The sequence below is a fragment of the Arvicanthis niloticus genome, chromosome 6, assembly GCF_011762505.2.
Source record: "Arvicanthis niloticus isolate mArvNil1 chromosome 6, mArvNil1.pat.X, whole genome shotgun sequence".
Lineage (NCBI taxonomy): Eukaryota > Metazoa > Chordata > Mammalia > Rodentia > Muridae > Arvicanthis > Arvicanthis niloticus.
The window spans coordinates 91,718,263-91,788,614 of record NC_047663.1 but is presented as its reverse complement, the minus strand read 5'-3'; the positions used below and the strand labels follow the sequence as shown (position 1 = coordinate 91,788,614).

At 47.1% G+C, this 70,352-nt stretch overlaps 4 protein-coding genes across 13 annotated transcripts in view; 2 read left to right on the top strand and 2 right to left on the bottom strand.

Annotated features, from left to right (window-relative positions):
* The window catches only part of Zg16b (zymogen granule protein 16B), a 5,442-nt gene extending 1,198 nt beyond the window's left edge, over positions 1–4,244 (top strand). Inside the window, exons 1-3 of the mRNA XM_034504188.2 lie at positions 1–786; positions 897–1,002; positions 3,563–4,244. The exon at positions 1–786 is cut by the window's left edge and continues 1,198 nt beyond it. Coding sequence (XP_034360079.1) covers positions 732–786; positions 897–1,002; positions 3,563–4,091 — 690 coding nt within the window. The 5' untranslated portion in view covers positions 1–731 and the 3' untranslated portion in view covers positions 4,092–4,244. The remainder of the gene's footprint in view (positions 787–896; positions 1,003–3,562) is intronic.
* Positions 4,245–25,583: 21,339 nt separating this feature from the next.
* LOC117709827 (prostatic spermine-binding protein-like) lies at positions 25,584–45,920 on the bottom strand. Of its 8 annotated transcripts, none has more exons than XM_076937236.1 (6): positions 45,886–45,920; positions 42,998–43,486; positions 35,474–41,632; positions 28,307–28,412; positions 28,089–28,194; positions 25,584–26,248 (listed from the first exon to the last, which is right to left on the bottom strand). In XM_076937236.1, exons 3-6 carry the CDS (start codon positions 35,528–35,530, stop codon positions 25,723–25,725), a joined length of 795 nt encoding a protein of 264 aa, XP_076793351.1. In that variant the 5' UTR covers positions 35,531–41,632; positions 42,998–43,486; positions 45,886–45,920; the 3' UTR covers positions 25,584–25,722. The 8 variants fall into 8 exon arrangements, with proteins under 8 accessions (XP_076793351.1, XP_076793348.1, XP_076793352.1 ...); XM_076937233.1 differs by lacking the exon at positions 45,886–45,920 and having other exon boundaries at positions 35,474–35,590; positions 35,712–41,632; positions 42,998–44,975; XM_076937237.1 differs by lacking the exon at positions 45,886–45,920 and having other exon boundaries at positions 35,474–36,390; positions 41,250–41,632; positions 42,998–44,975.
* On the bottom strand, positions 45,157–57,347 carry LOC117711999 (serine protease 30-like). Its single transcript, XM_034507980.2, is given in 8 exon segments — positions 45,157–45,936; positions 46,096–46,256; positions 46,626–46,900; positions 46,992–47,126; positions 47,128–47,146; positions 47,260–47,286; positions 48,202–48,301; positions 56,450–57,347. Coding segments are annotated over 7 exon segments (924 nt in total). The 5' UTR covers positions 48,254–48,301; positions 56,450–57,347; the 3' UTR covers positions 45,157–45,681.
* Positions 57,348–57,367: 20 nt separating this feature from the next.
* LOC117709892 (calicin-like) lies at positions 57,368–61,514 on the top strand. Of its 3 annotated transcripts, none has more exons than XM_076937232.1 (2): positions 57,368–57,587; positions 57,931–61,514. In XM_076937232.1, the coding sequence occupies exon 2, from the start codon at positions 57,942–57,944 to the stop codon at positions 59,709–59,711; it is 1,770 nt and encodes a 589-aa protein (XP_076793347.1). In that variant the 5' UTR covers positions 57,368–57,587; positions 57,931–57,941; the 3' UTR covers positions 59,712–61,514. The 3 variants fall into 3 exon arrangements, with proteins under 3 accessions (XP_076793347.1, XP_076793346.1, XP_034360198.1); XM_076937231.1 differs by having other exon boundaries at positions 57,834–61,514; XM_034504307.2 differs by having other exon boundaries at positions 57,369–57,587; positions 57,927–61,514.
* The last annotated feature ends 8,838 nt before the right edge of the window (positions 61,515–70,352 follow it).

Below are 70,352 nucleotides of genomic sequence, written 5' to 3'. Positions count from 1 at the left end.
GTTCAGTTTAACTTGTAAAACTTGATTACTTAGGAGTCAAAGGCATAGTAAGGTTGGTTACATTGTTTTCTTAAAGGCAGCATAAATTTAAACAAGTTGAGTACACAGCAGGAAAACAGGCTGAGTACAGAGTTTTAAATGGTCTCAACGCATATGAACATCTTGGTGGCAAGGTGGGGCAAAAGTTAAGTTCTGAAGACCAGCTGACAAAGCATTTGCAGAAACCGTTCCCACAGCAACCATGGCTGAGTGACATCAGGATATAAAGGGAGAAGCCAAGGGGCTCAGTCCAGAGAGCAGGAAGGAAGGAGCAGGGACCCAGTCTGGTGCAGTAGGAGAGGTCAGAGCAGGAAAGGGAGAATTGGTTAAGCCAGCTAGAGACTGAACCATGGAGGATGGCTTTGGAATACAGAGTTTTTCCAGGAGCACCTTTAGACTTTGGGAGCCCAGCATCATATAACAACATGGGACCCACTGCTCGGATATTAATCAGAATCTTAGCACAGTGACATTAAGTGTCGGGAAGGTCACAGTGTGGGCATGTGGGTGAAGCCATCCCTTCTGAAGCCTCTTGGGTCTACAGGAGAAGAACCTTTCTGAATGTTCTCTTGTCTCAATCTGGGGTATGGGGATCTCTTACATCTGATGTCTTTTTCTCAGAGCCTCACTGAAATCTTACCATCTCCCTGTGGCCTCTAAGTGCCAAATTGTAACCCAAACCCTCAGGAGCCATGCTGCTGTTGCTGACCCTGACTCTCCTTGTCGGTCCTGCCTGCAGAGCCCAGAGTGAGTACCCGAGCCTCCTTCGTGGCCTTCACTTTCCATGTCCTGTCCTAAGCACAAGAGTCTCTGAGGGAGGGAGTGGTCCTGAACACTCTTTAATGCCTCACTTTCAGATATCCTGGGAAATAGTGTCGGCACCTATTTCTATGTTCGTGGTGAAGACCAGGGGGAACTTAAGGGCATGCGAATCTTCTTGACAGAAATAAACCTCATCAAAGGGTAAGTAGGACTCTGGTTCCTGGGTTTCCTTGCAGCACCACTCAGCTGGACCCACTTCCTGTGGCTGATCGAGAGCCCTGACCTGAGCTAGCCTACTCAGGACTGCAACACCCAGGCTTGATTAAGACTGGACAATCCTCAGGGACACAGGTGGAGAGGGACCTCCAACTTTCTTGTTCAGAAAAGATCATAGAGGCTTGAAGAGTCCCTCTTCCAGGTGGTTCTGGTGGCTTTAGTGCCTCTTGGTAGTGACAGAAACTGATCACATGTCTGACAGGTCTTCACAGGGGGTAAAATGAGAGTTCTGTCTGCCACTCTGAAGCTTTGATTTGCTCCAGAAAGGTGGTCATTCCTTTTGGACAGGCCAGGTCTTGACAGGTCTCCCCAGTGTCTGACTTTTGAGATGTGTTCTCCTAGGTTGTCACTAAGACCTTTGTTACTATTGCCCAACTTGGTAAATGAAAACACAGTCTCCCAAGATTAATATAATTTCAGAGGATCAATGAATATTATTTTTTAGTGTGTCTTCTGTGCAACATTGAGGTTATCTTATGTCCTATTCAACAGGGCATTAAACAATGGTCCGGGGAGGTCACCTGAAAGAGAGCAGGGTGGTGGGGGCAACAGGCAGACACAAAGAATGATGATTTGCCTATAGTCTGATCAAATTGTAATTTTTAATTTTTCACACAGGGGTTATATTCACAAAAGGCAGGATGTGGGGAAGGGGATGACTCAGAAGCATAGTGTTCAGGGGGAGTTCAGATATCTTCCAGAACAGAGTGTCAACTGGGTGAAGGTTTAGGGGACAGATCACTATGACTCCGTCTATGATTCACTTGTCCTTATCTAAGTTGGTACTATCCACCAAGGTTACCTCTCCACAAGGTCTATGACAACTCAGGCTGGTAAATTTCCACCAAAGTTGTTTGTTTACAATAGCTTATAGCCATTTGTTTCAGTGTTTTTCCACAGAGACCCAAGACTTGGTGTTAGCAGGCATGTATCAAGCCTATGGCTGATTTTAGGCCTTCAGTGTATAAGCAGGGCTGCCTCTGACAACCTTAATTCTTAAAACTTTTGATGTTGGGTGAGTGGGGAGAAGGCTTGGTGGATAAAGTATTTGCTGTGTGAGTGTGAGGCCCTAAGTTTGGATCCCCAGAACCCATGTGAAAGCCAAGAGCAGCAGCACAGTATTGTACCCCTAAACTGTGGGAGCAGAGACAGGGGGCCTGCACTGCCCGAAGGTCAGAGTCTTACCCAAAAGGCAATTCCAGGTTCCTATTCCTAAAACATGAGGAAAAGACAGGGAAAGTAAGAACAAGCGTTTGCTCTGCAAACATGAAGGCCTGTGTTCAGATTCCCAGAAGCCATAGAAAAGGAACCTGGAAGGATGGAGGTGGCTGTCAGGTAAGCACTGGGGTCAGTGACAGGAAGAGCCCAGGAGTCCTGGCCAGCCAGTCTATCTGTAACACTGAGCCTCCATTCAGTGAGAAACCCTGTCTCCAGGCAATAAGGCATATAGCCAGAGAGGAAGACGCTCGGTGCCCGACTCTAGCCTTTACATGCCCACACATGCATCACAGACAGGCAGACAGACACTTGCAGAATATACACACACAGACACACACACCCCACATGCATAAACCCAGGTAGAGAGTGACTGAGGAAGACACATCCACACAAGGGCAAGCACACATGCATGTGTCATCTACACACAGTTCATATTGTCAACATAGATACAGTGCTTATTACTTTATGTTACTGGTGGTTGAACACACCACCTTCCACCTCCACTAAGAACTTGGCACATATGGGCCTACATGAATAGACATACAGAAATACACACACACACACACACACACACACACACACACACACACACAGGCATGCACAAAGTAAATAATAACTCAATGTCAAAATGACCAAACAAACCCTGTAACATGCGGTATAGTGTACTAAATATTACTCATGGTTATCTGAAATTCTAATTTTATTGGACATCCTTCCTGCATACTATCTGTTTCTGATCTGATAAGCATCTTAATTTGCAAGCAAAGAAGGAAGTTGGCATTAGGAACAGTCCAGAAGATTTGGGGTGGTCATATCACTTCTTTGCTCAGTAGAACAGCTTGCAGGGCTCCCCTGTTACTCCCTGTTCCTCCCTGACTACAAGGAGAGAAGAGCCTGTCTCTCTGGTCTCTGCTCAGAAGGTCTGTCTTGGGTATACTTATCTTAGCAGTGTGGCTCCTGCCTCATTTGGGGCTGATAAGGTAGAGGGCTCCAGAGGGGGAGCTGTGAGTTAGGCAAAGCCTGCAAAACATTTCAGCTCAGGGTGGGTGCAGTAGCAGACATAGTTGCCCTGGTACAGATGCCTGACCTGGGGCAGACTCTCTGAGGTCCTATGAGGAGGGATGTGCCTGGAAGAGGAAAGATCCAGGCTGCCCCATGAGAGCTGGGCACTTCTGGAGACTGACCTGTGAACCAGGAACCAGAATAGGATGCAGATGTGAGAAAAAACTGGTGTCCCTGAGGTAGTGCTGACTTGATTTCTCTCCAGCATCCAGCTGAAGTTTGGCAATTACTGGAGTGACTTTTATGGAACCTGGTCACCAAAGTATAGAGATTTTCTTCTGGAGGACGATGAGCACGTGATAAAGGTGAAGGGCAGTGCCAATCTCTGCCTGACCTCCCTGAGCTTCACTACAAACAAGGGGCGTGTGGCCACCTTTGGTGTTATAAAGGGCCGCTCCTTCAATGACAATGGAGATTCAGACAAGCATCTAGTGACTGTCAATGGTGTGTATGCACCAGGCCTCTGCATCAAAGGGATGGGCTTCAAATGGGGAACCATCGGTGGTGATGCCAATGACCATGATGATGATGCCAATGACCATGATGATGATGACAAAGATGATGAAGATGATGACAAAGATGATGAAGATGATGACAAAGATGATGAAGATGATGACAAAGATGAAGATGATGACAAAGATGAAGATGATGACAAAGATGAAGATGATGACAAAGATGATGATGACGATGATGATGATGATGATGACGACGACAAGAAAGATGAACAAGAATAGCATGGTCAGAGCTCAGTCCTGCATCCTTAAACTCCACCACCTCCTCTCAGCCAAGCTCACACACTCAGAGGGAACAATATTCCAGGTGACTCTGAGTTTGAAGAGGCAGCGCCCAAATGCCCTTTATTTCTGTCCAATAAACGATGTGCATCTATGTGAGTCTGAGTGGTCCTCATCACCAATTAGGATTCCCCAAGAACTTCCTTTGCCTCCCCCCTTTTGGACCTAAACACACACTCTTGAGTTAGGGATAGCACAGAGAGACCCTTGGTCAAATCAGCAGGACCAAGATCCCCAGAATGAGGGCAGCAGTACCAGCCACTTCCTGCCTCAAAGCAGCCCAGGGCTGCAAGGAGAGCTCAGTGTGTGCTGACCAAGCTGGCAGCGACTGGCTCTGCGTAGTCCTGTCTTACTGTGTTTGAGCAGGTGTCATTGCCAGAGGAGCAGGTCTGTTCCCCAGCCTCCTCCTCCTCCCCCTACTGTTCTGGTCACTGTCCTCCTTCACACCTTTAGGCTGCCTGGTTTATGTTCCCCACCCAACTGGGGATTAAACCCAGGCCCTTCTGCATGCTAGACAATTGCTCTTAAACTGAGCCCCATATTTAGCGCTCTCTCTCTCTTTCTCTCTCTCTCTCTCCCCCTCTCTCTTTCTGTCTTAAGACACGGTCTAACATAGGCCAACCTAGTCTACAAGGAAGAATGGCAAGTCCACTTAGCATAGAAAACAAGTTTCATCAAGCCAGCCTCAAGAAATCATCAAAATCAGTGCTAGTCAGCTCTAGGCGGCTGCCATGGTCAGGAGAGTTCTCCAGCCAACTGCCATGCCTTCCTTTCTCCCTGCACAGTGGCAGGCCCACACTTTGAAGAATTTTAGAAATGAGTCTCACAGGTACTCGGATTGTGATGATGACATCTCTGACAGCAAGTTGATGGAGACCGTATATCTCAGACCAATGAGTGTAAATTTTCAGTGCAGCTGTGACAGATGTGGCACTTCTGTGAGAGGTGTAAGGGGATGTTCATATCAAGGGAAGTTTGCAGAAGAGGGTGATGCAAATGAGAGGAACTTTCTTCTCCATCTCAGATAAGTGTATTCCCTGAGTGTTATCCATGAACTCCAGGTCACTGCAACCTTTGATAGACATTTACAATTTAATAAACGGCCCTATAATACAGAGCTCATGACCTTGCTAAACAACTTAGTGAGTTCCTGCCTCAAATATGTTTTTAATTTTTTTTTGTTTTTTGAGACAGGGTTTCTCTGTGTAGCCCTGGCTGTCCTGGAACTCACTCTGTAGACCAGTCTGGCCTCGAACTCAGAAATCTGCCTGCCTTTGCCTCCCAAGTGCTGGGATTAAGGGTGTGCACCACCACTGCCTGGCATTTTTAAATATTTTAATTTTTGGCAGTTGTGGAAAGCTTCTGCTGCGCCCTAAAGATGGTGCCTACTGCCTTAGCCCTCTTGGGGGAAGAAGTCCTTATTTGGTGAGGAGGTTGCACTTTGCCGGTAGCCTGATCTCTCGTCATGAGTGTGAACCTATGGTGGAGCAAAACGTAGCATGGGCTGATGGGCAGTCCACTGGAGGCTACTTAAGCTGCACTCACAGGAGGCACGGGGGCACACCCCTTGATCTTGTAACTGAAAGGCAATTCCTGAGTAAAACTCTCTGGAAGGAACTGGTGTGCTAGTCTTTCTTCCCTGCTGGTCAGGGTGGTCGGCGCGGCACAATTGGTGGCCCGTACGGGGAGCTTCTCTGCGTGAGTTCCTGGAGTTCCAGAACCAGGGACAGACAGGGCGATCGATCGGTAAGTGGCCGGTAAGTGGGGCCCATCAACAGACAAGGTCCTCGGAAGGAGGCGGCATTTGTTAAGGTCCTCGGAAGGAGGCGAATAAAAGTGAAAGTCCAAGAGGGATCCTTTTCTTAGCTGTGGTTTTGGTGCGCCGCGAGTGTCGCCACTAAAATGGGGACCTCGCCGTCTTGCCCAGTGAAGGTAGCTCTTCATGAGCTTCTTGATAGTAAGGGCTTGAAATTTAAAGATCGAGCTTTGGCTCAATTTCTTAGCGAGGTGGAAGCGGTGGCTCCGTGGTTTGCAGTGTCAGGAAACCTGTCATTAGCCTGCTGGGATAAGTTAGGGAGGGATCTGGACCGAGCATGGGAGGAGGGTACTCTACAGGACAAAAAGGGAAAGACGGGGGTGCGAGGGATCTGGAGGGTTATTCGAACCTGCTTGACTAGTGAGGAGTGTGTTCCTGCCATTCAAGCAACAACGGAGGCGTTAGAGCAAGTGAAAGAGATGCGGTCAGAGACTCGATCTACCAACTCAAGACAGTCAAAAGAGAGAGAAAAGGGAGAGTTACCAGGGCTATACCCAAGCCTGAAGTCAGGGTCAGAGGATAGCTCAGAGGATGAAATAGAAAAATTAGAAGAGGCAGTACAAGGGCTGCTAGCTAAGATGGAGGATATTATAGCCAAAAGGAAGAAGAAGCCACCTAGCAAGAAAAAAGTGGAAGCAGGGTGGGACAGGGCAGACAGGATAGAACCGAGTGCGCCGCCGCCTTATGCGGAACAAGAAGGTGCACAGGGCTGGACAGCTCCAAAGTCATCCTGTACGTTTTGTCCCAAGACCTGGCGGGAGGCGGCAGCCACCTTCCCTGTCTTTGAGGATGCTAATCATGTGAGGTCTTATGAGCCCCTAGAATTTAAGATTCTCAAAAATTTATCTGAATCTGTGCAGACATATGGTGTCAATGCCTCTTTTACTCAGGCGCAGATAGAAAGGCTTACTAACTCAGCCATGACACCGACAGACTGGATGTCTCTTGTGAAGGCCTGCCTGTCCATGGGACAATACCTTGATTGGAAGTCCTTATATACAGAATTTGCTCAACAGCAGTCTCGAGAAAATGCAGCTCAAGGTCAGGCTGCATGGAGCCTTGATATGTTAATGGGGCAGGGCCAATGGCTGAACAATCAGACAGCATATCCACCACAAGTATATGCACAGATAAATGCTATGGCAGTGAAAGCATGGAAGGCCTTACCAAATAAAGGGGAAGTATCAGGTAATCTGACAAAGATTGTCCAAGGGTCTACAGAGCCTTTCTCAGATTTTGTAGCCAGAATGATGGAGGCTGCAGGCAGAATATTTGGGGATCCTGATACCGCTATGCCCCTGATACAACAGCTCATATTTGAGCAGTGTACTAGAGAGTGCCGACAAGCAATAACTCCATGGAAGTCTAAAGGTTTGACAGCCTGGATGAAGGCATGCAGGGAATTGGGCGGTCCTCTCTCTAATACTGGCTTAGCAGCTGCAGTGGTACAGGGGATAGTGCAGCATTCTAAAAGCAAAACCAAAGCTCCTGGAGCTTGCTTTTCCTGTGGTAGGCAAGGACATTTGAAACGTCAGTGTCCTGATAAAGGAAAAGGGGCCACGACACGTCCTCCTGGGCTATGTCCTAGATGCAGGAAAGGTAATCATTGGGCAAATGAATGCAGGTCAGTGAAAGATATCAATGGACAACCTCTTGGACAGATAAATACTTATCCTGTTTCAAAAAACGGGATGCAGGGCCCCAGGCCTCAGGGCCCTCGAATATATGGGGCCATGGAAGATCAGAGCAGTCCAGAGATCAACTTGCCCAATATGAAACCCTGAGGAGGGCCACAGCGGGCTCTGCAGGGTTGGACCTCCACTGCACCGCCAGAGTCGTATTAACACCACAAATGGGAGTGCAGCTTATCCCTACAGATTTTAAGGGGCCTCTTCCTTCGGGATCAGTAGGATTATTAATTGGTAGATCATCATCAGCCCTGAAAAGATTAGTCATTCATCCAGGAGTTATCGATCCTGACTATGAAGGAGAGGTAAAAATTTTAGTCTCCTCCCCTAGGGGAGTTTCGGCAATATCTCCAGGAGACCGAATTGCACAACTTCTCATTTTGCCCAGCCTGCATGATATGTTTCCTTCTAGAGACCAAAAAAGAGGAAATCGAGGATTTGGATCCACAGGAGTAGATTCTGTGTTCCTTAGCCTCGATATGGATCAACGCCCTTTAGTGGAGCTTCAGGTAAATGGCAAGGCAATCTTAGGATTGCTGGATACTGGAGCGGACCGCAGCATTGTGGCCTTAAAGGATTGGCCTAAAGGCTGGCCTGTTCAATCATCCTCACAAACATTGCAAGGGTTAGGTTATGCCAAGACCCCGGACATGAGTGCAAGAGAGCTCCCTTGGAAAGATCACGAAGGACATGGAGGCCGTTTTCAGCCTTATGTGTTGGAACTGCCTGTCAGCCTTTGGGGAAGAGATCTTTTGAAAGACATGAATTATCGCCTTACTAATGAAGGGTATTCCTTGCCTTCTCAAAGGATGATGCAGGACATGGGGTGGTATCCCTCTAAGGGCTTAGGAAAACATCTGCAAGGGAGAACACAGCCAATAGAAAATGTCCCAAGGAATGATAGAAAGGGCCTGGGTTTTTCCTAGGGGCCACTGAGGAAGGCATTCCCATAATCTGGAAGACAGAGGATCCAGTGTGGGTTCCTCAGTGGCCATTATCCTCTGAAAAGTTACAAGCTGCCACACAATTAGTTCAAGAGCAACTCTCTTTGGGGCATATTAAACCATCAGTATCACCTTGGAATACGCCTATTTTTGTAATTAAAAAGAGGTCTGGAAAGTGGAGATTATTACATGATCTGCGTGCTATTAATCAACAAATGCAGATCATGGGCCCTGTGCAAAGGGGATTGCCATTGTTATCGGCATTGCCTGCTTCTTGGCCTATAATAGTTATTGATATAAAGGATTGCTTTTTTTCTATTCCATTATGTGCCCAAGATAGTGAACGTTTTGCCTTTACTGTTCCATCCTGTAATCATGAAGAACCAGATCAGCGGTATGAATGGGTGGTTCTGCCCCAAGGGATGGCAAATAGTCCAACTATGTGTCAGTTATTTGTAGGAAAAGCCATTGAACTATTGAGAAGAGAGTTTCCAAAAATGAGGTGCATTCATTATATGGATGACATTTTGTTGGCTGCTGCGAATGAAAAGGTACTAGAATTGGCTTTTGGAAAATTAATTTTATTATTAGAGAGTAAAAGATTGTATATTGCCCCAGAGAAAGTACAGAGAGATCAGGTAGTGAATTATCTTGGAGCCAGGATACATAATATGAAAGTTGTACCACAAAAGGTTGAAATTAGGAAAGATCATTTAACAACTTTAAATGACTTTCAAAAATTATTGGGAGATATTAATTGGATATGAGGTTATGTAAATTTGCCAAATTATGAATTAAAGCCCCCATATAATATTTTAATTGGTGATTCTGCTTTGGACTCCCCCCGCCAATTAACTCCAGAAGCTAGATTGGCCCTTATTAAAGTTGAGGAAAAGTTGCAGGGTGCCTTTTTACAGAGATACAAAGAAGGGCAATTAATTATGTTGTGTATTTTGGCCACATATCAGCAACCCTCTGGGGTGTTATGGCAGGAAGGTCCATTATTATGGATTTATTCACATGTTTCTCCAAGCAAAGCCATTGAGCATTATCCAACAGCTGTTGCCACTTTGGCCATGCATGGTATTCAACAATGTGTGCAATTTTTTGGAGTTGTACCAGGAAGCTTAATTATTCCCTATTCCATTCAACAAGTTAAAGTATTATGTGCCTCAATAGATGATTGGGCAATATTAAAATGTAGTTATGATGGTGATATTGATAATCATTATCCCAAACATCCCCTTTTGTCCTTTTTTAAGGAACATCCTGTTGTTTTTCCAAAGATTACAGCTAGTGCTCCCCTTAAGGGGGCATCTAACATATTTACAGATGGATCAAAAACTGGCTGTGGAGCTTATATGGTAGAGGGTCAGAAACCAGTTTTATGTCAGTTTCAAATCACTTCTCCTCAAATCGTTGAATTGAAAATAGTGATAGAGGTCTTTAAACAATGTAATTTCCCCTTTAATTTGCTTTCAGATTCGCATTATGTGGTTAATGCAGTTAAAGTTTTGGAATTGGCTGGTCCCATTAAAAATACCAGTACAGTGTGTAATTTATTGAAACAACTACAAATGTTGATTTGGCAGAGACAACATCATTTTTATGTCTGCCATATTAGGGCTCATACAAATTTACCTGGTCCGTTGAGTGCTGGGAATGCCGTAGCAGATGCTTGGACCAGAATGGAATGTATATTTTTAAATTCTGCCGTTGATCAAGCTGTTCAATTTCATAAAGATTTCCATGTTAATGCTAAGACATTACAGCAAAAATTTCATTTGACTCGAGCTGATGCCAGACAAGTAGTTCTTAATTGTCCTCAATGTGTTATTTTTCACCACCCCCCAGGTGTGGGAGTCAATCCCAGAGGACTTTTACCTTTGAAAATCTGGCAAATGGATGTGACTCATCTTGCTGAGTTTGGAACATTGAGATATGTTCATGTTTCGGTGGATACTTGCTCTGGCATTATTCATGCAACTCCTTTGAGTGGAGAAAAGGCACGCCATGTCATAAATCATTGCTTAGAGGCCTGGGCTGCGTGGGGGAAGCCACAGCAGCTTAAAACTGATAATGGCCCAGCATATACAGCTCAGCAATTTATGAGCTTCTGTAAACAGATGGATGTATATCTTAAACATGGATTGCCCTATAATCCCCAAGGGCAAGGCATTGTAGAACGTGCACATCGCACCCTTAAAGAAAGTCTGCAAAAACAGAAAGGGGGAATTGGCTATGGCCGCACCCCAAAAGAAAGATTATCCCTTGCCTTATTTACTTTAAATTTTTTGCAACTAGATGTGGACGGCCGCTCGGCAGCGGAGCGTCATGCCACCTGGAAGCCTGTAGCTCAAGGCCTTGTTAAATGGAAGGATGTGCTTACAGGCCTATGGTGTGGCCCGGATCCAGTGTTGGCCTGGTCCCGAGGCTCTGTTTGCGTTTTTCCGCAGGACCGTGAAGATCCGGTGTGGGTACCAGAACGTTTGGTCCGCCGGTGCAATGTTGCTGATTCTCCTGCTTCTGCTGCCTCTGGTGAATCCTGTGATGACGGAATTGCGATGGGGGATCCTATCAGCATTCCTGATGCCGATGCCCATAAGGCATGATGCTCAAGTATTTATATTAATGTGTAATCAAACAGCTGCCACAATAACAAGTAGATACCCTTTGGCAGTTGGCTCAATTGGGATGTGAATGGAAAATGACAGACCTTTGCATTATAATAATATGTCCAGAGATGCCAATTTATCTATACAATTATCTCAGTGATTGCTAGGAAATTGGTCAAGGAGGTTTGATTCCCTCATGCAGGAGTTTCGTGTGTCCATCACCATGGTGAATTCGACCAGAATGGATCTATCATTGGCAGATGGCTTGATCCTGCAAGCAGTTCAACATCTGAAAGAGTATGCGGGGATAGGAGTGTTAGCAGTTGCCCTAGTGGGTGTCTGTCTGCTCTGCTTGTTTTGTCTCTGTCGTATGGCTAGATCTCAAAGACGAGGGAGAGCCTTGGTGGTGCATGCCTTTCAAGCCATTGAGGCTGGTGTCTCACCTCAAGCTTGGCTGACAGCTTTGAAGCAGTAACTCTCTATAACCCCTTATATTCAGGATTGGACAGCCCTTGTACCCCTGGAGACTTGTGATCTCATTGCACATGGGATGGGTGTCCTACCTGTTTGTGTAGACCTCAGCTCTTGCACCTGGTGGGTTTGACCCATTGCACCCAGTAGAGTGAGTGTTCTAGTCAGCTGCTTGCTTTCGATCGTGAGCTCCTACGGAATGGAGCCTGCTTGATCAAGCAATGCTTGCTTTTGCAGTAAATAAAAAAGGGGGAGATGTGGAAAGCTTCTGCTGCGCCCTAAAGATGGTGCCTACTGCCTTAGCCCTCTTGGGGGAAGAAGTCCTTATTTGGTGAGGAGGTTGCACTTTGCCGGTAGCCTGATCTCTCGTCATGAGTGTGAACCTATGGTGGAGCAAAACGTAGCATGGGCTGATGGGCAGTCCACTGGAGGCTACTTAAGCTGCACTCACGGGAGGCACGGGGGCACACCCCTTGATCTTGTAACTGAAAGGCAATTCCTGAGTAAAACTGTCTCTGGAAGGAACTGGTGTGCTAGTCTTTCTTCCCTGCTGGTCAGGGTGGTCGGCGCGGCACAGGCAGTTTAATGTTTCACAAGCGTATGAGTGTTGCTTGGGTGTAAGTATGTCAGTTTCAATTTTTAAGTTTTTTTTTTTAAGTGCTAAAGAGAGAGGGGGACAGACAGACAGAAAGACAGACAGAAAGAGAAGAGCTTGGTAGACGGTGCACTCGTTAAGAGAGCTCTGCTCTTGCAGAAGACCTGGTGTGGTTGCCAGCACACACCTGGGGCAGCTCACAACCCTCTGTAGCTACTGCTCCACGGGATCTGACGCCCTCTTGTGGCACTAAGTGTGTATGTGCTGTACATATACACATGCGGACAAATGCTCATACACATTTTATAAAAAAAGAAAGAAAGAAAGAAAGAAAGAAAGAAAGAAAGAAAGAAAGAAAGAAAGAAAATAGGCTGAGACAGCTGGCCATGTTGGCCCATGCCTGTAATGCTGGGATTTGGTAAGGTAGGAAGGTCAGGAGATCAAGTTTATTGTATTAGTCAGTGCACTCCAGAGTAGCAGAACTTACAGAATGAATCTCTCTTCCTATGTATACATACAAAATGGAGATTCTTAGAATGACTTAGAGGTTGTACTGTCTGGTTTTATGTCAACTTGACACAAGCTGGAGTTATCACAGAGAAAGGAGCTTCAGTTGAGGAAATGCCTTCATGAGATCCAGCTGTAAGGCATTTTCTCAGTCAGTGATCAAGGGGGAAGGACCCATTATGGGTGCTGCCATCCCAGGACTACCAGCCCAGGGTTCTATAAGAAAGCAAGCTGAGCGAGCCAGGGGAAGCAAGCCAGTAAGTAACATCCCTCTATGGCCTCTGCATCAGCTCCTGCTTCCTGACTTGCTTGAGTTCCAGTCCTGACTTCCTTTGGTGATAAACATCAATGTGGAAGTGTAAGCTGAATAAACCCTTTCCTCCCCAACTTGCTTCTTGGTCATGATGTTTGTGCAGGAATAGAAACCCTGACTAAGACTGAGGCCATGGTGCAACTAATCCAACTATGGCTATGATAGGGAAAATCCAACAATCCAGAAGTTGCTTGTCCACGAAGATGAATGTCTCAGTGGGTTTTCTGTACACACTGGGATCCCAAAGAAGTAGGCACTAATGCCAGTGGGGGAATGGACTTGGGCAAGGCGAGGACAGGCAGGCAAAGAGCAGAAGCGTCCTTTCTCCATGTTCTTATACAGGCTCCCATCAGAAGGTGCGGAACAGAATAAAGATGAGTCTTCTTGCCTTAAGATCTGGATCAAAAGTGTGTGTGTGTGTGTGTGTGTGTGTGTGTGTGTGTGTGTGTGTGTGTGTGTGTTTCTGCCTCAAAGATCTGGACTAGAAGTGGATTCATCCACTTCAAACTGAGTAAAAGAGTCAGAGATGTGGCTGCACACTAGGTAGTGCCAGCTCATGCTAAATCTCACATGGCATGTACTCTCTAACGTTAGCAAAGATGGCCACCAGCCATAGAGCTGCTTACATCCTGGTGAGGTCATCGGACAAGATGGAGGAGAGCTATGTGGTTGCTATTTAAAAACACCTGTTTTCCTAGTAGATCTATTATGTTTTTAATGAATGAGAGTTGAATCCAAGTTAAATACACACACACAAACACATGCTAAAGAATAGTTGATCCATATATATACATATATATGTATATTGTTGGGAGCCATAATGGGACAAGCTAATAATTAGCAGATGATCATCCTGAAATGTTTGCCTCAGATTATTATATAATCTGCGACGAGTGTGCTCCATCCAGCAAGGCTGTGGAGATGTAATTTTAGGAAAGATTTCTGCTATTAATATGCTTTCCCGTTATTATTATTATGCAACAATCACTAAGCAATAGCATAGCCCTTTGTAGCAGATCTCTGCAGATCCACAAAGATGTACTGTCCTGTAGTGATACTATATAGACAAATAGATGAGTTCTTAAGTCTTAATGATGATCCTATAAGAATTCCTAAAATTATATCAGTGATTACTAAGCTCTTCTATAACGGGACTGCTATTAGATCCCTCAGGCATAGTCAAAACTGCAATGAGAACTCTGCCAGTCTCCCCAGTGTTATCAGTTAATTGCCCCGAGAGAGATAGTAACCAGACTTTCTCCTGCTCAGAGCACATTCCAAGAAGTTGTAAAACAATTAACCAAGGTCACTAAAAGGGAATTCACAATTTATTATAGGTACCAGGACAGAAGAGAAAATATTGCCTGGGTTTATCTATACACAACTTCACTAATTTCTTAAGTTATAGTTTCAAACTTTCAGCAAACCTGTGGAACTAGACAGGTGATCAAAGTCTAGCTAGATAATTACTCCTAATGGGTATTCATGTAAACATTCTGTGTTGTAAACTTCTATTTCAATTTATGATTTGAATTTTGGTGTGAACTTGTGATGAACTTTGTAACATGTGATCATGTACTCTGAATGATGTATAAGTACTGAAGACAAAGACAAAAGAGTTAGTCAGTCAGTTAGTTAGGAGCTGGTTGTCCTTTCCTTTTCTCCTCCCCCCCCTGCCCCCCCCCCCGCCTAGAATTTTTCTCCCTTAGAATTTTTACTTTGTTAGAATCCTTTCCTTCTCCCCACTCAGGACTTTTCCATCTTTCCCCTCAGATAGCTGCATAGGATACCTTTTACACTTAAATAAATCTATAGCAACTATCTAAAATGTCTTTTCTTCCTGTGACCTCACACTAGCAGAGTAAGTTAGAGCCCAGCAGTTCCTGCTGAGATAGAACAAAGGCCAAATTGCCTAATCCTCTGCTGTTAGGCTACAGGTGTTAATCACTCTAGCCTGCAGTCTCTTACCCTCAGAAGAAGTTTTTAGGATAGCACAAGGCTATATTTACTTAACCCCTTGCTGGTTTTAGGGCTGGGATGCAAGTGCCAGTTTCTGGCCACAGGATCACTGACTGCAGGTCAGCTACAGTAGCATAGGGGCTGCCTCCAGAAGAACCGACAGGAGGAGAAGAAAGAAAAAGCAGCTTCTCCCCCTTTCACCCACACTGGGGCTAGGCCCCCAGCAGTATATGTTTTTTGTTATAAGTTTAATGCCAATTTTGTTGCAAATTTTATAGACTTTTGGACCATACACAACTGAAGCTGTGAATCCTGAGACAAAATTTATGGCATAGTTTTAAGAAATTATTTTTGAGAGAATAGCAGAGAGAAAGCATAAAGATAAAAGATTTTTAAGGGTGAGAAGCAGAACCCTTAGAGGTAAGCTACTTTGGGATCATTTGTTTATGGGGAGACAGAAGTTGTCAGAATCTTAGAGAATTTGGAAATCAAGTGTGCCAATTTTTTGACTATTGATTTATATTGAGACCAAGCTGCAGTAATAAAACCAGAGTCCATGGAGGAAGAGAGAGAGAGAGACAGACAGAGAGACAGAGACAAAGAGACAGAGAGACAGAGAGAGATAGAGACAGAGAGAGAGAGAGGTGTATACATGTATACATGTGTATGCACATCTAGGACCAGAATACTTGAAACATTGGTGTTTTCCCTTTATTTACACCCCAAATGCTGCTCCCCTTCCTGACCGCCCCTCACAGAGTCAGTCCCTCACCCCATGCCCCATCTCCTTCTCCTCTGAGAGGGTGGGGCCCTCTGGGTATCTCCCTATCCTGGTACATCAAGTCTCTACCACATAAGATGAATCCTCTCCCACAGAGGCCAGACACACTGCCATGGAGACTGAGCTGCAGCTCGGCTACATATGTGTGACAGGTCTCCTTCCAGCTGGTGTGTGTTTTTTTGGTTGGTGGCTCAGTGTATGAGAACTGAATTAGATGAGAACTGAATGAGAACTCCCAAGGGTCTAGGTTAGTTAACTCCATTGATCTTCCCGTGGGGTTCCCATCCACTTCAGGGGCTTAAGTCCTTCCCCTAACCCTTTCACAATAGTCCCCAACCTCTGTCCAATGTTTGGCTGTGGTCTTGGCATTTGCTTCAGTCACCTGCTGATGGAACCTCTCAGAGGACAGTTATGCTAGACTCTTGTCTCCAAGCACAACATATTGTCATTAATAAAGTCAGGGTGTAACTCTGAGTTTCACCATACCAACACCCTCTCAGCTGAGATCTGGACAGGCTGCTGATTACATCATATTACAATTTCACTTATAAAAGGAAGTTCTTTAAGAAAAGTAAAGTAGCTCATAGACTTTTGTGCTTAAATTTTAAATTTTAACCTATACTTGATCTTTACACTTTGTTATATAGTCTTTTATATATATATCTCATATATGTATATATACATATATACACACACAAATATGTGTATATATATACAAATATGTGTATATATACATATATGACATATACATATATGTATATACACACATAAATATGTGTATACATGATATATATACATAAAATGAGATACACACAGATATACATATGTGTGTGTGTGTGTGTGTGTGTGTGTGTGTGATTGTATATGTTTGGCCCAGGTAGTGGCACTATTAGGAGGTGTGGCCTTGTTGGAGTAGGTGTGTCACTGTGGGTGTGGGCTTTAAGATCCTCATCCTAGCTGCCTGGAAGTCAGTATTCTGCTAGCAACTTTCAGATGAAGATGCAGAACTCTCAGCTTCTCCTGCACCGTGTTTGCCTGGATGCTGCCATGCTCCCACCCTGATGATACTGGACTGAACCTCTGAACCTGTAAGCCAGCGCTAATTAAATGTTGTCTTTATAAGAGTTGCCTTGGTCATGGTGTCAGTTCACAGCAGTAAAACCCTAACTAAGACAGTATGTAAATATAAACACACACATGTATACATGTATATGATGTCTTTGTAACCACATCTAATCAGGCTCCTGGTTGCAATGCTGGGCTGTTTCCCCTCAGCCACTGTCAGGGTCAGACCTCCTGAGAAAAGCCTCATCCCATGAGAGACAACTGAAAAACATAATCCCAACACAGCTGATCAATGATGTCTTCAGAGAAAATTAAACTGGAGAAGTGATCGGGAAGGAACTGAGTGTGTGCTGCCTGTGATCACAAATGCCCAGAAGCCTGGGACTTAGAAGACCAAGGCAGGAGGGTTGTGAGTCTGTGTGGCTGGGGTAGACAGTGAGACTCTGTCTGAAGATGGCTATCTTAGCTGAGTGTCGTGGTGCACACCTTTAATCTCAGCACTTGGGAGGCAGAGCAGGCAGATCTCTGTGAGCTCAGGGTTGCCCTGATCCACTGCCCAGAGGAAACGTGAATCGAGGAGGGTTTGTTTCCCCTTCATTTCACAGGTTACACTCCATTATGACAGAAAGTCAAGGCAGGAACTTAAGGCAGGAACTTGAAGCAAAAACCAACTGAGTTTATGAAGCAGAACACAACTGGGTACAAAGACAATAGAGTAGTAATGGCTGTAAGTGTCTTGGTTTTTTGTTTGTTTGTTTGAGTATTATAGAAGTGTTTGGAACTTTTGACCTGTAGAAGTCATGCAGTGCTCAGAGGTGAATGGGGCTATTCTGTGGGAGCCTTGGAAGATAAACATACTGAGAGAAATGCAGACAATGGAGGCCTGGCTTGTGAGCTTCAGAGGGAAGTTTGAGCGCTCATCAAATACTCTGCTGAGGCCAGTATACTTCAGTGTAGAGTATGTGGAAGCAAAACTTTGTTTTTTAAATGCTGGTTTCCAGAGCTGCACAATCCACCACGACTAGTAAGAGACCAACATCAGTGAGGCAAAATCTCATGGGAAGCATTTATGCTCAACACAGAATCTTTTGACTACTTGGGGTCAGGGCCAAGGCTACACCTCAAGATGGCAACCAAACCTGGCAATGTGTAAGACTCCCATGTAATACTGGTTTTAAAGGCATGAGAGATGGGATCAAATGGGTCATCAAGTGATCGAGGCTTAGCATCTTGTGGCAGGTTCAGAGTTCCTGAGGAGAGGCCAAGAGAGGCCATTGGTAAAGGCGCAACCTCATTTACAGTGTATACCCCTGGATACTGAAGATGAAGGGAACATGGAACATCGGCCAGGACAGCAGCAGGTCTGGAGCAGTGTGGGGAGCCAACAGAAGGCGGCTATCATCTGTGCAGCCACCTTGAACCATATACCCTGACAAGAGACTTTATTACAACAGCTGAGCACACCTAATAGCATCTTGTTTTAGATACCCAGGATCTTCCCTTGGGTATGTGAGACTTAAAGGTGTGATTTAGAGCTGAGATTTAAGGGGGTGACTTAAGGTGTGATTTAGAGATAAGACTTAAGGGCGTGACTTAAGGGTGTGACTTAGAGGCGTTGCTTATAAGTGAGACATATAAAAGGCGAGAGGCAGACAGAAAAAATTATTAGGTATTAGGCACTTGGCACTTGGAGAAAGAACTTGGAACTGGAAAAGAGACTAGCAACTAATGACTAGGAACTAGGAACTCAAGACTTGGGACTTGGACTAGGAAGAGAGACTGAAGAATAAACAGGATTGAATCACACTTTGTCTGGTCTCCATTCTTCACATCCGACCTCACTCTCTCTCTTGTTGAACCCAGACCTGCGGACTGAAGCAGCTTGGGGCAGTGCGGGCTCTAACAATTTAGCCCCCAAGGCTTTTGGCAGTGCGGGTTCAAACACTGATAGAGTAGTCTGAAACATTTTGGCCCCAAACATAGAACAGAGCAGTTCTCAGCATTTTTGGCGCCCAATATGGGGCAGCTCGGGCCGAAACAGAGTGGAGCACATAGACAAGCTGTGTGTGCTGTAGATGGCAGAGCTGAGCAGATAGGACAGCACAGGGGGCCAGAGGGTCTGAGGAAGTTCCACATATTGGACACTGAGCTACAGAATTTGGATCAGCACCACTGGATTTTTGTTCTGCTCTTTAATATGAATGTTCCTATGGAATGCTTTTTCCCTTTTGGAATAAAAGTACATAGCGTCTAACTATGTACATAGACTATACATGTATGTGTATGTGCTTCTGTGTGTGTGTGCATCTGTGTATAACGGTGAGGGTTTCCCTAGCACGTATGTATGTGCACCACATGCATTCCTGGTGCTGGAGAAGATCAGAGGATGTATCAGATTCCCTAGAACTGGAGTTACAGATTGCTGTGAGCTGTCATCTGGATGCTGAGAAGAAACTCTGTGTCCTTGCAAGAGCAGCCAGTGTTCTTCAGAACAGAATCATCCATTCAGTCCTACATAGCTTGTGTTTTATTTTACAGGAGTTCAGGGTCAAGAGATTTTGAACATTTACAGAGACACTGAACTTGTAAAGTACTGAAACTTTTTAAGGACTGTGGGACTTTAAAATTGGATTGTGCTAATTTATGTTGTCATAGTAACATGAAATCAAGGGAATGAGAAAAAAATGCTGTGCTTTAGTGATGTTTGTGTGTCGAGTCGACAAGTGATGGGATGTCCTGGTTGGTTAACTTAAGATGTCAACCTGACACAGCCCAGAGTCATGTGAGGAAGCCTCAAGGGAGAAATTGTCTAGATTACATTGGTCTGTGGGCACATCTGTGAAGCATTTTTCTGATATTAGATTAATGTGGGAGGGCCCAGCCCACTATGGGTGGAAATATATCTCAGGTAGGTAGTCCTGGGTATTATTTTTAAAAGCTAATTCTATGACAGGTGTGATGACATTTGTCTTAAATTCTAGCACCACAGAGGCAGAGACAGGTGGATCTCTGTTGGGCCTTGGACGAGGTAACTCCATTTAACCTGTTACCTTCAGTCACGTAGGACAGGTAGAGGGTGTGAGTAACAAGTCTCCACCTCCAGAGATTTAAATATTAATGAATTATCAAAAGGCCAGGGGCGTAGCTAATTAAGTTATTCCCTCCCCTTTCTCCCTTCCCTATAAGATTGGCCTCCCCTGGCTTTTGGCGGGGGAAGCACGTACCAGTTGCGCCCATTCACCATGCCATGAACAATAAAAGCTTTGGAAAACCGGACTCCAGGTGTCCATGGTCTCTCCGCCTGATTCCCAGCTTTTGGAACCCTGGAACCTTGCCGATGCAGCCGCCGGCCCGCCCACCGACAGCTGCGTGATTGTGGGATCCTCCGCTGGCGGCGCGGGAAGCCCTGATGCCGGTCCGCCCTGAGACTCTGTAGCCGTACGCCCCCCCCCCCCCCCCCCCCGCCCGCGAGATTTCTTCCCCACAGATCTCTGGGTTTGAGATCAGCTTGGTGTACAGAGCAAGTTCCAGGACAGCCAGGGCTCATGGAAGTTTCTCGAGTTGTATATGAGGCTGGCCTCAAACTCAGTGTTCAGCCTGCCTCTGCCTCCCAAACTCTGGGATTAAAGGTGTGGTTCACCACCTCCAGGCTGAGATATCCTGTCTTGAAAACAAGAAAAATGCTTCTAGGAGTAAGACAGAAAGCAAACCAGTCAGCAATGTTCCCCCATGGTGCCTGCCCTGATATCACCCAGGGATGAAGTATTAATCTGGAAACAGAACCTGATTTGATGGCTAATCTTAACTGACAACTTGACTACTTATGGAATCAATAAAATCCAAGCACCTGGGCATGCCTGTGAGAGGTTTTCTTGATTATATACCTGAGGTGGAAAGACCCTCTTTAAATCTGAGACACAGCCTTCTGGTGGCAGCCCACACAAAAGGACACGGAAGGAAGGAGTGTTTGCTTTTTGCCTGCTTGCCTTCACTCTTGCTGCCAGGTTCATCTCTTCTGTGGCTGAGGCATTACTCCACTGGTAGAAGAACTTACTTCTCTGGAATTCCAACATAGACTGAAGACTAGAACCCTTTAGAGTCTTCTGGGACTCCAGCTCCAGATTGAGACCTTGAGACATTCAGTTTCATGGACTGAACAACTTCCAGATTCTTGTTCTTTCTATCAGGAGATAGTCATTTTTGTTGGACAACCCAGACCACAACCTGTAACCATGCTAATAAATACATACACAAACACACACACACACACACACACACACACACACACACACACACACACAGATACACGAGGTAGAGAAGGAAACAGACATATAACAGACACATAAACGTATACTGTTCCTTTAGAAAACCCTGAAAAATATAGGTGAAATAAACTATTTCTTACCCATGTTGTTTCTGGTCATGGTATTTATCACAGCAACAGAAAAGCAAACTAGAAATATGACTTTCCCACCGCTACCAAATCCCAGCATTACAGGCATCAGCCAACGTGCCCAGCTGTTTCAGCCTCTTTCCTTTTTTTCATAAAATGTGTATGAGCATTTGTTTGCATGTGTGTGTGTATATATACATACATATATGTATGTATATATACACACATACATAGCTGGATATGGTGGCTTATGCCTTTAATTCAATCACTTGGAAAACAGAGACAGGCAGACCTCTGTGAGTTCAAGGACAACCCAGTCTACAAAGTAAGTTCCAGGCCAAACCAAGGCTACACAATAAAACACTACTACACAAAACAATAATAACAACAACAAAACCCTTAACTTTACTTCCAATATTAAATGGAGCCAAGCAGTAATGGAGAAACACCTGTGGGGCATGTGATCTGACACTATGTCTTCCAACTATTTCCTATTGCTACCCGAGGTTTATAGTTAAAGCCTGAACTCTGGCAGTTCCAACAAGCTGGCTTGTCTACCTGTCCCCAGTGGCCAATTAAAGAGCCAACTAATGGTGGAAAGTGTGGAAGGTGTGTGTGCAGACACCTGCTTAGAGCTGAGGGGAAGGGAAGGAACTGTCAGAAAGGCTTCCTGGAGGACTGGATGCCTGAGCTTGTCTTCAAGGATGAGAGAGGGCCTGCTGAGTCAGGGAGGACGGTGTCCCAAGCAAGGACAACCACAGCAGGGCAGAGTCAGACAGTCCTGGAGACAGGCGTCCATATCAACCTGCTCACTCAGCCACCAGCCTGCAAGTGAGGAGCTTCTGTGAGAAGGAACCAAACTAAAAGCATTTTGAATCAAACTTCCATTTTGAGTAAGTGGCAAGTTAAGTTTTAAGTTCACAAGACTTCTCTGAGTAACTGGTATCCCACTACACAGAAAGAGACATGTATGTAGGTAACTGAAATGGGTAACTGGTATCCCGCTATGCAGAAAGAGACATGTATGTAGGTAACTAAAAGCATGCTTAGAATGTTGAGACATGAATTTTAGGCAAGATGCCTAAAACCCCAACCAATGGGAACAGGAAGAATGTACCACAGAAACATGCTCCTTAGGAAGTCCCCTATCCCTAACTCCTTTTAGGTAGGATAACTTGGCACAGATGTTTGTGGATTTCAGGCTTAAAATTTCTGTAGCATCCTAGTTTGGGGTCGCAGTTCAGCACCTTGGTCTTTTATGTGGCCCTGAAAAGTGAGTAATGGACGGACTAGGATACATGTTTGTCATCTCTTTAAATAGGTACTAAGATGAAAGTTCAAAGATACAGTCAGGTCCCGAGCCTGTGCTGTTGCCCCTGACTGGCAGTTCTTGCTGCATAATTCAAGTAAAGCCATTGCTTTGCTGGCCTCTTGTGACTTGGGTTTGTTTTGGCTTTTCAGGCACCAACAATTTTACATAAACATTATTCTCTTATTTTCTTTACTTTTATTTTTATATTTTTGGGGGGCTGAGGAGATGTCTTAGAAGTTAATAGCACCCACCACAAGACATCTAAAAGAACTTGCATTTGCTTATAATCAGTTCCAGGTGATCTAATAGCTTCCTGCCTCCAAAGACCCCTGCACTGACTTGCACTGACTGAGTCAGACACAATTATACACATGACTTCAAATTTCAATAATTATTATAAAAAATTTTTACTCAGACTGAGAATTGAACCCAGGGTGTTGTCCAGTCTAGACATGCACTCCCAACTGAGCTGTATCACCTACCTTTGTTTTGTTTGTTTTGAGACAGTCATGTAACCTAGACTGACCTCCAAACTTACTAGCTGAGGTAACTGTGGATACTCTTGGTTGTAACTTCACTATTAGAATGGATTACAATCCAGAAATGGAGGGCACACCTGGGAGAGCACTCTTTTGCTCAGTTTGAAGTGGATGAATCCACTTCTGGTCCAGATCTTTGAGGTAGAAACACACACACACACACACACACACACACACACACACACACACACACACACACACACACTTTTGATCCAGATCTTATGGCAGGAAGACTCATCTTTATTCTGTTCCACACCTTCTGATGGGAGCCTGTATAAGGACATGGAGAAAGGATGCTTCTGTTCTTTGCCTGCCCGTCCTCCCCTTGCCCGAGTCCATTCCCCCACTGGCATTAGCGCCTACTTCTTTGGGCTTCCAGTGTGTACAGAAAACCCACTGAGACATCCAGCTTTGTGGACGAGCACTTCTGGATTGTTGGGTTTTCCCTATCATAGCCGTAGTTGGATTAGGTGCACCATGGCCTCTAAGTCATCCTAAGAAATCTCCATTTTGTATGTATACATAGGAAGAGATTCATTCTGTAAGTTCTGCTACTCTGGAGTGCACTGACTAATACAATAAACTTGATCTCCTGACCTTCCTACCTTACCAAATCCCAGCATTACAGGCATGGGCCAACATGGCCAGCTGTCTCAGCCTATTTTCTTTTTCTTTCTTTCTTTCTTTTTTCTTTTTTCTTTTTTTTTTTTGGTTGTTTTTCGAGACAGGGTTTCTCTGTGTAGTCCTGGCTGTCCTAGAACTCACTCTGTAGACCAGGCTGGCCTCAGAAATGCACCTGCATCTGCCTCTCAAGTGCTGGGATTAAAGGCAGTGCACCACAACTGCCCAGCTCTGCCTCTTTTCTTTTTTCTTTTTTTAATAAAATGTGTATGATCATTTGTCCACATGTGTATATGTATGTATACACAGACACAAACAGAGACGCAAATACACACACACACACACACACACACACACACACACACACGATATATATTTATATATCATGTATATGCTTGATGCCACAAGAGGGCATCAGATCCTGTGGAGCAGTAGCTACAGAGGGTTGTGAGCTGCCCCCATGTGGGTGCTGGCAACCACACCAGGTCTTCTGCAAGAGCAGTCAGAGCTCTCTTAACCAGTGCACCATCTATCCAGCTCTTCTCTTTCTATCTGTCTTTCTGTCTGTCTGTCCCCCTCTCTCTTTAGCACTTATTTTAAAAAATTGAAGCTGACATACTTATACCCAGGCAACAATCATATGCATGCAAAATATAAAAATTAAGAGTTTTAAACTGCCAAAAATTATAGTATTTAAAAAAATATTTTGAGGCAGGGCCTCACTAAGATGCGTAGCAGATTATGAGCTCTGAATCCTCCTGCCTCAGTCTCTCGAGTAGCCTGTGCTGCCTTGCCTAGTTTATTAAATTGTAAATGTCTATCGAAGGTTGCAGTGACCTGGAGTTCGTGGATAACACTCAGGGAATACACTTAGCTGAGATGGAGAAGAAAGTTCCTCTCATTTGCATCACCCTCTTCTGCAAACTTCCCTTGATATGAACATCCCCTTACACCTCTCACAGAAGTGCCACATCTATCACAGCTGCACTGAAAATTTACACTCATTGGCCTGAGATATACGGTCTCCATCAACTTGCTGTCAGAGATGTCATCATCACAATCGGAGTACCTGTGAGACTCATTTCTAAAATTCTTCAAGTGTGGGCCTGCCACTGTGCAGGGAGAAAGGAAGGCATGGCAGTTGGCTGGAGAACTGACCATGGCAGCCGCCTAGAGCTGACTAGCACTGATTTTGATGATTTCTTGAGGCTGGCTTGATGAAACTTGTTTTCTATGCTAAGTGGACTTGCCATTCTTCCTTGTAGACTAGGTTGGCCTATGTTAGACCGTGTCTTAAGACAGAAAGAGAGAGGGGGAGAGAGAGAGAGAGAAAGAGAGAGAGAGCGCTAAATATGGGGCTCAGTTTAAGAGCAATTGTCTAGCATGCAGAAGGGCCTGGGTTTAATCCCCAGTTGGGTGGGGAACACAAACCAGGCAGCCTAAAGGTGTGAAGGAGGACAGTGACCAGAACAGTAGGGGGAGGAGGAGGAGGCTGGGGAACAGACCTGCTCCTCTGGCAATGACACCTGCTCAAACACAGTAAGACAGGACTACGCAGAGCCAGTCGCTGCCAGCTTGGTCAGCACACACTGAGCTCTCCTTGCAGCCCTGGGCTGCTTTGAGGCAGGAAGTGGCTGGTACTGCTGCCCTCATTCTGGGGATCTTGGTCCTGCTGATTTGACCAAGGGTCTCTCTGTGCTATCCCTAACTCAAGAGTGTGTGTTTAGGTCCAAAAGGGGGGAGGCAAAGGAAGTTCTTGGGGAATCCTAATTGGTGATGAGGACCACTCAGACTCACATAGATGCACATCGTTTATTGGACAGAAATAAAGGGCATTTGGGCGCTGCCTCTTCAAACTCAGAGTCACCTGGAATATTGTTCCCTCTGAGTGTGTGAGCTTGGCTGAGAGGAGGTGGTGGAGTTTGAGGATGCAGGACTGAGCTCTGACCATGCTATTCTTTTTCATCTTTCTTGTCGTCGTCATCATCATCATCATCATCATCATCGTCATCGTCATCATCGTCGTCGTCATCGTCATAATCATCATTGTCGTCATTGTCATCATCATCGTCATGGTCATCATCATCATTATCCTCGTCTTTGCCTTTATCTTCCGTCTTGTTGGAAATGTTAGCGCTGTGTCCTGGCTCTTTTACAGGCTCCATGGACATCAAGTCCTTTGCATTATCTTCCCATTTGAAGCTCATCCCTGTGATGCAGAGGCCTGGTGTGTGTGTACCATTGACAGTTGCTAGGTGCTTGTCTGATCCTCCACTGTCATAGAAGGAACTGCCCATTTTAACACCAAAGGTGGCCACACGCCCCTTGTTTGTAGTGAAGCTCAGGGAGGTCAGGCAGAGATTGGCGCTGCCCTCCACCTTTATCACGCGCTCGCCGTCCTCCAGAAGAAACTCTTTATACTCTGGTGACCGGGATCCATAGACATCACTCCAGTAATTGCCAAACTGCAGCTGGATGCTGGAGAGAAATCAAGTCAGCACTACCTCAGGGACACCAGTTTTTTTCTCACATCTGCATCCTATTCTGGTTCCTGGTTCACAGGTCAGTCTCCAGAAGTGCCCAGCTCTCATGGGGCAGCCTGGATCTTTCCTCTTCCAGGCACATCCCTCCTCATAGGACCTCAGAGAGTCTGCCCCAGGTCAGGCATCTGTACCAGGGCAACTATGTCTGCTACTGCACCCACCCTGAGCTGGAATGTTTTGCAGGCTCTGCCCAACTCACCCCCCCCCCCCGGGAGCCCTCTACCTTATCAGCCCCAAATGAGGCAGGAGCCACACTGCTAAGATCAGTGTACCTGAGACAGACCTTCTGAGCAGAGACCAGAGAGACAGGCTCTTCTCTCCTTGTAGTCAGGGAGTAACAGGGGAGCCCTGCAAGCTGTTCTACTGAGCAAAGAAGTGATATGACCACCCCAAATCTTCTGGACTGTTCCTAATGCCAACTTCCTTCTTTGCTTGCAAATTAAGATGCTTATCAGATCAGAAACAGATAGTATGCAGGAAGGATGTCCAATAAAATTAGAATTTCAGATAACCATGAGTAATATTTAGTACACTATACCGCATGTTACAGGGTTTGTTTGGTCATTTTGACATTGAGTTATTATTTACTTTGTGCATGCCTGTGTGTGTGTGTGTGTGTGTGTGTATGTGTGTATTCTTCAAGTGTCTGTCTGCCTGTCTGTGATGCATGTGTGGGCATGTAAAGGCTAGAGTCGGGCACCGAGCGTCTTCCTCTCTGGCTGTATGCCTTATTGCCTGGAGACAGGGTTTCTCACTGAGTGGAGGCTCAGTGTTACAGCTAGACTGGCTGGCCAGGACTCCTGGGATCTTCCTGTCACTGACCCCAGTGCTTACCTGACAGCCACCTCCATCCTTCCAGGTTCCTTTTCTATGGCTTCTGGGAATCTGAACACAGGCCTTCATGTTTGCAGAGCAAATGCTTATTCTTACTTTCCCTGTCTTTTCCTCATGTTTTAGGAATAGGAACCTGGAATTGCCTTTTGGGTAAGACTCTGACCTTCGGGCAGTGCAGGCCCCCTGTCTCTGCTCCCACAGTTTAGGGGTACAATCCTGTGCTGCTGCTCTTGGCTTTCACATGGGTTCTGGGGATCCAAACTTAGGGCCTCACACTCACACAGCAAATACTTTATCCACCAAGCCTTCTCCCCACTCACCCAACATCAAAAGTTTTAAGAATTAAGATAACCTCAATATTGCACAGAAGACACACTAAAAAGAATATTCATTGTTCCTTTGAAATTCTATTAACCTTGGGGAATTGTGTTTGCATTTACCAAGTTGGGTAATAGTAACAAAGGTCTTAGTGACAACCTAGGAGAACACATCTCAAAAGTCAGACATTGGGGAGGCCAGTCAAGACCTGGCCTGTCCGAAGGGAATGACCACCTTTCTGGAGCAAATCAAAGGTTCAGAGTGGCAGAGAACTCTCATGTTATGCCCTATGAAGACCTCTCAGACATGTGATCAGTTTCTGTCACTACCAAGAAGCACTAAAGCCACCAGAACCACCTGGAAGAGGGACTCTTCAAGCCTCTATGATCTTTTCTGAACAAGAAAGTTGGAGGTCCCTCTCCACCTGTGTCCCTGAGGATTGTCCAGTCTTAATCAAGCCTGGGCATTCCAGCCCTGAGTAGGCTAGCTCAGATCAATCTGGAGAAGTGGAGGCCAAGAGCATACTGGGTAATATTGGGGTGGGGGTGAAGTCAGGAAATCCTCTAAGGGCTCCAATGTGAGGTGTGTACAACCTGTAATTCCTGCAAGGAAGCCCTGCTCACCCCTTGATGAACTTTAAAAGACTTAGGAAGATCCGCACGCCCTTGAGTTCTCCCTGGGCTTCTCCTTGAACGTAGAAATAGTCACCGGCCTTATTCCCCAGGACATCTGAAAAGTGAGGCATGAGAAGAATGCTCAGGACCACTGCCTCCCTCAGAAGCCCTTATGGCAAGGACAGGACCCTGGAGGTGAAGGCCACAAAGGAGGCTCAGGTACTCACTCTGGGCTCTGCAGGTAGGACTGGCAAGAAGAACCAAGGTCAGCAACAGCAGCATGGCTCCTGAGGGTTCAGGACCCAGAGGGAGGTGCCAAGACTTCATGAAGCTCTGAGGAAGACATGGGATGCCATAGGTCTCCAGGCCTCAATCAAGACAAGAGAGCACTGGGGAACCTTCTTTTCCCATAGGCTCAAAAGGCTTCAGAAGAGCCCAGGGATGGCTTCACCCACCTGCCCACACCATGAGCCCACGATGTCACTGTGCTAACACTCTGACTAAGCTCTGAGAAAGACAACTGTGTTGTCACAGTACACTGGGCTCTCCCTGCCTAATGCTGCACCTGGGGAAACTCCATATTCCAAACCCCTCCATCCATCCTCCATGTTTCAGTCTCTAGCTGGCTCAGCCCATTCTCCCTTTCCCCCTCTGGCCTTTCCTCCTGCACCAGGCTAGGTCTCTGCTCCTTCCTTACCTGGGCTGTGTGGTCTGAGCCCCTTTGCTTGTTGCTTTATACCCTGATGTCACGAAGCCATAGCCCCTGTGGGAGCTCTGTACTCCCGCCCTTGGCAGGCTTTCCTGCAAGGATGTGAGGATACATCCAGGACATGCTGGGACACTATTTGTGTTTCTCTCCATTGACTTTGAATAAAACTACCCACAGTTCATGCCATCCTCTGCAAATGCAGGGAATATCCTGTTGAATCCCACTGGGGCACGGGATAGTTTTAGTGTGGAAACAGGGAGACCTGTGGTCACACTTGGTGATTTCCATAAATCCAGGCAGAGCAGGTGTCCAGAGCCAAGAAACACGTTTGCCTTAAGCACATGTGTTTGCCCATGACTTCACCGGGAAGGATGGGCTCAGGCGTAGGTCCCACCTCCCTCCCACCACCCTCCCACCTCCCTCCCTCTTGTGGATTATTATCTGAGATCTTTTCAGAGTCTTCACTTCCAAAGGCTGCCCATAGCGGCTCCCACAAGTGAGCAGCTAGAGTCCTCAGCACAGCCTTGGTCCTCAGGCAGCTCTGGGGCCGACATCTCTCTGTTGTCTATTTTATAGGCAGACAGTGAAAACCAAGTGATTTAACCCTGAGATGTCAGCCTGGCCTTGGTACCCACAGGTTCTTCCTGCTCCTACCTCTCTGGGACACATGCATCCTTCCCAGGGTCTCCAGAAAGCCTGGCCCCAGGTTGGGCAGTTGCTCCAGGGTGGTCAACTCTGCCATAGCACCCATCCTCAGCTTGACTCTTTTGCAGGGTCTGCCCAGCTCAGCTTCCAAGCTCTGAGGTCTCCCTTGTCTGTGACAAATGAGTCCATAGCCACACTAAGAATCTTCTTCTCAGGCCAGTAGACCAGAAATGGACCTCTACCTAAATAAATCGGCCATTCTCTGGGACCAGCGGGAAAGAACCCAGTCAGCCTGGTATTGGAGCGCTCCGGCAACTGTTCCACCAAGCAATGAGAAGTCATCCCCTCTCCAAGTCTTCTAGACTATTCCTAAGCCCAGGTTTTGTCACACTTGCTCACTAATATGCATGCTAACTTGGCCTCCACATGAAATGCAGGAAGGATATCCAATTCAGTTTGCATTTTAGATCAATAATGCATACCTTTTCTGTGTAAAGTATAGGTCAAACATTTATTTATTTACCTTTTTTGGCATTTGTTTATTGTATGGGGAGGCACCTTTGTGCCGTGGCATGCTTTCAGAGGTCAGTGGACAGCTTGCTGAAGCCAGTTCTCTCTGTCCATCATACAGGCTCAGGTATGAACCTCAGAGTGCCAAGCTTAGCAGCGAGCCCCTTACCTGCTGGGCTGTTGCAGGCCATCATCTACTTAGTATTAGTTCTGAGACCTGAGTAGAGTCTCAGCCTTGCTTCCTTTCCTCTATCTATCTATCTATCTATCTATCTATCTATCTATTATCTGTCTATAATATATCTATCATTATCTATCTGTCCATCCATCATCTATTATCTATCTGTCATTTATCATCTATTTATTATCTGTCTATCATATATCTATATCTATATCTATATCTATATCTATATCTATTTTAATAGGATCTCACTCTGTAACCCAGGTTGTCCTTGAACTTTTTTATTGTAGAAATCCTCCTGCCTCAGCCTTTTGAAAGCTGGGAAGCCCTGTCAGTGGTGGCACATGCCTTTAATCCCAGTACTTAGGAGGCAGAGGTAGGAGGATTTCTGAGTTTAAGGCCAGCCTGGTCTACAGAGTGAGTTCCAGGACATCCAGGGCTACACAGAGAAACCCTGTCTCAAAAAAACAAAAACAAAAAAAAAAACCCCAAAACAAACAACAACAACAAAAAAGCTGGCAAGATGCATATGAACCCCAGACCAGGTTCCAACCCTCTTTTTATTTTGAGACAGAGTCTCATCAATTTGTCCGGGTTGACCTTAAAATAACTCTATAGCCAGACTGGTCTTGAATTTGTGATCCTCTTGAGCCAGGCCCCTGGGATTACAGGACAAGACTGGGGTTACAAGCTAGGCCCCGAACATTTTATTTTTAAAGTAGCTGAGTATGGCACTGCCTGCCTGTAATCTCCAGCACCTGTGTGGATGAGATGGGTCAATTCCAGGGTTAAGGCCAGCCTGAGTTACACAGTGAGACCCTGTCTTAGAAAACTGATGGCTAGACACACCCAAAAATAAAATATACTTACTGTCATCATTACTGAAGTGTGCATGTGCATGCATGCATGTCTCTGTGTGTGTGTGTGTGTGTGTGCATATGTGTGTGTCTGTGCTTGAGTGAGTGTGTGTGTGGTTGTGTTTTGCAAATGCATACCTGTGAGTATGCAGATGTCAGAGCAGGACACTGAGTGTCTTCTTTATGTCTATCCACCTTATTCTCTAGAGATGTGTCTCTCACCGGGATTCCAGCTCAATGCTGGGGATGGCTGCCCAGAGTGTCCTTGGCTTTGCCTGCCTTTTTGTCTGCCTTGCCACATACTGAGGTTACAGACACAGCCTTTCAGGGTTGTTTAACCTGGCTTCCGGGTATCCCAACTCAGACATTCAAGCTTTGGGGCAAGTATCTTACTCCTGGGACCCTCTACCCAACCTGATTTTTTGAGGTAGAATCACTGAACCTAGAGTTTTCTATTTGGGCTAGAATCTGGTGAGCAAATCCATAGGACCTCCCTGTGGTCCTAGGGTTCAGAGTAGGCCTCAGCACCCATCTCTTATGTGGGTGCTTAAAACCTAAACCTAGGGCCTCATACTCACACAGCCAGCATTTTTACTCAGTGAACTGTCTCCTTGGCACCCTAACATGAAGTTTCTAAAGAATAGAATGTATTAAATATTGCACAGGCTGAGACACCTTTTAAGAGTCCTCATTGTTTATCTGCAGTTTGATTAACTTGGGATGGGGGTGACTGTGCTTGTGTTTTCAAAACTCGACAACAGTAACCCAAAACACTTAGGGTGCTGTAGTAGAATGACAGAACCTAGGAGCAAACACTGATGAGGACAGTCGAGATCTGGTCTGTTCTGAGGGACTGGCTGACCTTTCTTGAGCAGGGTGAAGGTCCAGAGTGGCAGAGAAAACCAAAGATGGGGTCTGCGTGCCTGGCGTGTGTATATCTCTCAACTCATCCAGCAGTTTCTGTCACTACCAAGAGGCTCTAAAGCCACCAGAACTATCTGGAAGAGGGCCCTCCATCCCTCTGTGATACTTTCTGAACCAGGAATCCCCCTCCTCCCCCACTGCCTCCCTGAAGAGGAGCTTCACTGTTTCCTAAGCCTGGGCATGCCAGTCTGAGCGGGCTAGCTCAGGCCAGGCTGGAGAAGCAAAGACAAAGAGAACACTGGGTAAAATTGGGGGTGTGAGACTTGTGAGTGTTCTAAAGACCCAAGCAGATAAGACACAGAGGTAGGCACAACCAGGGCTTGCTACAGGGAAGCCCCCAAACCGTAACCCTGTGCACCCCCAATGATGTTCTCATAACCCAGAAAGATTTCCCTCCTGCTCTTAGACTCTGATTGCCTGCATCTGAACAAAGGGAATCAGGCGTTAGGAGGGTGTTCACAGCCAGTCCCTCATCTCCAGAGGCCCTCTTGCCTGGATCAGGACTTGGGAGATTAAACACCAAGTGTGGAAATTCACTCTGGGCTCTGCAGGTGAGACCGGCAAGAAGAGCCAAGGTCAGAAACTGAGGGTTCAGGACCCAGAGGGAGGTGCCAAGACTTCATGAAGCTCTGAGGAAGACATGGGATGCCATAGGTCTCCAGGCCTCAATCAAGACAAGAGAGCACTGGGGAACCTTCTTTTCCCATAGGCTCAAAAGGCTTCAGAAGAGCCCAGGGATGGCTTCACCCACCTGCCCACACCATGAGCCCACGATGTCACTGTGCTAACACTCTGACTAAGCTCTGAGAAAGACAACTGTGTTGTCACAGTACACTGGGCTCTCCCTGCCTAATGCTGCACCTGGGGAAACTCTATATTCCAAACCCCTCCATCCATCCTCCATGTTTCAGTCTCTAGCTGGCTCAGCCCATTCTCCCTTTCCCCCTCTGGCCTTTCCTCCTGCACCAGGCTAGGTCTCTGCTCCTTCCTGTGCTGGGCCCCATGACTTGTCCTTTTACAACCTGGTGCCACCCAGCCATATATCTTGTGGGACTTTGGTTCGACTTTGGGGAGAATGTGGGGGTGTATCCAGGACATTGGGGCCATTGTACTTCTGTCCCACCCACAGTCCCTGAATAAACAAGTCTCTTATTTTGTGTCAAAGTGATCTGTTATTGAGAACCCCAGCCATGGCATAAGAAGAATTCAGAGCTGAAGAAGTAGAGATGGGGTCACACTTGGTGATTTCCACAAACCCAGGCAAAGCAAGGGTCCCAAGCCAAGGGACCCATGTTAGTCCCAAGCACATGAGATGTGCAGTCACAGGCACACATCCTGTCTGTTATGATTTCACCAAGAGAGATGGGCCAAAGGCAGATGGATGGCTGCCTTTGGATGCTATACCTGAAGGACACAACCCTCTCCTTCCTCTGCTGGGTTGTCGCCTTCTGCATCCTCATTCCCCACTTCTCAGGGCTACTCCTTTCAGCTCCCACTGACTGGCCAGGGTTCCCAACACAGCCTTAGTCCTCCAGGAAAGCCTGAGACTGGCACTGCCATGGTACCTATTACAGCTGAGATGCCAAGTGCTTTAGCCCTGATAGTGGTCACAGTGGCTCAGTTTGGTCAGCCTTGAGATTCTTCATGGGATACTGTGATGCATCCGGTGGGAAGTTGTTCCACGGATATACAGCCCGGGAGCCCAGGAAAGGAAGCCAAGAAAAAGCACAGAGGGCTGGTGACTCGGGCTGGGCCAGGAAGCCTCACCTTCAGTTTTACTGCCACTGTGAGGCCTTCCCTCTGTTTGTCCAAAGCAGCTTCCTGGGAAGAGGAGGAAGGGTTGGGGCTACAGAAATCTGGTCTAGGGATTTAGGTGGGTCAAGCAGGGAGACAGCATTATTTGTCCATCATGGAGCTGAGAACAAAGGGTACCTGTTTACTTCACTGAACACATGAACAAGCAAGCTGCACAGAGAGGAAGTGTGGGCTCAGGTCCTCCATGGAGACCTGGAAACCAGGCTGAACAAACACCTTCGTTCAACATGGCCTTTCCTCTCCAAATAATGGGGTCAGAACCCAGCAGCCACCTGGACTCCACTGACTAGATGGGCCACTGTCCTGTCAAAGGGTTCTGCTGTTTGCAAGGACTGCTTTCCAGGAAAGGCTTCAGACACTGGCCCTGGAGGTTCCCAAGAACCGCAGGTTATTTAGGAACACTTTCTGCCCCTATAAGGGAGGACCAGCTCCTGGAAGGGAGGGCCTCTGTGAGACCAGTGACCCCTAGGAGGCTCCACGTCAGGGAGGGCATCTGTGCTTGAACTTGTCTGGGAAATTGGATATCACCCAGAGCATGGGCCTTTGTTCTGGGAGCAACCATCTAGGGCTACTTGGAGTTGTGACGATGTGGAGTGTTACTGCCCTCTAGTGGAGAAAGGCAGAGATGCGGGTGCACACTGGGCAATGCTGGCCCTAAGACTTCCTTCTTTGAACTTCATTAAGCTAAGGACTAGAATCCCTGGCCTGGAGATGCGGCTAGGACAGAGGCAGGCACAGAGCTGTTGCAGGACAGAGTTTAGTTAAAATATGGCTCTGAGGAGTATAGCTGGGGCTTCTCACCCTGCCCAGTTCCTCTTCCATCGTGCTCACTGGATTCCCAGAGGATCTAAAGGGGTGTCAGAGCAGGGTCTGTATGCTAGGGCTCCAAACCTAAGAGTCAAGAGTCTGTACTCCCCACAGACTCTACGATCCTGGGCCCCAGTCACTCTGGGGTCATCCAAATCCATTTATATATTGTGAGAGTTTAGCAAATATGGATTTATTATTATAATAAACATACCAGTAAATTCATTATTTAAGAAAAATTACTATTTAACCTATTTTATTTTGTATATAATTAATGTAAAATTTTTTCACCTTTTATCTTATGTGTATGAGTGCTTTACATACATTTTGTGTATGCCTGGCACTCTCAGATATCAGAAGAGGGCACCTAATCCACTGAAACTGGAGTTACAGATGATTGGGTGTTGGGAACTCAAGCCAGTCTTCTGCAAGAGCAACAAGTGCTCTTGACCACTGAGCCAGAGTTACAGCCCCTCTTTAATTAATTTTATTGCTTATTTTTTAATAATGTCCCTATATAGCCCAGGGTAGCCTAAAAGTCATAGCTATCCTTCTGAATTGGGTTCCCAAGTACTGGGATCACAGGTGTGAAACGCCATGCCCAGATCATTTAAACCATCTTCAAGTGTACAGTCAGTGCAGCCATTGCTTTCAATCGATTCTGGAACTTTTCATTATCCCACTTGGAATACAATAGCCAGCCTCAATACTTCATCTCACGTCTTTTAATGAGGTATTTTTTATTTTATGTGTTTGCTCTCTTATCTGTTTGACCTTTACACAGGGATATCTTCCGTCTCGGTACATGCACACAGTCATTGGTGCAGTTTGCTTCATAGCTTTGTCTAGCTTTCTGGGCCTTAGTCATCTTACCTTCTTTAGATTTCGTTATTCAGTTGTATTTTCCTGTTCAGGCTTAACCAACTTTATTGAGGTTATAACTCACCAGCAATAAAAAGCATGCATGAGCCAGGTGTGGTAAGTACAGATGTTTTCTCAACATTCAGTGGGCCAAAGGGGGAGGATCTGAGCTCAAGACTAGCCTGGGCTACAGAGTAAGATCCTGTCAAAAAGAAACAAAACAATAACAATAAATGTAGCTATGATGACCGTGCAGTCAGAAGACTTTTAGTAAACGTGCACACTCTCATATCCTCCGCTGCCATTAAAGGTAGGAAATTTACCTCTAAGAGTTCCCCCTGACATTCAGTGTGTCCCATCAGAGTTTCAAGTAGCCAACAACCTGTTTTCTGTCACCACCGGCTAGTTTTGCCACCTCTAAGATTCGTGTAAAAAGAAATCGCCAGGAGGTTGTCTTGTATCCAGAGTCCTTCATCTGATACTATGTTTCTGAGAGTCTTCTGTTTTGTAGTTTTCTTGTGTCCTGACTCTCCAGCTGCAATGACAGAAAACTCTACAGAAGAAACCTCAGGAGGAAATGCTTTATTTTAATTCACGGCCTAAGGTTAAGGGGAGGTCAAGGTTTGAAGCCACTGGTCACATTCCATTCGTAACAAGAATGCAGAGAACTATGAATACAAGCTGCTTCTCAGTGCCCTGCCTATTTTATACAGTCTGGAAATCCCCTGCGCAGAGAATGGCACCACCCACAGTGGGCAGGATTTCCAGTATCAATTAACATGATGAAGATCATCTCTGGAGCTCGTCTCCCATCTCCCTGATGATTTTAGATCTCATCAAGCTGTTGACTGTCATAGGTGATCTTTGTCTTTTTTTCTTAATTTATAGCCTATTTTTTATTCATTTATCAGGTGGCGAACAAACATTTGTACTATTTGTTGGAGGTTGTCAAGTCTTGAGGGTAGAGAGGTTTTATTCTTCTTGAAGTGGAATTAATGCCTCCTAATGAAAGTAAAATGTTTAAAATCAGCTGGGTATGATGACGTATACTTGTAATCCCAGCACGTTGGAGGTAGAGGTTATAGGTCAACCTCAACTACATGACAATTTCAAGGCCAGCCTGGCCACAAGAGATCCTGTCTCAACTCCTACCCTAGCCTCAAAACAAGGGGAGGCAAGAAACCACCAATCAGCTCTCAAAGTGGCAGTACCTCTGGTGTTTCCCAGCCACTCGTCATCCTGGCTAAGGCTGGTGTTGTTAGTCTTGTTCATTGGAACTTCATTCGTCACTTTCCCATAGTTGCCACTGAAAGACCCGAGAGCAGGGCCAACAAGGTGAGACTCGGCAGGTAAAGGTGTTTGCTACCAAGCCTGAACTATCCAAGTTCAATCCCAGGGACTCACATGGGAAGAGAACACCAACTCTCACTCTGACCTACAGTCATGGGGGGGACTCAGACACACTCACTCCCAGAGACGGTCATAGACATAAATGAATCCAACACCATCTTCTTGCTTCTGCATGCACCTGCACAGCACCTCCCCACCACCACATGCTCATACTCATAGTTTAAAATAAAGAAGTACTTTTAAGTAAATCTTTAAAAGTCACATGAGAGGCAGGGTAACAATTGGGATGTAAAGTGAATTAATTAATTAATTAATTAATGGAAAAAATCATGTGAGAGACCTGGTGGTGGTGGACTTGGGAGGCAGATGCAGGTGGATCTCTGAGTACACAAAACAAGCAAGCAAGCAAGCTCTTGAGAGAATGTCCTCAGGGACAGCTTTGGCTCCTCATCTGGGAGCTCACAGTTCCCATAGACACGGACTGTGACGTTTTTAATTGTCAACTTGACACAATCTGGAATCACCTGAGAGACACGCCTCTTCAAACATTAATTGGGGTAAGAAGTCAAAAAGCCTTTTCTCCCTTAAGATGTTCCGGTTGGTGTCTGTCAGCACAGAGACAGAAGCAAAAAGAAGCCTGTGACCAACGTCCTCCAATAAGCTCCCACCTGCAAAGCGCTCGGCACAAGAGCCCGCAGGGACCTTTCAGATGGAGATCATAGCCTGGACCACTAATGGCAACCACTTTCTGGTGGGTGTGTTGCTCACTAGAATGGCTTCTTTCCCAAGCCTCTGCCCCGATGTCTGATATTTTTGTTTGTTTTAACAGGAAACCCCTGTCTTGGAGAAGAAGATGAAGAGAAGTCTAAGGGCCATGTGCAACAGGAACAAGTGAGGGGCCCCAGGCCATCACAATGGCTCAACTGGTAAAAAGCATTTGCCACCAAGCCTAATAACCTGATAGATACCCTGGACCTACATATTGGAAGAAACGAACCAGCTCCCAAAGCTTTGCCTCTGACTTGCACACATGTACCCTGGGGTACTCATGAGCGAACACACACATGCACACATGTGACAGATAAGTAAGTAAGTAAAAATACTAAAAAGGGGAGTGGAGAACAAAAAGAAATCTCTCCCTTCTAGGTTCTGCTTGCTCTGCCCACCACTCTCACAGGGGTATCAGACATATGTAGGCTGGTGTGGTGATAGGCCTGGCTTACTCTGAGAGTCTCACTTTTAAAAATTCAAAATAAAAATACTACCCCTTGAACTTAATGTCATAAAGCATGCACACATATTTTTTTAAAAAAGAAAAAAAAGCAAGGCATGTCAGGATGCACCTGTAATCCCAGAGCTGAATGGCAGAGACACTCAGATGCCTGCAGCTTGCCAGTTAGTCAATCTAGACAAATCAGAGCGATCCAGATTCAGTGGGAGATGCTCTCTCAAAAATAATGCAAACAGTGACTGAAAAATACACCCAAAGTTGACCTCTACACACATGTGCACACACATAAAAATACACAGACAGCCTGGGTTTTATTGCTGTGAACAGACACCATGACCAAGGCAACTCTTTAAAAAAAAAAAAAAAAAACTACATTTAATTGGGGCTGGCTTACAGGTTCTGAGGTTCACTCCATTACCATCATGGCAGGAAGCATGGCAGTGTTCAGGCAGGTGTGGTGAAGGAAGAGCTAAGAATTCTACATTTTGATCTGAAGACCACCAGAAGACTGTCTCCCAGGCAGCTAGGAGGAAGTTCTCAAAGCCTGTGCCCACAGTGAAACTCTACTCCAACAAGGCCGCACCTCCTAATAGTGCCATCTCTAGGTCAAGCATATTCAAACACCACCTACAGTCGGGCAGTGGTGACACACCCGTTTAGTCTCAGCTCTCAGGAGGCAGAGGCAGGTGGATCTTTGTGAGTTTGATGCTAACCTGGTCTAATCAGCAAGATCCAGGAAGTCGGGGCTGCATAGAAGAGATTCTGTCTCATAAACAAACAAACAAACAAACAAACATATAGCAAAAAGAAAAAGTTAGAAGAATAGAAAGACATCTTGGCAGAGAACAAAAGGCAATTGAAAAAGATCTGTAAGGAAAATCAAGGGCTGGAGACATAACTCAGCAGGCAGAGCGCTTGGCTACTATGCAAGAAGCCTTGGGCTCAACTAACACAACATCAGTCAAGCCTGATTATAAACACGGGTATAATCACCATGCACTAATTGTGTCTCTGGAGCTCATGGTTACAAACACCTGCAATCCCAGCATTTGGAAGGAAAGAGGCAGGAGGATCAACCTTTGCTACATAACAAGTTCAAGGCCAGCCTGAGATAGATGAGACCCCATCTCATCAAAAAATAAAGAAGTTGATAGATAAATAAATACGTACCTGCATAAATAAATACAAATTCAACAGGAAGTGACTGTTCATTCCTGCAATCCCAGTATCCTGCTGGCTACAACAGGAGGATTGCCACAAGTTCAAAGCCAGACTAGGCTAAGGAGTTGGGACACTGCTCAAAAATAAACAAATATATAAATACATAAATAAATAAGTTCCATTAGCCACACAGTCACTGGTGTGTGTGTGCACATGTTCATGTATATGTGTGTTCATGTGTGTGTGTGCATGTTCATGTGTGTGTGTGTTCATGTGTGTGTGTTCATGTGGGTGTGCAGGCAGGCATGTAGAAACCAGAGGACATTGTTAGGAGCTGTCTTGCTGTTTAAAACTGTTTCTTATTGGCCTGGAGCTGTCAATTCAGCTAAGCTGGCCAGGATCCTCCTGCCTCTGCCTTTCCAGATCTGGCTGTTCAAGACTAAGCGACTACATCTGTGTTTCATTTGTTCATTTTGTCGTTTTCTGAAACCTGCATTCTGGGGCCAGACCTCGGGTCCTTGTGCATGCAAGGCAAGAATTTCTCCGCCTGAGCTGTCACCCTAACAGCCACTTTGTTTTCAGTCAGATTCTTCCTTAATAGCCCAGGCCAATCTTGTACACAAGACGATCCTCCTGCCTCAGTTTCCCTACTGCTGGGATCATGGGTATAAGCTATCATGCTGGTGAAACTTGAAAGATAGAAGAGAAGCCAGAACCTGTGTCCCTTGAGGCTGAAATGGGGGCAAGAAGGCCAGACTCCCCAAGCATGTTTCCCATCCTTAATGAGGAAGCAGGCTCTGTATCATAAGCTGGCACCATTTATGCCACCTGCTTCCTCCAAGGCCTACAAAGGGGCTTTCCTACAGCCTCATGCTCAGAATGTGTGGCTATGACTGACACTTGGCCTTCCTGGTCAACTGTCAAATGCCATTCAATAGTAAGGATGTTCGGTCAGCCACAGTCCAGACAGACTGTGCGCTGGAGCACAGACCGGTGAGTGGGAGCACAGACCCGTGAGCGGGAGCACAGACCCGTGAGCAGGAGCACAGACTGAACCGGAGCAGGCTGCCCTGCTGTGCACTGTCTTAATGCCAGTTTTCAAGCTATGCCACAAACAACAGCACAAGCCACGTGACAGACATACAAAGCTTGCCGGGAGAGCAATCCTAGACTGTATCCCATGACTACCTATCTTACGCTTGAGCACAAGCCCTGAATAAAGGCCTTCTTCCAATGCTGTGGTTAGCCTTGTTGTGATGTTTATCTGTGTTTGAGTGAAGGAACCCCCTGCTGAGCCAGTTACACTAGGCAGTAAGAGGAAGGAGATCAGGACAATGGGTAGTGTGGTGACAGAATTGCTTTCCTGGTGCTGCACAGGGAGGCTGGGTCCTGCTGAGGGGTCTGGGAATGGGTGCAAGGTGGTATGCTATCATCTGGTTGGGGGGTTGTTGTTACTGAATGAGGGGATCAATGGGTGGGTGGGTAAGTAGGTATGTTCGTGGGTAGATGGATGAATAGGTAGATGGATGGACAAACAAATAAATGGGGAGATGAAGAAATGCATAGATTGCTAAGTAGGATGTTGTATAGACACATAGGTTGATAAGTGAGTAGGTGATATTTGGGTGAGTGTGGGGATGAATGGATGGATGAATGAATCTGTCGATGGATGTACACATAGCTTGGAGGATGGACGTGCCAGTGAACAGAGAGATGTCGGAATGATGGGTGAGGACGGAGAACAGACCAGCATTCAGTATGTATCAGTTTTGATGCACTGGTAATAGTTACACAGCTGTTACTCATTTAATCATCTTAAACATCTTGTAGGGGAGGTTGATTCTGATTTTTTACTGCTAATGAAGCCAAAGCCAAAAGGGCAGAAGTAATTTTTGTGGTTCATGCTACTGAACCCCGAATTCTATCCCTCCCATCACCTCCTGTGCCCACCCCACCATCATGAAGAGAATGGCCTTTCCTGAAGCCTTCCGCACCGTCCCGCCAGGGACTTAGGCATCCACATCGTAAAGGGTCTTTGTTTTGGAAGCCTGGAGCCAAACACATATGGTGCCACAGGCACAGCCCATGTGTCCCCGAGAATCATTTCTCACCGACTTACTCCAAGTGCAGAGAGGAAGCCATGGTACCCTCAGCCCTGGGCTACTGCTGGGGAAGCCCCGTCGTCCTACGCTTGGCTCCTGGTTTAGTTCCTCACCTCAGCTGATCATTCCCCGATTTGACCTTTGGACAGAAACCAGCTTGTGAGTCTTCCGGAACATTTGAGTAAATTATAATACTTCCTTATCCCTGTTCTGGCTTGATCCTGCAGGGAGCGACTGTGTGCTTCTGTGTTGGCCATGAACTACCTCCTCTTGTGCAACACGGAACTCAAAGTTCTGTTACAGCCTGTCCAAGAACAAACTTGTCACTAGGTCCGTGTCTGAGGGATGCCACCCAGATCGTATGGACAATGCAGCCAGCGGGGGTGCCTGCGACAAGCCCCTGTGTGGAAAAGGATGGCTACAGTTACCAGGGTGCCTGCCACAACCTCTACTCCCTCCGCTCCCAGCTACCCCCAGCCCAGCCCCAGCACCTCCTTGCCTGCTACCATAAGCTGGAAGCCAGGTGAGAGGGCGTTATAAGTAGAAATGCCCATCTTGGCACGATCGTCCCAGAGGGAAGCCAGACTAAGAGAAGACAAAGGGGACCCCAAACCATGCTGGGGACACTGTTTTTTTTTTTTTCTGGGCTGAGTTCTGCTCCTTCCTGTAACCAGTTGTTGAGGGAGTAAGGTGGGATGGATAAGACAGGGATGGGGTAGTCTTTGGGGGAGGTGGAATATGCCACTGGGAAACAAAGGTTGGTCCACATATGGAGGCACACGGGTACACTCAGGTGCACAGAGAGACACACACTTTGCCTGGGTAGGAGGGCCTCTTAGACTGAGTCACCTGAAGAAGGGATAAGGGGGGCTATCTAAGGAGGGCTCTTGCTTGGACACCTCCTAGGGGTTGACTCCTGCAGGGTAGGTTTGCTGGTTGTCATGGGTTAAGCAGGGATGCAGAATTGAAACCAGGCTAATCCCACACTCCGGAGGTAAAGTGGGGTGCTCTGGAGCCAAAGCCATCAGAAGCTACATGGTAAGCCAGGTTGGGCAACATGAGCTCCTGCTTAGAAAATCAATTGTGAAACCAAATCAGATGGCAAAACGGGGGCTTTTGTGTTTGTTCTACTCCGCTGTCCTTGCTGACTTCGGGGAGACAGTTACCCTGAGGCAGGAGAGACAATGTATTAGCAAAACACTTGACCCTGGACATTGAGAGGAAGTGAGAAACAAGGTGGGCTCTGAAAGGCCGAATCTTTCATCAGACTTGAGTTCTGGGCTCTGGAATGACAAATGGGATAGATTGGCGTGCAGGAAGGGGGAACACAGAGAAGACTTCTGTAAGGAGGGGGTCCATGGGAACAGAGCAAGGGATTCCACCGCACCCAGACTCAGGGGCAACAGAATGATGGGCATTGCTTCCCAGACATAACTAAGAGGCTGTCAAGGGCAAGTCTCCTCTGAAAGGGCAGAGGGTCCAGGGTTCACAGGGCTCTTGCTCACACGTCCTCTCCCTCTGCCCTGGGCAATCAGTAATAGCTTTGGGTGTGATGTATGTACATGTGTGTGTGCGTGCATATGTATGTGTCTGTGTGTGTGTCTGTGAGTGTGTGCATATATGACTGTGTGTGTGTGTGTGAGTGTGTGTGTACATGATTCTCTGTGTGTGTATCCCTGTGTGTGTGTATCCCTGTATGTGTGTGTCCGTGTGTGTGTGTGTGTGTGTGTGTGTGTGTGTGTGTGTGTGTAGGCAGGAAGCCAACCTTGCATGTTTTACTCCAGGTGCTAGCAGTCTTATATTTGGATGCAGTGCCCCTCTCTGGCTTGGAGCTCGGCTGGCTGGTCAGGAAGCCCCAGAGTCCCTCATCTCCTCCTCCACAGCACTCAGACTGCTGTGCTCGCTGCTGCACCTGGCATCTTCACATGGGTGCTCGGATTCAAGCTCGCGTTCCCATGTTGTGCAGCAAGCACTTTGCCAAAGAAGCCATTTCCGGTCTCCCCCTTGGCTTTGACAGTCTTCTCTGGGCTGACTTCAGAGTCCTCTCTGGGGAGCACTCCAGCCAGCTACCCGGAGTGAGCAGAGTTTCAGGACATAGAGTTTGGATGGTTCTCTTGAGGAGAGTAGTCATTCCTTCTGCAGCCCTTGAGGCCCAGTCACCTCAGCTCACAAAGACAGTGGGAGCTTCTCAGACTTCCCAAGAAAGGCTGCAAAGGTCTCTCTCACGTCTGTCAGACGTCCTCTTGTGCATCTGCTAAAACCCAGTAGAGGGCACTCATCAGTCAAGTAGGTGATGGCACCACAGCGATACGCAGCACCTACAGTCTAGGTTAGGAGTATGTGGTAGATGGCGCACGGGTCAGAGCTGGTAAAATGAAGACTCTATGACCATTAAGTGGCCATGGTAGCCACATGCTGAGACTGACACATCAAAGGGTTCCTGGCTCTTGGCTTGACTGAGTCGGGATGAATATCATACTTTTGAAACACGGTCAAGAAAGAATGGGAGTCTTGTTAATAACCCTACAGAAGAAGGAAGACAGCGATTCTTACTGTGAAATGCAGGCAAACTGCCTAGGCCTTTTAAAATTTTTCCAAGACTTATTATTTTTATGAATATGGTGTATCTCCTGCATGTATGTAACTGTGCTCTATGTAGCGCCCATGAAGGCCAGAAGAGGATGCCAGGTCCTCTGAAATGGTAATCACAGAGCATTGTAAGCTATAGTGTGGGTACTGTTAGGCACTGGGAGTTGAACTCAGGACCTCTGGAAGAGTAGACAGTGCTCTTAACCACTGAGCCATCTCTCCAGCCCAGTCCATGAAGGACTTTTTTTGTTGTTGTTGTTTAATGTATGACCAGTGCCACCATGTGGTTACTGGGAATTGAACTCGGACTCTGAAGAGCAGACAGTGCTCTTAATCTCTGAACCATCTCTCCAGCCCTATGAGGGGCTATTTTTAAATCTACCATAGTGTTCTTTACAATCTGGAGAATGCATGGCAGCCATGCTTGCAGTTTTAAATGCGTGAGATTATTAAGTATATAGTGAATTAGAGTAAAAGAATAAATAGCAAGTGATACAGCAAAACCACCATCGGACTGGGGACTCAGCACACCACATCTCCTGACCTGGGGAACCTGGTCGAGGGGCTAGAGTTCCGGCACACAGAACATTCCTTCCAAGTAAAAGAACAAATAGATAGAGATGACATCACAAAATAGCTCTTCTTGACATCCAGTAGGAACTGGGAAAGACTTCAGCTAGCTTCCCAACTGAGCTGCCCGTCTGTGGTCAAACTTCTGCCTCTCTTCCATGGCAGGGGCTTTTTGTAGCACGAGATAAGCAAGAGAAGCCTCTGTTGACAGAGCTTCTCTCTCTAGCAGTTCTGAACGACACAAGGGTTTCATTCCAGCACTTCTGCTGTGTTATCTTCCCCGTCACAGAGTAACAGGAGCCAGCCCATTACTAGATAAGCGACCTTGAAGGGCAGTGGGAGGCAGACATGCTTGTGTCTTAAGTGGACGGGGGCAACCCTGTTCCCGGAGCCAGCTACTCCGAGAGCTCAGGCAGCACATGGCAGCTGACCACTTTGATGTGCCTTATACACGGTCAGATACTTCTAGAAAATAGGATGCAACTGAATTCCTTTAAAGAAAAAAAAGTGAAAGGAAGGAAGTCAGACTGAACAGGTGTGAAGTTACTCTGTCAAAGAATTTCTTTAAAATATATATCTTATTTGGGGGCTGGAGAGACGGCTCAGTGGTTAGGAGCACCTACATGGCAGCTTACAACAGTCTGTAATGCTAGTCTAGAGCTCTAGTTTCAAGAGATCTGAGTGAGCACTGCACAGACAAACACCCGTCCACATAAAATAAACAAATCTTTATAAAAAGTATTTTATTTTTAATTGTGTGTGTGTTTGTGAACCACGTGTGTATGACCTCAGAGGCCAGAGGCAGGACCCCCTACAGTTGTAAGCTAAAATCAAGTTCTGGGGCTCTGGAAGTCTCCTAACTACTAGGCCACCTTTCTAGTTCCATGTCAAAGGATTTTTTTTCCTCCCAGAACAACGATGCATGATGAATGAAGAATAAAAGCCAACTGTGGTGATGCATGTCTCTAATGCATTCACTTAGGAGGCCGAGGCCAGCTTGGGCCATATGGTGAGACTTCCTTCTAGGCTAGAGCACAGGTTCTGAACCATACCTGTTTAATGGAGATTCTACCCTAGCAGCTAGCTATGTGACCTTAGGAAGCTCACACACCCTCTCTGAGCATCTCTACTTTCCTGCTGCAGGGCTGTTGTGTGACATCACTGCAGCCTCCAAACCTCCCAGGCTGTCACCTGTAAAACCACCATTCAAGATTCATTTTCTCAGTGTCTTCTGAGCTTCTGAGTCTCCAAGCCCAGCAGAAGAGGATCCAGAACTCTAGAGCTCACAGTTCACAGGGCCCCTGGCAAGGCAAAAGCCAGCAACACTGGCAGCAGTATTTGGTATGCCCCAGAGGCTTGGGAGTGGCACCCGCAGGCATCAGAGTGGTTCTCCGACAGGGTCTTCTGAATCCAGTCTACATAGACTGGCACCCGAGTATAGACACCAGGCCTGTATGGGCGAGCACAGCCAACACCCCAGCTGGTGATCCCGACCTGGGTCCAAGAACCGTTGGTGGCACAGACGAGTGGTCCCCCAGAGTCACCCTAAGGGAGAAGGAAGAGGACCTAGTCAAGAAAAAAAAAATTAAAACATTCTCTGCCAAGGGCAGAGAGCCTGGGAGAGTACTCCAGTCTTAGGGCCTCTGGGGCATGAATACAGACTACAAGACAGGGGTGCCAGAGAAACCCAGAGGCTTTTGTCACCTGGCAGGAGTTCTTCTGGCCATCTACAAAGCCTGCACAGAGCATGTCTGACTGGATGACTCACTCCCCTGACAGGCTGGTCCCTGGAATGTGGTACATCTTTTCACACTCCTCTGAGTCCAAGAGAGGCACAGCTAGCTCCTGGAGGACACGCGCCAGGTCTGGACCAGAGAAAGGTCTGGCCTGAGTACAAACCCACTGGATCCCCACCCAGCAAGCAGCCAGCCTGGGCCTCCTGCCTTCTCTCTGTTCTCTAGTCCCTCCCATGTCCTCAAACCAGAAAATCAGAGTCAGGGACCAGAGTTCAGGTCCTGTCTGCCCCTGTGAGCTTCCAGAATCTCATGGCTCCTGAGCCTCAGCTTACTCATCTCTACAACAGGCAGAAACCTGGACACTGGGTGGGGTTCCCCAAATCCACCAGGAGTGGGCACCTTGGCCAAGATGAAGCCCATAATTTGGCGGCACATCCCCTAGACAGGGTAGGATCCCCTGGGTAGGAGTAGGGACTGAGCACAGATAGAGTCCCTTACCTCTTTCCTGGGTGCTCCCCCAGCCTGTTACCCAGCAGACAGTCCCAGGGCTAAGAGGAGCCTTGGCTGCTGGGAGGCAGACAGGAGTGAACTGGGAGGGCTGCAGAGGAGTTTCCAGCTGCACCAGGGCAATGTCTCCGCTAGACACATCATCTTCCCAGAGGTAGGTGGGATGCACGAAGATGCTCCTCACAGCCACTAAGGTTGAGTGGGGTTCCAGAAGGGAAAGTGTCAGTCCTCCAACCTTCACGTGGAAGAAGCTAGGGTTCAGAGACCTAGGAAGAGACAGGCCCAGCCTGTGAGGCATCTGCTGAAGAGCGGCAGGGTAAGGAGAAGAGCAGCCACCTTCCACCCTACCTCACTAACCTGCGGAAGCAGTGGGCAGCTGTGAGCACCCACACCTTGTGGATGAGGGAGCCCCCGCATATGTGGCCATCTTCGGCTGTCCACAGACTGACTTGCCAAGGCCATTGTCCTTCCAGAGCATCTTGGCCACCCACGATCTCGGGAGTGACCACACACTACAGAGGGACCTTCTCAGAAAGCCAGTCCCTCTTGGGTCCCACCATTTCCAACAACTCCTTTCATCCCCTGCCCTGGACTTTTCCCTGGGAAACCCTGGGCCACTCATTACCTGAAGGCAATATATCTCCGCGTCCCCCTGAAAAACAAGAGAAGGTTTCTCAATGGGCTCTGGTTAATGCAGACACTCACAACTGGCCAAAACACTAAGAATAAGCAAGAAAATACTCAGTCCTAACTGTCCTAACATCAACACCCTCCCAAGTCCAGAGCATCACAGAAGAGGAGGCAGAAAGAATGCGCGCCGGAGGGTGGGGAGGCCGTCTGTGAAATGCTGTCTTCCGGATATGACGTGGTGGGTGCATCCATGTAGCTAGTCACAGCTGCTGTAGATGCCTGCCTACGACCTGCGCAAGGTGGGGCTGTCAGCTCTCCACTGTGATGGGGAGTGGCTCGAAAGGCCCACCCCTCGCTGAGGAGCTACTGGCAGTTGATGGCTGGTAAGTGATTGAGAATAATTGTTCTTTGAGGTGTGGATACCGGTGGGTTGCCCACGCTCCACTGGGTGGTTCACACCCATGTGCATGTGGACAGCAGTGGCTGGGCTCTGAGTTGCAGCAAAAGAAGCAGGGAGAAAGGAGAGATGGCGACGACGTTGGAAGACTTACATGTTGGGGAGTCTCAGGGGAGGTGGAGAGAGAAGGCAGGAGATGGATATGATCAAAATAGATTGTAGACACATGAAATTCTCATAGGATTAAAAAAATAAAAGCAAGAGAAGGAGCCTGGGATGAGCCTTTCACTACAAAGTTATTGTCCCCATGAGACCCGACTCAGGAACAGCGCCCTAAGAAAGAACACCCAGCTTCTCTTTGTTCCTCTCCCCTTTTGTCTTTCTAGGGATCAATGCACACAAGGGGTTTGGCCTTCTACTCTCAGCCCCTCCAGGTTGTCTAGGGAGAGTGGCCAAGGGTTCATAGGAAGCTGGAAGATGGGGGAAGGGTGTGGAGGCCACTGTGGGAGGAAGCAGTTGGGAAGAACCAACACTTCTTACCTCTCAGGATCTGCAGCAAGAGAAGAAAGATGCACCTTGCCCAGGACTCCATGGCTCCTCTCCCGTCCACAGCACAGTGGGTTCAGAGTCCTTGAAGTGTCTAGGGGAGGGTTGTATTTCAGTGTTTAGTGGCAATCAAACTGGAACCCAATTACCTGGCAGGACCCGCCCAGTCAGACTCCCGATCCTAAGTTACAGGGATGTGGTTTAGTGAAGGCCAGGGAACACAGGGCCCATCAGGAGCCAGAGGTGATAGATGTTGTCTGTCAGTCTACCTGTGGGGTTAGTACAGGGAAGTTTCACGCATTTCTCAGGAAGGCCGGGATCACCGTTGCTTTGCCCACTTTGTCTAGGAGACCCAGGGCTCAACTAAGGGAAACCTGCCCTCCCTGGCCCCACACCAAACTCAGAGATGAGAGAGGAACACCTAAGCCCAGGCTCCCTTCTCAACACTGTGGCTCATTCATGGCCCTCTCTTGGCCAAGCCTATTTTAAGAACGAGGAGCCCATGAGAGTCCTGTTGGTCACTGTGGAAACAAATGTAGCCAGGGTTTACCCTCCAGTCCAGGAAGTATCAACTCAGAAAAACTCAATGTTTTTTTCAGGAAGATATTTCCTTCTGTCACTATGACGACTTCAAATTTCCCTGCTACCATGCAAGGGACAAAAGACAGACTCGGGTCGGCCTCCAGCCCTGCTGAGGACACAGCTGGACCCTTGCTGCTTCTCAAGGTCTCAAGCCAGGACCCTAAGGAACCCCTCAGTGGGTTCTGAATCAAACACTCTGAAGTGTCTTCCCTCTGACAGCTGGACTTCCCTTCTACAGTGCTGGCCACTGATTCTTAGTGGCCATGAGGCCTCCTGGCCTCCTTTTTGCTCTTTTCTCAGAATTTCTAGGGCAAACTTGGCCCTGTCTCATCTCTGATACAGGAGCAGGCAGTCTAGTACCACAGGATTGTAGGAAGCTGACCTGACAGACCTGACGGCTGGAAGGCACCGCAGGTCTGTCAGCTTGAAAAGCGGCGGCACCGCCGCCGCTTCAAAGCAGCTACCCGTTTTTTCTTACGGCGCAGCCGCCGACTCAAGGCGGCTGCCCGTTTCTGCTCTCGGCGCCACTGACTAAAAGCGGCTGTGGCTGCCAGCCGAGAGAAACAGCGCCCCAACCTCAAAAGCGGCTGACAGGCTGACATTCGCCCGTCAGCCGCTGAGGCAACAATCCAAGATGGCGGCTACTCAAGGCTTTCAGGTAGAACTATCAGTGCACTGCGCAGTGCACTTAGGAACTTGACTCCAGCCCCTCCCAAATGGGGCATGCAAATGAGGTACAACTAGGGTACCACGAACCTGGCCAATCACCCCGCCCGGGCAGGGTATGCTAATGAGTATGCTAATGAGTCATTGCAAATTGACCAATCGGACACCTCCATGTGCTTTGCCACGCCCAGGGCTGGGGGTATATAAGTAGCCCATTCTGAGCATTCCAGTGAGTCTCTCCCAGAAACCTAAAAGAGCGCTTCCAATAAAGGCTGTTGAGAAGAATCCGGTTTGTCGCATCTTCCTTGCTGGACAAGCGGGGCACGACACACACACACACACACACACACACACACACATTTGAGACAGTCTCACTATGTAGCCCTTGGCTGTGTAGGTTAGGCTAGTCTCAACAAACTCATAGAGATCCACCTGCCTTGGCCTCCTGAGTGCCGAGATTAAAGGCGTGTGCTATCATACAGAGTTTATCGTTGGAATTTTTGTCCTATCTCGAGCCAAAATCCCTTCACTGGTTTGCTTGTTTACGGTGCTGGGGATTGAACACGGAAGTATTTTACCACTGACTTATATCCCTAGATCTTCTGTGGCTTTTTATTGCTCTCAAGTGAATAACTCAACAGCAATTTTTAAAAATCAAACATGCCGGGTGGTGGTGGCGCACGCCTTTAATCCCAGCACTTGGGAGGCAGAGACAGGCGGATTTCTGAGTTCGAGGCCAGCCTGGTCTACAGAGTGAGTTCCAGGACAGCCAGGACTAGACAGAGAAACCCTGTCTCGAAAAACCAAAAAAAAAAAAATTAAATAAATAAATAAAAATAAAAATCAAACATTCTAGGGCCAACAAGATGGGTCAGTGGGTAAAGGCACTTGCCGCCAAACCTGAAGACTTGAAATTGACCTGCTTGGTAGAGGAAGACAGTCAGCTCCCATAAGTTGTCCTCTGACCTCTGAACACAGACCATGGTGCTCACACACATCCTGAAAAAATGTAAAGAAGAGGAAGAGGAGGAGGAGGAAGAAGAGGAAGAGGAAGAGAAGGAAGAGGAAAAGGAAGAAGAGGAAGAAAAGGAAGAGGGAGGAGGAGAACCGGGATTCTAATAAGAGAGAATCCAAAACTACACTAATTTGAGAAATGACAGAAGAAAAGTGTTTCAGTAATTACACCACTGTGTTTATTTAAGAGCAGAACACTTCATATGTGCAATAAAACCCGGACTTCCATAGCAAAGAAGCTACTTGGAGAAGTGCCTGGTGTGAAGACATGTACTTCTGAACCTCATTCAGAACTAAGGCTGCAGAGAGACGACCTCACAACCTGGCTGAGAACTATCAGAAGTACCTCAGATCCGCTCTCATGCTTTAAAGTCAAATTTTGGTGGTTGTGCATTCAGAAATCTTTTAATGTTGCCAAAATTTTCACCACCTCCACGGTCAGCAATTTGCTCACACAGGGTCTTACCTCACAGTTTAGGAAGCTGTGGCCTAGGACAAAGATGGGAGCCATCAGGGAAGAGGAGGTCAGAGGCGTGAGTCTGCTGCAAACAGTGCTGAGATGGGTTTCAGTAGAAAAGAAAAGAGGGAGCTGGTGGCAGGAAGCAGGTTCTAGCTGGCAGAGCCCGGTGTCACCCACACAGGCACCCACACTCACTTACTAGTACCCTAGTCCAGCCACACATGTCTGTCTCTTCTAAGTTCTCAAAAGAGAAAGTGACTTTGCTGGCTAACTCAGACCCAGTAAACTTTGCATACAAACCCAACCCTTTGGGGTAGAACAACCTTTTCACAGGGGTGTCTAAGATTTTTGGAAAGCACAGATATTTACATTGCAATCCATAACAGTAGCAAAACTACAGTTTTGCAACAAAACAAAGTAGCAACAAAATTAATGTTATGGTTGGGGGGTCACCACACTGTGAGGAACTGCACCAAAGGTCACAGTCTTAGGAAGGTCAAGAGCCGCTGCTGTAGGCAGATCGTGCCATGGGCAAGACTTGAGTGAGCAGCCTGAGCAGGCACTGCTGTCTGGCAGCTTCAGTCATTCAAGGACCATGTGTACGCCGTCATCTTTCAAACAGGTCTGCTTGGAGAAGGCCATCTCCAACAAATAGGTCCCTTGCCACAGGCCACTAAGAAACTCTTGCTTGCCTGTTCTCGACATTGAGAGGGGATGTTGGATGTGAAGTAGCAAGTGTACAAAAGTGAAGGCAGGAGAGGAGAAGGGGAGGGATGTGCTTACGTCTGGCTTTAACCCAGCCCGCTGGGTCTGAGTGACCTGAGGCAATTCATATGCTGCCCCAGAAGCGACTTCTCAGTCGGAAACAAGGGCAGGGATCTACTCCTAGTTCGGTCTCTGGACCTGATGTGAATAGCTTATTTGTCCATTCACTCACTTAATGAATTTCCAGGCTTGGAAGAACTCAGATACCTTACAAACAGTTGTTTTCTCTCCTGTTATCCACTCCCTACTCTTCATGAAGATGCAAAACCAGTTCTTTCCAGAGCAATTTGCTTTTCAGCCTCTTGTCTAGAGGATGGAGGGGCCTGTTCACATCTTTTGTGGGGAGTCTGGAGAGGGGAGCAGAACAGGACAGTGAGACCTCGGGGAAGAGGTGCTGAGGGAAGATGCTGCTTGCCAAAAGCATGGGTGTGGAGGCTGAAAACAGACCTCAGAATTCCTTCACTTTTCTCAGGCCCCTAAAAGATCTCAAAGGACCTGGAGTGGCCCCACCCAGAACATCCAGCCTTGCAGCTGTCCTGCCATCCCCTTTGTTCTATGCAGCCTCCATGGTCTCCTGCAGCCCCAAGATGGCGGAGGCAGACCTACCCAGCTCTGAGTACACTCTTGAGTACTTGTTTCTTCTCTCCTTCCTTCCTCATCTCTCCTGTGAGAGATTGGAGACAGCTACCGGGGTGGGATCCTTTCTCCTATTGTTTGCTTCAGTTGTCTCCCTGAAGCCTGAGTGTCACCTAGGTGACATCACCACTCCATTCGGTGACCCATGGGCTATGGCTGAACTTCAGAACGGGCCTTGCTTCAGACCTAGATCCCTCCTGATGACGCCCCTGGACCAGCAAAGGGAATCGGGCAGGTCGCCTCCCTGGACCAGCACGTTCTTTCTAGTCATGAAAGTGGGTAGGAAAGGATGCTCCAAGAGGTGGTGAGCAATTAGTGAGCTCTTCAAGTCACGGTGGGAGACAAGAAGGAGAGAGCAGAAGCCCCGGGGCAGATGGCTTTGCCTGTCCCTCTTTCTGGCTCCTCAGCAATATTAAATGTGGATCCCTGCTCTTCCTCCATCATGGGACAACTTAGGGTTTTCTCTGCCTGCCCGTGGGCGGGAGGTTTTACTTTGACTTTATCTGTGTTCTTGGGTTTTTCTATAGAAGCAGGGTGTGCCCCTGGCTGGATGTGGTCACCAGTGATAACTTGTCTCCTAGGGCTCTTGTCCTGTTCAGAGTAGGAGGGGACTGCTAAGAGAACCCTAAGTGGCTGAAGGGGCCTCTGGCTTCCAGCTAATGGAATCAAGAGAGCCCTCCTCTCTGGAGACTTTGTGGTCCCCTGCAGAGGCCCTGGCTGAGGGAGCCTGGCCCTGCTGGTGCCTGTGCCTGGTGTCAGCTCCTGGCACTGATCGTGAGTTGATTCATGAACTTTCGCTTTTGTCCCTTGGAACATCCCCGTTCTGGGAGTACATTGACCTAGTTTTTAAAGGCCTTATATGTCTCTGCTGAAGAGCCCACAGGACCTCCAGCACAACTGGTCCAGTACTGACTGACCCCAACACCCACACTGCTTTAAAATGGTTCCCTTTCTCCTGGCCTTTTCTGCACCCTTGGCCTCCTCCCCCAGCCTCCTCCTGCCTCCTGATCCTGGAACACTTTTCCAGGGAGCTCCTGACGGTGTGCATGTCACTGAGTCTCTCACGGTGTCCCACCAGACCTTCCCCCGCCTGTCTGAGACTGGAAGTTCATGGTGGCCCTGGCTGTGTCTATCACTGAGACAGGGTGCCTCCCTTACTGTGACCATGTGGCTCATTCAAGCCCTTGTATTCAAACCCTGCCTATTTACTGAAGGGTGGAGAAACTCCTGGAAGTTTAGGTCAGCTCTTCATCTCTGTCACCCACACCCATGGAAACTTACAAGGGATGGAGACTAACTCGATTGCAGGCCCCAGTGGCAGATCGCTTGCCACTTTCTCTGGGGAAGCCCCTTCTGTCTTCAGAAAGTCCTAACAGTCCTGGCAGAAGCATATATTTCCTAAAGAGAGATACAGACTTCAGATAGCAGACTTTTTGGACAGTGGAGCCAAGGAACTGGAATGTCCCAGGAGTCTCATGCTGGGGTAAAAAAAGGCTGCAGCCCCAGTGCCAGCCAGGGGGAGGGACTTATCTTCCAGGAAGAGACTTTATAGAGTCCTGACAACTTGAAAAGAGCTGACATGTGGGCCAACCTTGGGCAGAACCATTTCCTTATACACATCTTGCCTGTCGTTTAAACCCAGACTTCAGTGTGGCCATGTTGTCACCCTTCTCTGCTTTCCCACTATTATCTTGGAGTTCTGAGGACAGGGATGACCATCATGGAGTACTGAAGATGGGGTGGACCCTTACTTCTCAGGGCTCCCAGAGCCCCAGCTTGTCCTCTTAGAGCTCCAGTAACATTTTCAGTGGGAGAGAGGACCTTCCTAATCTTGCTTAAACTGTCATCCCTCCCTGTCTACCCACTGGCTTCAGCTTTGTCCTATAGGATCCCACAATTCACCAGAGCATCACAGTGTCCCCCAGTCTCTGCTCCAGGATAAAGAGCCTGGTGCGGGCTTACTCTCACAGGACCCCACTTCTAACCTCCTGCACGCACTTCTGGCTCTCTCCTCTCTGCTCTTGTGCAAGGCAGGGTGGAGCACCCTTGGCCTATGGCCCTGTTCTGGTTACCACTTCATCTTGCTGGCTCCTTAGCTCACTGCAAGAGACCCAACTTGTGACTTGTGTCCAGAAGTTGCTCTCGTTCCCATTACCCCTCACTCCCTGTAGTTTTTGAAAGACTGTGATTTGATGTCCTGTTCCACATCAGTATGCCAAACCCGAAACCCACCCTCAGATGCCCCATGCGTGCCCACCTAGTGTCAGATGGATCCACACTGCCAGGGAGGCGGCTCCAGGATCTTTTCACTTTGCAAACTCGGCACTTATTAAACACCACCTGTTTCCTCCTACCTCAGGACACCTGATCTCTGTCTTTCTTCTCACAAGGGTGTGGACCTCCTCTGGCCACCAGGACCTGAGGGTTTCAGGTTGTGGCTCCACCCTGTTACCATGTTACCTTCTGTTCACATCCCACACCTGTTACCCCAAACTTCACAAATAGGTTCAGAGCTCCTTTCAACCCTGCCTCACCACATGTCCTGAGACTGGATCTCCTATGCAGTCTTGCTGGACCCTACAGCCCTCAAGGGCAGTCTACTTCCTCTGTAACTTGCCAGAAAGTCCGAGGACACAGTGATCACCAACCATGACCTTCGTTTCTTCCTCCTTTCTGCCTGCAGTTATCCCTAAACACTTCCTTCATGACTGTAGTAGCTACGTGCTTCCTACCCTGACAAGGCAGACTCTCAGCAGATAGGACCAGTCTGGTGCTCACTCATAGACCTGCCCTGCACCCCATGTCTCCAGAGGGGGTTGGATTCCTAGGTTCCCAAGGCTGTTTGTGGTGTGTGGTCTTATCCTGGCCACTTGCTCCAGGTTTCTCTTGCACTATTACTAGTCTGCTTTACATGACCCTCGCCGTTCTCTGCCTGCGTCATGTGGGACTGTGCTCAGGGAGCAGATGGGTAGATTAGAGCTGGACTGGATTGATGGTCAGTCTTCCGGTGGGCTGTGCGGCTGTGACGAGTTGGTGAGGAATGCACAGATGCTGATGCTGGGTGGATGGGAAACAGACGAATGCTTGGTGTGCAGTGGTTTGTTGGAGGGGCTGATGGGTGCTTTGGGGGTTGGAAGCAGTGTGGGTTTTGTCCACTTTTGACCTCCCCGCCCTCCATCCCCTGCTTCCCTAACCCCAGTCCTCTGGGTGTTAACTTTGCTGAATTCATGATTCAGGTGGGCGCAGGCTCTTCCTTCTCCACAGTCCCACCCAGCTTATCCTGTCCTCCTTCCCCATCACCACAGTGTCCTCGCCCCTATGCTCTCAATCCATCCCTCAAGGCTGTTGCCTCTGATCCTCTTTCTTTAGTTGTCACTATCTGATTCTCTCTCTCTCTCTCTCTCTCTCTCTCTCTCTCTCTCTCTCTCTCCTTCCTCTAGCCAAGTGGTCCTGTTTCTCAGGTGATGAGAGCTGGAGAAGTATGCAGAGCTGAAATTCTGAGAGAGAGAGAGAGAGAGAGAGAGAGAGAGTGTGTGTGTGTGTGTGCTGACTGGGCAGTGGGGGAACTGAGTCACATGAGTTCTCTGAGTGGGGCTGGAACCTATGTACTCCAAATGGGGAGACAGAAGTCACAGGTATCACATTCGAAGAGACTATCTGTTCCCGAAATCAGGTATCAAGATGTATAACTTCACTATTAAAGTGTAATTATTTAAAAAATAAACTTCAGCCGGGCAGTGGTGGCACACACCTTTAATCCCAGCATTTGGGAGGCAGAGGCAGGCAGATTTCTGAGTTCAAGGCCAGCCTGGTCTACAGAGTGAGTTCCAGAACAGCCTGGGCTATACAGAGAAACCCTGTCTTGAAAAGCCAAATAAATAAATAAATAAAATTTAAAAATTAAAAAAAAAAAACAAAACAAAACTCAGATCAACCAACACCTTTTTTTTTTTTTTCAAGTAGTCTAGAACTTAAGACTATATAACTAAAGGTGACCCTGAACTCCCAACCCTCCTGCCTCCATCTCTAAAGCGCTTGGATTGCAGGCATGTGCCACTATTCCAAGCTTATGTGGTTCTAGGGATCAAGCCTACGGCTTTGACATGAGAAATGACTTACCTTGGTTTAGCCAAGTCATTTGACTCACAGCATCCAGTTTAGCCCACTGCATTTGTTAGTGACCGTATCATCGCATGTAATCCAGGCTGTATCTTCTAGGTGTCCAAGTCTTCTGAAACCATCTTGGGTCAACTGTGACAGGCTTTGGGAGTTCTGTCGGCTACAAACTTAAATATAGTATTAGCAGACTTTTGACAAGATTGAGAGCCATAAGGTTTGGTTGTAACTGAATAGAATTTAATAGCAGTAGTAAGAATCTATTAAGACAGGATAGGAGCCGGGCGGTGGTGGCGCACGCCTTTAATCCCAGCACTTGGGAGGCAGAGGCAGGCGGATTTCTGAGTTCGAGGCCAGCCTGGTCTACAGAGTGAGTTCCAGGACAGCCAAGGCTATACAGAGAAACCCTGTCTCGAAAAACAAAAAAGACAGGATAGGAAAGAGTTTTAAGTAGCTTTGGTGGGTTTTGTAGGTAGAGAAAAGCACATTTTAGTATTAGCAGGAAAACATTTGGCTAGGAACAGAATAAGAAAGCTGGCAATAGTGGCATACGATCAAATGGCTGGAAAGCTGGGACTATGGGCCCGCAGCTGAGGGCATAGGTCAGGCCCGCTGTGGCGGTAGGGCGGGACTTCCTATTAGCAGCTGGAAGTCACTGCCCAGTGCCTTTAGCGGCCATTGTTGTTGTTTTAAGAAGAAGTCCGACTGCAGCTCAGAACAGACTACTCCAGACCAAGCGGTTCCAAGGGGGAGGAGGTTTATTCAGGGGAAAGGGCAAAGGTGGGGAGAGAGAAGAGAAGTAGAGGCCGGCCATGACCACGTGGAGAGAGAGAAAGGTGGGGGAGGGGACAGAGAGGCAAGAGGGTAAGAGAGGAAGAGAGCAAGAGAAGAAGAGCGGGAGTAAGAGAGAGAGGAGGGGGCAAGCAGCCCCTTTTATAGTGGATCAGGCTACCTGGCGGTTGCCAGGTAACTGTGGGGAGGAGCATACCTGGCTATTGCCAGGTAACTGGGGAGGTGGAGTTTAGACGGAATACTAACAAGTTCCAGGTCTGCTCTGCCTCTAACTGCCTCTGTGACACGGGGGAGTCCTTTCTCAGCAGGACTTCAGCCTCCTGGTTAAAAGAAAGGCTTCTAGATAATGGTAAGCTCTCCTCCCACCCCAGTATTTTCACTCTCCACAGCGCCCTCTGTCCCACCCAAACCAGTTCAGATTGAAAGCCCCAGGGGGACACCATGGCCCCATTCCTGAGCTTCCTCTGAAGCTCTGGGGAGAGAAAGGCCCCATGCCTCTGACAAAGGCCTGGGGGTGGGGAGGGGGCTGCATTATGATTACTTCATCCATTCTATGACATCACCCTCTCTCCCACGCCCACTCCTCTCTGGTCAGTTGCTCTGCAAACAACTATCAGTACAAATCCCAAAGGCCTGAAAAAGTCTGCCCTCCAGTACCTGCTACCTACCTGTCAATCTTCTGCCTCAGCCAGCAAGAAGCACCATGAAACTGGAATTAACAGAGAAAAACTACACCAGCTTTGTGCTGCAAAACCTGAACAAACAGAGGAAGTGCAAAGAGTACTCGGACATGGCCCTGACTGTGGACCACCATGTCTTCTTCGCACATCGCAACGTGCTGGCTGCCGTCTCTCCGCTAGTGAAAAGTTTCATCTCCAGCAACGACATGAAGACCACCGATGAACTCTACATGACCATTGACCCCAACTACCTGAGTCCAGCCACAGTGGACCAGCTCCTGGACTACTTCTACAGCGGCAAAGTGGTGATCTCAGAGCAAAATGTGGAGGAGCTGCTCCGGGGCGCTCAGTATTTCAATACCCCACGCCTTCGGATTCACTGCAATGACTTCCTTATTAAATCCATTCGCCGCGTCAACTGCTTGCGCTATCTCTTCTTGGCTGAGCTGTTCGAGCTCAAAGAAGTATCAGACTTGGCCTACTCTGGCATTCGTGACAACTTCCACTTCTGGGCCAGTCCTGAGGGCTCTATGCACTTCATGAGCTGCCCACCTGTCATCTTCGGCCGCCTCCTCCGTGATGAAAACCTTCACGTGCTCAATGAGGACCAAGCTCTCAGTGCACTCATCAGTTGGGTGTACTTCCGGAAGGAGGAGCGGGAAAAATACTTCAAGAAGTTCTTCAATTACATCAATCTCAATGCTGTCTCCAACAAGACGCTGCAGATGTTTGCCAGCAACAAGCTGAAGGGCTTGGAGAACAACTCCGCCCACGTGACCTTGATGGAAAGTGTCCTGATGGACCGCAAGCAGGAACGCCCGTGCAGCCTGCTGACCTACCAGCGGAAAGGGGCTCTGCTTGATTCAGTGGTCATCCTTGGTGGCCAGAAGGCCCATGGCAAGTTCAATGTACATGTATTTGCATATATCATCCAGAAGAACCTGTGGCTGAAACTCTCAGAGATGCCGTACCGGGCAGCCGCGCTCAGTGCTACTGCTGCCGGCCGTTACATCTACATATCTGGCGGCGCCACTGAGCAGATGTCAGGACTGAAGACAGCATGGCGGTATGATATTGACAACAATTCCTGGACCAAGCTACCTGACCTGCCCATTGGGCTTGTCTTCCACACCATGGTGACCTGTGGGGAGACAGTTTATTCAGTGGGTGGGAGCATTGCCCCACGCCAGTGTGTCTCTAACATCTATCGCTATGATGAACTCAAGGAAGCCTGGTGCTTGGCAGGGAAGACGAGTATTCCCATGGACAGCACAGCAGTGATCACCAAGGGTGACCGAAACCTGTACATTGTCACTGGGCGATGCCTGGTGAAGGGCTACATCTCCCGGGTCGGTGTAGTGGACTGCTTTGACACTTGTATAGGGGAACTGGTCCAGTGTATCACTTTCCCCATAGAATTCAACCACCGGCCCCTGCTCTCCTTCCATCAGGACAACACCCTCCGTATACACAGTCACAGGCAGAGCGTGGAAATCAACTTACAGAAGAGAAATGCCAACAAGTTGACAACCTCAGTACCTCTGTTGCCCAACAGTTGTCCCTTGGATGTATCCCACGCTATCTGCACCATTGGAGACAGCAAGGTATTTGTATGTGGGGGCGTCACCACAGCCAGCAATGTCCAGACGAAAGACTACACCATCAATCCTAATGCTTACTTGCTGGACCAAAAGATAGGTGAATGGAAGACCCTTGCCTGCCCACCCGAGGCACTGGACTGTCCTGCCTGTTGTCTAGCCAAACTGCCTTGCAAGATTCTTCAAAGAATTTAAATAACTTTTTAAGTGAGAGAATAAGTAAATGCATTATTTTTCACAATTTAATAACAGAGAGCAAGAAAGGAGTGTGGCTTTGTGTTCCTTTTAGTGGTGGTTAGTGCTTGGGTCTGAAAGTGAAACTCTGGGCTATGGATGTTCCCAGTGGGTAGAATTCAGGGTTAATGTCTCAATGGCGGTAACTAGCAGAGATGGAGTTTCTGGTTGGTGATCTACAGTAGGTAGATATTTATTTATTTATTTATTTATTTATTTATTTATTCCGGCACTGGAGATCTCTAAACTGAGGCAGGAAAAATAATCCTTGGTGGTAGTGGGATTGCAGTTCCTCCCAGACTCTGGGCTAGGGATGTTTGAGTGCTCCCCACCCTTATTCCTGTAGTCACCTCTCAAGTATCTGCTATCATAGTAATCTGTGCTCAGAGTTGTGCTGTCACAGGCTCTTCTAGGACGTGTTTGCCTCAGGTCTTCTTGGAAGACGGGCAAGGACCTATCCCAAATCTGAGAGAGCAGGCTTGGGGGCTGGGGAGGAAGGAGGTGTGTGGGCAAGTCCAGGGACAAGCAGGGCAATGGCCTGTTGTATTTGTGTACCTAGGGTGGTTTATGTCTCCTTTGGGGGGAAGTTGAGGATTGCTTACAACTGCTTCTAGTTGGAGATGTTCACGGAGAACTTTCTCAGGAATGTGTGGTTTGAATCGGGGGTGGACAAGCTACAGTAATGGGAGAAGAAAGACGTCCATATCCATAGTGGTGTGAAGCTGTAATGGGATTGGGAGGTATGCTCAGGTACCAGTTCAAGAACCCACTAGTTTATTACAGGTAAATTAATTTATATCTTTGTGCCTTAATTTCCTTTTCTGTAACATAGCGAGGCTACCAACCTAATAGTGTAAGTGTGAACTTTTAATGAGTGGAATGCCCAGGACAGATAGTCCCCACCATACATTGTGCTGAGGACACCCCTCCCCAGTCCACCCCCGTCACCGGATCTTATTCTGTAGCTCAGACCTCACTATGTAGCTGAGGCTAGCCTGGAATGACGATCCCCTTGCCTTTAGCTAATGTTTCATTGTAGCTTCTAGGGCTGGGATCACGGTGTGTACTCCCACACCTGACTCAGAGTTACCTTGTTAAAGGATAAGCCTTGCTCCATCCAAATATTCCCAAGATTCATTGCGTCAGGATGCCACCAGAGGGTAAAACCTGGTGTCAAGAAGGTCCTCTTATAAAAACCAATTGCCTAAAGAATTCCCAGTCTTTTTCTAAATTACCTCTTTAGATAACAGGTATAAAGTCTGGAATTCAAAATTGGAATATTTTGGTCCAAATCATATAATTCAGAAATGCAACAGAATTGTTTTTAAAAAGCTGTATGAGAAATAATTTACACTCCCTATAATTGACTTATTTAAAAATATACACCTTAGTGAACCCGTGGCTCCTGCCTATAATCTCAGCAGTTAAGACGAGCCTGGGTTACACAGTGCGGCTCAGGGCTGGCTGGGCTGCAGAGGGAGTCCCTGGTTCAAAAGGGGTTGTGGGCTGGAGAGATAGGTCAGTGGTTAAGAGCACTGGCTGCTCTTGCCAAGGACCCAGGCTTGATTCACAGCACGACCTGGTGGCTCACAACCATATGTCACTCTAAATCCTGAGATTCCCTCCTTCTGGCCTCAATGGTCACTGCACATGACACACATGGTGCATGGACAGACACAACAGACATGCAAGCAAAACAGCAATAGGCCTATTTGAATATAGGAAACATGTAAATCCTAACTCAATAAAACTGTTTAAGAATTAGCATGGCTTCTGGCTTGCTCATTCCCACTTTCTTCCCTCACTCTGAAGAAAGCCGAGTTCTGTGTTGTAGGAGCCTTGTCCTGCCTCAGTGAAATTTTCAAGGGCTGTGTCTTGACTTCAGCCTCAGGAGAGCTCTCGGGCCAGAGCCACCTGGCTGTGCTCATCCAGAGCTCTGGCCTTCGAGACCATTTGAGATGATGTTCATTATGAAGAATTTTGAGATGGTCAGTATACTATAAATTACATTTCAGAACTACTTGTTACTACTTTTCTGGTGTATTCTGCCCCTCCACTAAAATGTACACTGTAAGTGGAAATGTGGTGGGGGACCTACCAGAGAAGACGGTTTGAACATGGGTTAAGCCAGTAGAAAGCCAGCCGGGCGGTGGTGGGCCGGGCGGTGGTGGCGCACGCCTTTAATCCCAGCACTTGGGAGGCAGAGACAGGCGGATTTCTGAGTTCGAGGCCAGCCTGGTCTACAGAGTGAGTTCCAGGACAGCCAGGGCTACACAGAGAAACCCTGTCTCAAAAAACAAAAACAAAACAAACAAACAAAAAAAAAGCCAGTAGAAAGCCTTTATTAGCCTGCCAGCAACTGCACTGGGCATTCAGGATCACAGTGTAGCCCTGAGCTTTTCTTAGGGTGAGCTTTTAAGCACAAAAATCATGTTCTGGGTTGACATATTTCAGTTAATAAGAACAGTTAGCCAAAAGCAAAAATACAGAAGTCAGAAGGCAAGGTTAGTGCATTTAGAGATTCCCAGAACTATGAACTCTGGTGCATTAGGTCTTTGCTTTTTTTGTGGCTGGTGTTTTTGTCGAGTTTTACTTCCATCATGGAGTCAGTTGTGCTGATGTCTGTGGGCCTACTAGTTATATAATGAAAGTCAGTCTAGGACAAAAAAAAAATGTGGTGCTGGGATCAAATCCAGGACCTTGCAATGCTAGCTATCTCAGGACCCCACCACAATTTTTTTTTTTTTTTTTTTTTTTTTACAGCAAGAGCCATATAATCATAAATATTTTGAAAAAGGATCAGTAGGTCGTGGTGGTTAACATTAGTGATCCCAGCACTCAGGAAGCTGGGGCAGGAAAATGGGCTTGAGATCAAGACCAACATGGACCACAGATTTGAGGCACTCTCAAACCGCCAAAAAAAAAAAAAAAAAAAAAGTGTGGATGTGCTGGGGTTGGGGGGCAAGGGGAGTGGGAGGAGTGGGTAGGATGGATCAGTAAAGGTCAAGCAAAACACACAAAAAATTCTAGTAAGACAGAATTCAGGGGACAATTATAATGGCAGGATGTGTGTCTGGAATGCAAGCGAAGGTCTGAAATGCCTTTATCCCAAGGCTTTTCTTTTGCTGTGTTGGAGATGGAACTCAGGGCCTTCTTGGCTCTAGGCAAGTGCTTTACCAGCGAGCCACACCCCATTGACTGGTATTTTTAGTGGATGAAGGCATACTTCAAATTTAGATTCCATTATATTTAGTTTAGGTTTTTTAAGACAGTCTCATTGAGTAGCCCTGGCTGACTCAAGCCTCTACTCAATTAGATACATTTTAAATATTTTTTTAAAAATGTGTGTGTGTGTGTGTGTGTGTGTGTGTGTGTGTGTGCTCGAGTGTGTGCGCTCGTGTGCACCACATGTGTTCAGGTGCCCACAGAGACCAGAAGGGATTCTATCCCCTGAAACTGTATGCCACCTGACCTTGGTGCTGGGAACCAAACTCTGGACCTCTGTAAGAGCCAAAAAGTGCTGTCAGCACCTGAACCATCTCTCCAGCCCCTGAAATCCTACTAGAAAGCAACACAGGTTCAGATACAAGGATCACTCTGTAAAGTACTTGATGCACAGACATGAAGATCTGAGTTCCCATGCCCAGCACTCACATAATATCTGGCTGTGGTGGTGCACATCTGTAAGACAGAGACAGGTAGGTTCTGAGTGTTCCAGACTTAGCCAGTCTAACGGAAGCAGCAAGCCCCAAGTTCACTGAGAAACTCAGTCTCAAAACACTGGGCTAGAGGTGGGTGTAGTGGTACACTGGAGCCTTTAATCCCAGCACTCGAGAGGCAGAGACAGGTGGATCTCTGAGTTCAAGTCCAGCCCAGTCTATAAAGTGAGTTCCAGGATAGCCAGGACTACATAGAGAGACAATAAATAAATAAATAAATAAATAAATAAATAAATAAATAAATTAAATAAATTTAAAAACAAACCTTTCCACAGGGCTGGGAAGATGGAAAGATGGCTCCTTAGGCAAAAGCCCTTACTCTGAAGGGGTGACACCTGGGTTTGAACCCCTAGAACCTGAGAAAATCTGGCTGTGAACAGAGCAAGTCTGTAACCCCACTTCTGTAGCAGCAAATTAATCAGCTTTTGCTCCCAGTGGATCATGTGTACTGCACCCACCTAAGAGCTCTGGATTCATGAATGAGACTGACACACACACACACACACACACACACACACACACACACAGAGAGAGAGAGAGAGAGAGAGAGAGAGAGAGAGAGAGAGAGAGAGAGAATTTTGCTAATTTGTCAGCTAATTTTAATATGCTTTGACTTGCTCAATGGTTGGGCACTTTCAAACCTCCCTAAGGCTAGCACACTCCCCTCCACTATTCCTGGCCTAACAGTTTTTTTGTTTGTTTGTTTGTTTGTTTGTTTGTTTGTTTGTTTTTTAAGATTTGAGCACACTGTAGCTATTTTCAGACATACCAGAAGGAGGTATCAAATCCCACCGTAGATGGTTGTGAGCCACCATGTGGTTGCTGGGAATTTGAACTCAGGACCTCTGGAAGAGCAGCCAGTGCTCTTAACCACTGAGCCATCTTGCCAGCCCACACCTTTTAAATCTATATTTCATCGCTGCTACCTCAGACCCAATTGGGGGAATAGCCCCTAGGGCCACTTTCCTAAAATCTTACATGTCAGCCAGCCTTTAAGTCTCTTCTCCTTGCTTCCCCATCTTGGTGATTCTGTCTGTTCTTCCCCTTGGTCCCTTGCCTGAACAATCTAAAGTCCCGCCTTTGTCTCCATGCCCAGTCATTGGCTGTATGGCAATTCTTTATTTCCATCAAAGCCAGCCAGGGGCAGGGACCTTGGTGTCTGAAGCAAGGCTTTTTTGGGGAGCCAAATTAAGACAAAACATTAGAACCAATTCCTTACATCTCACCCTTTCTGTTCAGTAAAAGAGGCTCTTCTCTCAGACATAAATTGAGCATAACCATAACAATTATGAAAATTACAAAGTATGATATACAATTAACATCCAGTCCATCATATTTGTCAGTTAGATAAAGTACTCTACCATCATTCCTGACTTAAAGAGTCTACAATTCTATACTCAAATTATGCTCTGACTTTAACTTGTATTACCATCTGAAAACTATCCTTTCTATATCATCTTCCTCAATGCTAAACAAGGTAAGTTTGATTATGAGACTATAATTAGTCTTCAACCCTGTCAGAAATCCAAGAACAAATTAAATATTACATGAATATATAGGAAGCACAAAAACATAGCTTCCAAAACTTAAACAAACTGCAGAGTCAGTTGACTACCTGGACAGTCCCCTATTCCTCAAACTGTGGAAGCGTCTATGTACATGGCATGATGCTAGACCCAAGAACACAAACATGAACAATACAGACAAGGTCTCACCTGGTCTAAAGGTATGGAGACAGTACGCACTGGGAAAGCAAATGTTTCTTCTCCCCATGAAGCTTTTCAGAACTTTGCTTGTTCCATTGTTTGTTTGTTTGGTTGGTTTGGATTTGGTTTTTGGTTTTTGGAGACAGATTTACACTGTGTAGCTCTGGCTGTCCTGAAATTTGTTCCACAGACTAGGCTGGCCTCAAATCCAGAGACCCACATGTCTCTGCCTTTGTCCCCCAAATGCTGGTGTTAAAGGCATGCACCCCCACTGCCAGGCATCAGGGCTGCTAAGCTGAACACAAGTAACCTCCCATCTTAGCCTTTGCTCACCACAGTCCTTGCCATCCCTCTCTACCCGTTACCACTAGCATCTTATAGTAATTTTTTTTTTTTTATCAATTTCTTACAGTCCTTCTTTTGGCTAAGACCATTTCTATTTTAAAGAGTAGGAACTATGTCAAAATAATTCACTTTAGATCCATCAGAAACCACTGCAGCCCCCTGGGTTGGCCCTTGGAGAATACTGAGTGAAGGTTTCACACAGGTTCTTTCCTGATTTGCTGGCCAGGATTCTCTTCTCTCTACTCCTTCCAGCCCACACCAAAGCTCCCATCAACACTTGAATATGAAGTGTCACCAAAACCTCATAAGTCATAGGCTTGGTCTGCAGTTGATGGATCAGATCGTGGGGGCTCTGGCATTCTCAATGATTAACCTGCTGATGGATTCATAACATGATAACATTATTGGTAGAAATAGGGGCCAGGGCCTTGCTGGGGAGGCAGGTCACTGAAACATGTTTTGAAGGTTGCATGTTGTGAGGGACCCTCAGGGGGTTTCCAGTTCCACACCTTCCTTACAGATTCCCCCTCCTGCCTGGAGTCAAGGCTAGGCCAAGTTTCATTCTCTACCCACAGGAACATTTTTGAGTAAAAAGTTTTCAGAATGTACTGACTAATAGTTACCTGACCCTCTGGAAAGTCCCAGGTAGAGTTCAAATGCATGTCATGTTAGACAATAGATTTAAAGGTCTATATGCTTAGTCAATAAGTTTGAACTATAACCTTGCTAATGTAACATGTGTCCCTAAAAAAGTATAAAAACTGTTTGTAATAACCATTTGGGGGTCTCCTCCTCCTCATTCACCTCAAGAGACTAATTGAAGGTCAACCTCAACGCGCCAGAAAATAAACCTCTTGCTTTTGCATCAATCTACATCGCAGTGTTTTACTTGGGGGCACCTCAGAAGTAAGTACTTACACCTGGGGGCTCGTCTTGGATTTGAGGAGACCACATACACACACACACACACACACACACACACACACACACACACACACAACCACTGGTGCCTAAGTGTTTGTCTCTCTGTCTTCTGCTTTCACTTTTGGCTTGAGAGCAGTGTCAGCTGGAAAGTCTCTGGTCTGGTGCGGTCAATTGAGGCAGGCAGACATGCCTTAAACCCCTTGAAAAGGGCCAGTGCACATACTTCAAAGAGAGGGGCCACTGAGCCCAAGAGTACCTAACAAATGGAAGTGGGGGGAGGGAATCCTAGGCCTTGGGAAAAGCCCACCCAAATAGTGAAGGTATCAGCCCTGGGGGAAGACAGTGACTAGGAAGGATGGGGTTCAGACCTCCTCCCCAAACCCAGGGTAACTCTGAGAGTGGAGGGGAAACCCACTCAATTCTTGGTGGACACAAGGGCTCAACACTCAGTCCTCTAAGCTGATGGACCTGTTTCCAAGAAAAAAATCTTGGGTCCAAGGAGCCATTGGCACCAAAATGTACTCAAGGACTACATGAACAGTGGACCTAGGGATGGGCCAGGTATCCCATTCATTTATGGTCATCCCAGACTGTGGGACCGTGATAGGATGGCTTGGTTTTTGGTAGAAGCACTGGCTCGAGGGTACCATATGTTTGCTCAGGCTCTGTATTTTATACTTGAATTTCAAGGTTTAGTTGCTAGAAGAAGCCTCAGAGAGCACCCAGTTCAGTATCCCATGCCCTTCTCTGCCCATGAATCTGAAGGCCATACTTCTCAGCCACTCTTGGGTCTTCTGTTGGGTTTGTGTTGCACTACCTCTTGAATGCAGATGAGTCGAAGCAGAGGCCAGCAGGTGTCTGTGAGTCCAAAGCCAGGCTGCTTTCCATAGTGAGTTCTAGGTCACCCAGAGCTATACAGTGAAATCTCTATACAGAGAGAGAGAGAGAGAGAGAGAGAGAGAGAGAGAGAGAGAGAGAGAGAGAGAGGCAGGGGGGAGAAAGAATGAACATTTGGGTTCACTGTGGGTCACTGTGAACATAATTCAGCTAGAATGTTCAAATGTCTTGAAGGTTATTGTTAGAGAAGTTTGCATTATCTTATAGTCTTATTATTTTGAGGCACAGTCTCACTAATGGCTTGAACCTAACTATGTAGACCATGATGGCTTTGAACTCACAGAGATCCACCTTCCTGCGGCACCATCCATATCCTTTTTACAATTTTTTTCTGTAATTTTGATTTTTAGTTTAGAAGTCTGGCCCACATTGCCTCTTGAGGCTGTTGTATGCTAAGTTCCAGTAAGCTTGTCTGTGGCTCCTGTGCTGTGTAGACCCTACATGGTCCATGCCTTTGGTTAGCTTGGGTAGAAGAGACACTTCTGTATGCAGCCCACAATAGATGGACAAGTGCTTGAAAGAGCAATGGAAAAGCTGGGTGACTGGCTTTTGGGGTATTTCTTGTCAGCAGTCTTCCAGAGTGGGCGTCACCCTTGGCCTGGCCCTGCTATGTGCTGGTGAAAAGCTCTTGGGGGAAGGGGGAGGCTATAGGCCTCTCTGTTCCCATGCTTCATGGCTGAGAATCTTAGGGATCATTCACTTTACTCTCTACCTGGACAACAGGGCCAATAGCCTTGCCACCTAGGGCTGACTGTGTGACATGGAAATGCTTGTCACATCATGTAGTAAGCACTGAATATACAGCTGAGCAGACCACACTTGGCATGGAAAGAGATTTGTATTTTGGTGCCAGAGACAGTGAGAATTTTGCAGAAACTACTGGAACTGCCCACATCGCTGACTTCACTTGTGTTTTCTTACTAATCTTCCAACAACCCAGGCACTTGCTACTGCCTGGAAGATACAGAGTCAGCTCCTTGTCCCCAAGATCACACAGCAAACAAATGCCCAACTTAAGAGTCAGGAAAAGCAGGTAGAGCCAGCACCCTGGGACTTCAGAAGTGAGGTGGGTTGGGGTGAGGAGGATCAGTCTTTAAGACTTGAAAGATTAGAAATGTCAATGTGAATTTGGTAACACTATTACTGTGTTTTATAGAGGACACTGGTGATGAAGGAGAAGAGGAGAAAGAATTCAATTCCTATAACATCAACATAGACATTCATTACGGGGTGAAGTCCAGCAGGTAAGCAGTGTGAGCGCCACTGTGAGGCCCTGCCACAGGTCTACTGCACATGAGCACACCGAGAACAAGATTTCTGCACTGATGTAAATGCTCAAACAGTCCAGTTTTAGTTGCTCTACATGGTACCGATCTTGTGTTTGAGCTGCTGTGTACTTACTAGGAGTTTCAGGTGGCAGGGCGTTCTAAGAGAAGGTCTAAGGTTCCAAAGGCTGGAAACCTGGCTGCAGGCCCAGAAGAGTCCAAGAGATCCAAAGATTTTATTGTTCAAGGCGTGGTGGATGGGTCTGGATGCGGGCGCCCCGCCTTAAGCCTGGGGAAAGCTGACTTAAATAGGGAGGGGGGATGAGGGGAGGGAATAACTTAATTAGCTATGCCCCCTGGCCTTTAGATAACTCATTAATATGTAAATCTCAAGGCTGAAGCCTGTTAGTCAAGCCCTCTACCTGTCTGTGTCCTAGCCTCTGAACCAGGAAGGTTAAATGGAGATTAGACCGTGTGTCAGGGCCCTAGGTTCTGGGGGCATGAGTCTCCGGATTCCAGGCCCACAACAACCCTAGAACCAAGATACCCTTCCATGGCCGGACACAATCGGATTGTATTCTTTGATTCAATAATCTCTGCTTTTTATCTTATTTTGTCATTATAAATGTGTAGTGAGCATTCCTGTGTACAGGCCCAATTCTTTTCAGGGTAAATCCTTCAAGAGCGTATTACCCGTTCATAGGAAAGGCATCACTAAAGTCTTTGATGCATGTTGCCAGATTGTCCATCTTCCAGGAAGTTTATATCAACTTTTGAATCCAGTAGGAACTTTCAGGTTTCCATGTGTGAAAACTCATCATTCTGCATTAGTAGTCAGAACTTCTTTTTTTTTTTTTTTTCCTGGTTTTTCAAGACAGGGTTTCTCTGTGTAGCCCTGGCTGTCCTGGAACTCACTCTGTAGACCAGGCTGGCCTCGAACTCAGAAATCCACCTGCCTCTGCCTACCAAGTGCTGGGATTAAAGGCGTGCGCCACCACCGCCCAGCCAGAACTTCTTAAGCAATGTCAAGACTACAAAGGAGTGGCAGGGTAGAGTGGTACACACTGTAGTCTCAGCATTTAGAAGGTTGGAACCAGGGGATCTAATGCTTAGAGCTAGCCTGGTCTACAGAGGAGAAAACAACTGTCTCAGAAGAAAAAGAAAAACAAACACAGGGTATAGCTGACTTGTGTGGCTGTTGTGTGGCTGTGGACAGACTCCTAGACAGGCTCTGCCCTTGTCTGCCACACATGGGATTGTGGTGTGATAGAACACTTCCTGACCAGCACTGCAAAAGACCTAGGTTAAACTTTCCTTCTGTTTCCCATTTTTTGCAGTACTGAAAGCACTGTGACTGGGTAGGTCACAGTGCAGCCTACAGGAATCTTCCCTCTACTTCCGCCCTGTGTGTTCCGGGGTGGAGGACTGGGGTGGGGGAGGTGGGGGGATTGAACTCATGTTGATTGGCTTGGCATCTGGGGCCCTTAACCCCCAGAAACCATCTCATTGACCCTTGTGATATATTTAGGGAAATAGGAAATCTAGTTGAAGTAGTGTCTAGAGATGGAGAGGAGAGTTCAGAAACTAAGAAGTGGAGCTGGAAGAAGTGGCCGGTTCAGCAGGCGCAGATTTAATTATAGACTTGACATGACAGTTCACAGGTCCAAGTACACCTTAGGTAGGATGGATGTGCAGCTTACAGTGGCTTGAGTGGGTTGGTTTTAAGCCAGAACTGTGAATTCTGCC

Coding starts and splice junctions, on each gene's coding strand:
- LOC117709827 (XM_076937236.1), bottom strand. CDS start 35,530: ATGTTGAGAAAACATCTGTACTTACCACACCTGGCTCATGCATGCTTT. Junction 28,413..35,473: donor ATGCATGCTTTTTATTGCTG/GTGAGTTATAAC, acceptor TGTCTTCCTCAG/AGCTTCATGAAGTCTTGGCA. Junction 26,249..28,088: donor CTTTTAAAGTTCATCAAGGG/GTGAGCAGGGCT, acceptor ATTTCTCTCCAG/CATCCAGCTGCAGTTTGGCA.